Source organism: Thunnus albacares, chromosome 16, assembly GCF_914725855.1.
Source record: "Thunnus albacares chromosome 16, fThuAlb1.1, whole genome shotgun sequence".
Lineage (NCBI taxonomy): Eukaryota > Metazoa > Chordata > Actinopteri > Scombriformes > Scombridae > Thunnus > Thunnus albacares.
This window is the reverse complement of record NC_058121.1, coordinates 128,008-200,096: the sequence shown is the minus strand read 5'-3', so window position 1 is coordinate 200,096 and position 72,089 is coordinate 128,008. Positions and strand designations below refer to the sequence as shown.

At 38.3% G+C, this 72,089-nt stretch overlaps 2 protein-coding genes across 4 annotated transcripts; both read left to right on the top strand.

The window, feature by feature from the left end:
- Nucleotides 1-1,039: 1,039 nt before the first annotated feature.
- On the top strand, nt 1,040-9,107 carry LOC122965609 (SRA stem-loop interacting RNA binding protein). Of its 2 annotated transcripts, none has more exons than XM_044329762.1 (4): nt 1,040-1,174; nt 1,557-1,615; nt 3,688-3,795; nt 8,491-9,107. In XM_044329762.1, exons 1-4 carry the CDS (start codon nt 1,108-1,110, stop codon nt 8,557-8,559), a joined length of 303 nt encoding a protein of 100 aa, XP_044185697.1. In that variant the 5' UTR covers nt 1,040-1,107; the 3' UTR covers nt 8,560-9,107. The 2 variants fall into 2 exon arrangements, with proteins under 2 accessions (XP_044185697.1, XP_044185698.1); XM_044329763.1 differs by lacking the exon at nt 1,040-1,174 and adding an exon at nt 1,351-1,465.
- Nucleotides 9,108-16,599: 7,492 nt separating this feature from the next.
- gopc (golgi-associated PDZ and coiled-coil motif containing) lies at nt 16,600-54,210 on the top strand. Of its 2 annotated transcripts, XM_044377059.1 has the most exons (9): nt 16,600-17,126; nt 22,405-22,569; nt 27,497-27,520; nt 39,690-39,865; nt 40,906-41,071; nt 41,187-41,282; nt 42,870-43,034; nt 43,117-43,282; nt 52,141-54,210. In XM_044377059.1, the coding sequence occupies exons 1-9, from the start codon at nt 16,866-16,868 to the stop codon at nt 52,254-52,256; spliced, it is 1,335 nt and encodes a 444-aa protein (XP_044232994.1). In that variant the 5' UTR covers nt 16,600-16,865; the 3' UTR covers nt 52,257-54,210. The 2 variants fall into 2 exon arrangements, with proteins under 2 accessions (XP_044232994.1, XP_044232996.1); XM_044377061.1 differs by lacking the exon at nt 27,497-27,520.
- Nucleotides 54,211-72,089: the final 17,879 nt, after the last annotated feature.

Sequence of the window (72,089 nt, the reverse complement as noted above, 5' to 3'; positions counted from 1 at the left end):
CGTCTTTTCCTTGCGTCTTAGTCCCTCCCACCGTGGATGCAAGAAGAGACGACGTCCGTTTCTGATGACGGCAACAGCTGATCACAGCTGAATCAGCTGTCAGACGGCTTTAACAGCTGTAGAAACTTCTGATGGAGTTTGTGTCTGCACACATGTGCACTGTGCTAATACTAATAAAGGTTCACAGTTATCACCGCTAGAGCAGCTGTTTCCTCTCTGCAGCCTGTTACCTGTTTAACAAACACCTAAATAAAAACCTGCATTCTGTATTTGTAGTGTGTCCTGCTCAGACGCACAGGAACCATTTCTACTAGCAGAATGCGTTTATACTATTTATTGATTATTTGTATCTGTATTTTTTGATAATCCTGATAGTGAATTCATCATTCAATAACCCAGAATATGATCATTTCTTCTGAACACTGGAAAATATGTATTTGGCTAAATGTTTCAGGGAAAATGGAAATGATGTAACTCATATCAAACCCGACGCTCAGGAATTTTCAGCCTCGCATGTGACTGAATGGAAATGACGATAAATTATGTAAAATATGAATGAGTTTAACTGTTATTATGGATAAAATTAAAGTCAGGTAGAATCTGTCTGTCAGCAAGAAACAGTTTAATGGAGGAAATAATAGATCATGAAAAGAAAAATCTTTCTAATACATGAAGAAAGTTGTTAATGGTTCTTTTGTTGATCAGACCGACAATTAATAGATTTTAACTATATGATGAATCAGAAAACAAGTAAAGCAGAAAACTTGGGAGTGATACATTTAAATTGAATCTATAATCTGTCTCCACTTCGGTATGAAACTGCAATGATGTATCAGATCAGTCAGATCAGGTGCAGCGTCCAATCAATAACTGATATCCAATAAGGGGGCGTGTCGGCTGGTAAAAGACTTCCGTGAAGGCTGCTCTCATGTTTCCTCGCTCCTCCTCGCAAAATAAGAGACTTGGGACGCACGTCAAAATGGCGCATCAGGAACAACTTCCGGTTCAGGCGAGGAGCGAGGAGACATAAATTAAGAGACTTGAGATGTACCCTTTGCATCACGTGAATGTACGTCATAGGTCAGAGTGGCACACCAAGGACGAAAGATGGCTGCGCCGTCCAGGAGAGTTTTCGAAGTCTTCGTGTCTAAAATACCATGGACTATAGCTGGCAGTAAGTCGATTGTTCTAAAGTATCGTTCCCATTTTGTGGCTGCGGAATATGCTTCTGTAGCCACTCACTTTATTTTTACATCGTTCTCTCGTGACTTATACCCTAAACATCACTATCACATTGTAACCTCCGTTAGCTAACAGCCTATGCACGTATAGAGAACCAGGAGAGTGGGATGTGAAACAATATTACAGTGCTTTCTCATAGAGAACCTCTTTTCATCTCGATATGCATCTAATACAGCAAGGAATATGTATGTGACCGCTTCAAATGCTGTTGCTCTCACCTCAGGTATCAATACAGTATATGTTAGAGGGTTGAAGGTAAATTCAGAGGTTGTGCTCGAGAGCTCTTCAATGAAATGCTGCGCTTTGTTCTTCAGAGGAGATGAAGGAGTACTTTGGGCAGTTTGGACCAGTGAAGAAGTGTCTTCTACCATTTGTAAGTTCTCTCTTACTCTCACTCACACACGTATCTAAACACAACATATTTTATTAGGAACACCTGTGCAATCTAAGTCAATGCAATACAGCTGCTCTACTATAAATTCTACTTTTACTCATAGTTCTTAGTTCATAGTTCTTCCGTGCATAGGCGCCTGATTATGTATTAAAATGGGGAAGCAAACTTGGAAAGATACATAATTTGTGTGTGTGTGTGTGGGGGGGTTCTGGTGGTCTTCCCCCAGAAAAAAAAAAATTGCGATGTTATATTCATAAAAAACATTATATAGCCTAAAATGGTAGTAAGTTGCAGGCTACTAGGCCACCGTCAAGCTTAAACAAGGACAAACCATTCATATCATATCAAACAAATGGTCTTACAACACATCACAATATGATTAGGATAATTTAACCTGGTTAAACATTCTTAAACCTGAGCACTGCTATTCTCAAAACTCACAAGGCCATCTTCAAAGTCTAACAACTGCAACAAAGTACCAACAGTTTGGATGAATGAAATGGCCTCACAACAACTATCTAATACCAATCCTACACACAGGTTCTAGTGGTAGCTGTTAGCACTACTAGCTGATGCAGTTGTATTGTTATACAGGAATGAATAATCATACCTTCAAAAGCTGATTATTTTAACTTACATTAACTTAAATCAGGGACTATTTTAATGCACAATTCAGAAGGTGACTTTTGCTCCTCAAGACTTAAAAGGGCCATTTTAGTTGATGACTAGACCTTACTTCCCCCTAACAGTAAACTTGCAGCTCTCATTTACCTTGTATAAGAAAATGAAAGATTGATCATAATAATGAAAGCACAGCGCAGAGAAGCTGGATGAGAGATCATTACACGGAGTGATGCATCATCATATTTAAAAATAATTCCTTCCAAAGTCTGACTAAAACTGAAACTAAAGCAAAGTAGTTTGCGGAAGTCTAAACGAGTTACTTTCCACTGCTGAACATCTGGCTGTTTGTTAATTCAGACACTTTGACGCTGTGAGGAAAAGCTCCTCTTTGTCTGTCTGTCTCTCATGATGGGTTGGACTGAACCAACCAAGGATGCAGATTTTCTTATTACTTGTTTTTGTCAGTTGCTGAAAATAGAAAAAATATCATTGATATAGGCTGCTTAAATATAATCACCTTATTGCGGGGACTGTATGATGATAAGGTTATTTTTAAAAAAAAAAACAAACTTTATCATCGTAAAACCATAACTTTGCTCCAACTAATTGAATAATGGGGGTGCATTTGCTCCATTGCCCAGGCGCCTATGTTTGTGTGTTCAGCGACAATAAAGATAATTCTAATTAAAATGATCTTTCACTACCAATGCCACTATTATTACTCCAAATAAAAAATACTTTTCCAGTGTTTCCCCTACCATTGCCTTGAACGGCCAACGCCCCCCCCCCCCCCCAAAGAAACAAATAAAAACTAATGTAACTTATACTAGCAGGATAGCGGGAGGATAGGCTTGTACGTGACAGTGCACTGAAACCTGATGTTAATGTTTATTTACCTAATTTATGGGCACTTGATTCCTTTCAGCTTAGTGTAGAGAAATACACTGACATGAACAACTGCTTTACTGTATATATCGATGACAACACTGTTGACACCACATATCTTTATCTGTGACAAGCCCCCCACACACACAGACTAGACAGCAGGGCAGAGAGGTGGAGAAGTGAAAGATAACATTTTACTCAAGTTGATGATAGCTGGACGTTTGTTACTGTAAGCTCAATAAAACTTTGCGAGTAAAAAGCCAAAAAGAGTAAGTTTTGGGTGGCTTACCAACCCCCCCTAAAAAGTCCTTTGGGAAACACTGTTTTCATTATATATGTTTTTGGTTAGTGAGTGTATTCTTCCTTCCAGGCAGCGTTTTGTTTCCTTTTTATTGCTGTATGGTTTAAAAATCTACATATGGAGACTTGAAACTTTAAAGTCATCTATTTCAATGAACATAATGTCTATCTTTATTCTTGCCAAACTTGCAAAATCTTGTAAGGGTTACTTGTGTGTGCTGTGCTGTGTTGTGTTGTACCAGGATAAAGACACAGGTTTCCACAGAGGCTTCTGCTGGATTGGATTCACAACAGAGGAAGGACTGAACAATGCGCTGCAGAAAGACCCACACATACTGGAGGGAACCAAGGTAAATATATCACTGAGGTCACTGAAGTTGGTGGTGGATATGTATAGTATGTACATATGGCTGTGACAAGGAATGACATGAAAATAAAGAGTATCAATTGAGGATACAAAGTTAACAGCAGTAATGAACAGATGACTGCTGCCTTGCAGAAAATGCAGTGAATTATCTTAATAATTAAGGCAAGGTCTTGTGGGTATTGGAAGCTTAATTAATACAACATAGCAAAATTTAACATATTTACAAACATGCATAGACACAAGGATCTTGGTAAATATTTTACTAAGTATATCTTAGTTTTATGTGATTCTGATCTGCAGTTGATGAGGAAACACTGATGAAGGTTGCGCAAAAAACTCAAACGGTAGCCTAAAATTGATAGTAAGTAAGGCTGGAAACAAAAATATTCAAAATGTTTAGACTAAACATTGAAAACATGCATAAAATATTAAATTATTGTATTACTGTAGATTAGATTAGATTCAACTTAATTGTCAGTGAACAAGATGCAGTTGGCATCCACCAGAGTGCAATTTAGGCATAAATATGACCTAAAACATGATCAGATTTCCATGCAAGTCCAAAAACTAGATAAAGAGACATCAATTAAACAAATGCAAACACTTAATTTTTTAAAGTTAGCTGGTGTAGCTAAGAAAGTCTGCCCTCTTTTTTGCTGACTGTAAATTCCAAGCTCGCGCTGAAACCCCACTGCATCGTCATTTGAAATATTTCACAGTTGATTGGCTATCTGTCTGACACATAGCCAATCTACTAATAGCAATTAGATATTTTTTCGAAATTGTTCAGCCTAACCCCTAACCATCTTACTTTTAAGCTGCCTTTCAAGGCAACTCTTGCCCAAGCAAAGAGCAGATACTCGGGGGTTTAACCCAGCCTTATATAGTGGTGCTTTTAAGTTTATGAACCCTTTAGAATTTTTTTTCTGTTTCTGCATAAATATGACGTAAAACGTGATCATATTTCCTAATCCTAAAACTAGATGAGAGAAACCCTATTAAGCAAATGGACAAAAACATGACTTATTACATTATTCATTCATTTAATGGGGATAATTATCCAATCTTACATATTTGTTTGAGACAAAATTATGTAACCCTAACCCTCTTGTATCTGTTGTGTTTCTTTCTTTCTTTATCATCTCTCCACTTCAGACCTAAATTTGACCCCCTAAACTCACCAAATTTGGCACAACAGGTCTGGTGAAAAATTTGATAAAATGTAAAAATGATCCCCCAAAGTGTCAAAATGTGCTCCACAGCGCCACCCATGTCACTAAAATGGCCGCCACGGCCCATAGGAGTGTCGTAGAGAGATCGAACCAAAACTCAATTATTTGTCTCATCAAGACCTGGAAATCATACGCTGACACCACTGACCTAAATCCAACAGGAAGTCCACAATACACCCATCAAAGTACGACTTTGCGCCAATTTTGGACCCCCAAGAAAAACTATCTCCTCCGAGGGAGTTAATGGTATCGGCTTCAAACTTTAATACATGACTTATGACACTGTGCTGAACAAGAGTTATTAAAAACTTTGTAATAACTTGAACGGTTTAGATTTTATAAGCCCTGAAAGTTGGAGTGCCACATCACACCTTACAATGTAAACCAATGGGGAGGCAATCTCTGGGCATGGACTTTGTGTCAAAGAAATGATTCTAACGTCTAAAGTATAAGTCAGACCACTTTCAAACCTGTAACAATGGATTCGCAACGAATTTTCCTACAAAAATATTATTATTAATGTAAGATTTGGCCAAAGTCATGGGATATTTCACAAGAAGAGTACTCAAAATCCTCCTCTCAAACTCAGAGGGAGAGAGAGAGAATAGCAAGGAAGAAAGGGGGGGATGGGTGTAACAGTTGAATAGAGGTAATTTGTGTAGGATAAAGCAGAAAGGTCTATAGACATACAGTACATTATATACAAAGTTTGTATGAAGTTTGGTGTTATGATCATGTATTTTACAATAATTATAGGTCTTATATGTATAATTCATTAGTGGGGAAACTATGAGGGGAAGGGAAAAATGGAATGAGGGTGACAGTTTAGTGATAAAGTGCTATAGAAATATACAATCAAAATTGAATTTTGTAGTTCTGTACTGCAATTTTTCCTTTCTTAGGGCCCAAGCACCTAGCACTCTTACACTCTCCATTCAAATATATGAGTTTTTTCTGTGTCCAGCTGCAGTTACTTATTGTTTCAACACATCTGACAGCAGTGTTCTATGCTTACTTTTACAGGAGTACATGTGCTCCTGAATGGAAAAAATTGAGGAGCACACATACACATTTTGGAGCACACTAAAAAATGTTCAAGTAACAAACAAACAAACAATTCATTAAATACATATTTACAATTTATCACATACATATTTAAACTCTTTGTGTGTGTGTGTGTATGTAAATCAAAATTTATGTTGTCTTCAGGGGTGCTTGATTATGGCAGAAATTATAATCACCATTATTTTGCTCAATATTGAGATCACGATTTTTTACTATAACTGCCATATCTCTTAAATGTAATATGCCATGGTAACAAAATTCTGCAAAATTGTACAGATGGGGATGCTGAACAAGTGTGTAGTGTTTTCAGCAATACTTAATTTATGCAATTTATTTCAGCTTTCAGCATTCACATGCATTTTCCACAGGAAATGCATTATTAGTTTACAACGCCCTCATAAAGGCATCGCTGGAAAGCTGAACTTCTACTAAAAAGGTTTTCTGAACACATTTTTCCATTTTCATTTCTTTTTGAAGGGGTGTATTGATTGTGAAAAATAACTAACATAGTTTCATTTTGATCTGTGGGAGTATTCACACTTGTGTCACTATCTAAATCATGAATGCATAAATGATAAATGGTTCAGTTCCATCTTGAGCCAGGCATTTGAAGCAGATGCTGTTTTTTTTTTTTTTTTTTTAATAGATTAACAATCCTTATATTATTCTTAGGATGTTCTAATTTTTCAATCATATTTAAAGGAATATGAAAATTATATTTTCAGTCTAATATAAGTATACTTTATCTTCTAACCATACTTTTTTTTCATATTTAATATGACAGTAACTCCATGGTCTCATGCTGTCATTGCAGCTGCCCACTGTGTAAGGGGATAGAAAGCATTTACACATGTTTTTCTGTTAGGGCTCTGATCCCATGGTCCTCTTTTGCATTATTTTGCTATACTCTCTTCATTTAGTGTAGTGTCGTCGGTATATGGATAGTGGTCCTGACTACATGCCAGACATTGCAAGTTCAGTACCTGTAGCGGCATAATGGTAGCTTTTGCTGTTTTGCTATCCATCCTGTTTACTCTTGCATAATGGATATTCGGTCCAAAACTTCCTCCACCATGCGCGGTTCATTGTTCACAACTTGATCAACAACTTTTTGCAGGTGTTTTAGGTCCAGATGACATTACGGCTAATCTCTGTAAACAGGTATCTGCATATGAATGTAGATAAATGAAAGGAAAAGCTTACAAAAAGGGAAATTCTCAGGAGATGATAGCCAGTGAGTTCCGGGATTGCATTTTGGCCAATGTGTTCCACCTCTTTTGTTCGCCTGTTTACTTGCATGCAGCCAAAGGCAGCTCACACGTGATTGGTCAAACTACTCGGACTACAAATGGAAAACAGAACGCTTGTGATACCAAAATCTTGTCCTGTTGCCTACACATTCTGCATTCATATGCAGGGGTGGCTGTGGCTCAGGAGGTAGAGAGGGTCGTCTACTAATCGGAAGATCGGCGGTTTGATTCCTTGCTCCTCTGCATGTCGATGTGTCCTTGGGCAAGATACTTAACCCCAAATTGCTCCTGATGGCTGTGCCATCAGTGTGTGAATGATCAAATTTCCTCTGATGGGCAGGTTGGGACCTTGAATGGTAGCCCCTGTACCCCTTCAGCATATGAATGTGTGTGTGTGAATGTGGTTTGTAGTGTAAAAGCGCTTTGAGTGGTTGGAAGACCAGAAAGGCGCTGTATAAGTACAGTCCATTTACCATTTACCATATCTGTTATAGAGATTAGAGCATGCTTAATATACAAGGAGTTGAACCACCTTTTAAAGCCTTGTTGGTCAGTGCTCTTAGCTTCTTGATTACCTTGGATCAGTGAAGCTTTGGGTCCTAATTGCATTGGGATCCTTGGACCTTTATTATTATTATTATTATTATTATTATCATTATCATCATCATCATCATCATCAAGAATAGTAAAATAAACAAATTAACTTTTAGTTGTCTATGTTCGTCCCTGATATTCAAAGTTCTGTTGTACATTTAAATTGGTTTATACTCACTTGGAAATGATGACAATCTTTCCATTGTAATAAAATGGAATTGTATTAAGAAGAGATAGCACTAAACTATAATGATAATACAGTATAGTAAAAATATAATACAAATACAATATAATACAAATTTAGTTACAGTAGATGTAATTACACTATATATTTTTGACAGTGATCAACATTAAACAAATTTTAGCATTTTCAGAGTTGTAAAAAACACATCTGACGGAAACATGAATGGAAAGTAGGCAAAGAAGTATGTTTTTAGGAATCGTGCTAAAAATGAGTTTTAATGACATAGGCAGAACCTGAAAGATAATGATATATATACCATATCAGAGTTCATTCTCCCTGTTTTTTGTTTTCAGCTCCAGGTTCAGAGGAACAGACGGCCGTTTGCTGGGCAGAAGTCAAACAAAGACAGCGAGTATGACTAAAGTGTTGTACTTGACGAGAAAATCAAATGTGCTGTTGTTACGCTCAGGTCCAGATTCCCTATGTTTTTGTTTTTGCTACCATAGTTGCTTGATATTTTACATTTTTTGCAAATCCATTTGGGGCATAATGAAGACTTAAAGAAGTACACTAGGATTGGTTTTATATTTCCATTCCAAAGTCTGTGACCTGACTGTTCTTTCTTTTGCACCTTCAGTGAATTTGGGTCTGAGTATCATTGTCATCGCTTTAATGTGTCAGTCCAGCTGTGATGATTGTGTTTATTTATTGTCAGTGATACTGTTCAACCTGGTATCATGCCAAAGCATGTAATACACCCCCTGGTCCACCGTGTCAGTGTCATGTTTTGCCTCACCTAGGCATGAAAACTACACGTGTGTCTGAATATCACACTTCTATTGGCCTGTAACCACCGTGACAGATACCATCATCAGTACATAAATTGTCAATGCAAACTTGTATTTACTTTAAGTTTATAGAACATGATTTACCAACTAGTGTATGGCAATAAAAACATTGTTTAATCCCATTGTGTGTTATATCTTTTGTTAGATAAAGGGGTTTTGCTTGTAATGCAGTATTTTAACCTCGTAGTGTTGCTTCTTTTACTTAATGCAAAGGGTGTCATTTTACCTGTGGGAGTTCCACCTAAATGGCACTAAAAGTTCAAGAAAAAAGCAAAGTTTCCTGTTAAAGATAAAGGCTGGAGATTTTCTATATTTTTCTTATTGTCAACAAATCTCATGTGCAGAGCCAAACTAACAATGAACTGATCCTACTTTAAGTAGTGTGTGTGTGTGTGTGTGTGTGTGTGTGTGTGTGTGTGTGTGTGTGTGTGTGTGTGTGTGTGTGTGTGTGTGTGTGTGTGTGTGTGTGTGTGTGTGTGTGTGTGGATCCAAAGCCTGATATATCATATCCAAAAATGATTAAAAACACATCAGTGAGCTACACCATTGCACTGGGTGACATGTTCCTTCACCCCAAAGACAGTGGTTACAGTAGTGTGTTTAGAAACGGCTCCAAAAACTCAATAGCGATCACATTTTCAGTATCAGGAGAGCAGTTGTGCTACATTGTAAATTTCTCAAAGAACTTCAGTACAAAGTCAAGAGGTTGTCATATGTAGCACAACAAGGTAGTGATGCTAGTCAGAACCACAGTCCTGCGCATGCGCAGTGGCATCTGCCTTTACAAGGAACTGATCTCCTTAGACTGAAAATGTAATAGCTGTTATCCTTTTAGACTGATACTAAAGCTGCTGAGAGCATAACTGAGAAAATTCATTTTTGTACGAGGATAGATTAGATAGATTTCACTTCTATTCTTGATTGAAATGAATGACTTGCCCATAGTTTGCAAAGATTTTTTTCCTATTTTATTTTCTGATGATGCTAATCTCATAGCCACTCATGATGATTTCAAAGCACTAATCCAGCATGCAAACAATGGAATGTCCTTAATTTCGAAATGGTTTTGGATGAAAAAACTCATGCAATGTCGAAAAATCAAATTTTATGATATTTTGCAATAAAAACAAAATATTTTAAACATGACGCTTAAATATTCATTAATGATACAGAAATGTTTCAAGTCCCATTTACTAAATTCTTTGGAGTTATTGTAGATGAAAGACTAACCTGGAAAAAACATTGAACATGTGATGCAAAAGGTCAGTGAAAATGAACAGAATATTGAGGAAAGTTTGTTCTCTGATTCATCCCTCTTCTAATTTAACTCTGTATTATAGTCTATCCATATATCAATTATTGTAATATTGTTTGGGCTGCTACATATCTTTCACACCTCAATCAGATACTTTTAATCCAAAAAAGGTTTTTAAGAATGTTTTCAAACTCCACTAGCCAAGAGCCATCTGCACCATTGTTTAGGAAATTTAAACTTTTGTCAATTTATTCTGTGAATACTCTTTTAGTATGTGTGTTTATGTTCAAATTCATATATAAACCTCCCAGATACAGTTCATATTTTTTTCCTTTTATCATCAGACATTTACTCTTATTCAATGGGGCACTCAAAGGACTTTCATTTACCTTATTGTCACACTTCCAGTCATCAATTTTTTATCAAATTTAGAGGTCCTCACCTCTGGAATTCACTAAGTACAACTTTGAGGTCATCATCTTCTTTAATAACTTTGAAAACACATTTAAAAAAAAAAAATCTGAATAGAATTTTTTGTGACTGGTATGTATTATACCTTTTGCACACGTAAAGTGTTCAAATTTCTGTTTTGATTATTTTTTCTATATTTCTTTTTTTCTTTTCTGCTATACCTGTTTTTTTTTTGTCTATTTGATGTTCTATTGTTTTTTGACCATGTTTTTAATGACTTGTTGAAATGAAGGGGAGGACTTTGTATAAGCCCTCAGGGCTTCCTTCCTCTCCTGCACAATTAATATAACTTTTTTACTGTGTAATATTTTATTGTAACCTCTGTGCAAATAAATAAAACTATAAATCTAAATTCATTTATTTATTTTTTCAAATGCTACAGATTTCACACATGAAACAAAGTAACACATTGACCCAAATCACCCAAATTGGGGTCTCAAAACAAGAGAACCTGGCTGCAGCAGCATGGCAAGTGAATATAAGAAAATAAACTGAGGCCAGAGGGATTTTTATGCCTTTCTCATAATTTCTGGTTCAAATTATTTGAAACAAACATAACTTTCTTGATTTATTTATTTCTAATTTATTCATTTGAAAACATAAGTCTTGATTTTGTGCCCACATAATTGTAACAAATGTGTAACACATGGTGTGTTGTGAGTTTCTCGTGTATGTGGAGTCTGTCCTCTTTCAAGGTCACATGACCCAAGTCCTATCTGTTTTTGGTGGCACCAGGAAGTTGCTCAACGTCCTCCTAATCAGATTCTTCATATATGTTATTAATCCATCCATTTGTCATCCTATTTTTCCATGCTGTATTTCTGTAATTTTACTTTCTTGGTCTGTTCTGTACACACAAAATCCCTGTTTTAAAAAAAACCTTTAACAGGGAAAAGATGGAAGAAACCTTAGGAAGAGCAGCAGAGGAGGGATCCCTTTCCCAGAAAGGTCATACATACAATAAACAATGCAGTAACCTAAAAAGTAAAAATAATCAAAATCATATCTATGCAATCAATCTTATCAAATCTAGCAAATGTTTACCATAAAATAAGTCAAAATTACTTCAGCTTAATTTGGTTAACATAATAAGAAAAGGGAATATAAAGAGGGACAGCTTATGTGTTAAAATAGATGTCAGTAGTAGTGTTGGGCCATCCACAATGATCACTATCAGCTCATTTCCAACAGTAGCGCAGACTTACAGGGGAGAGGGTGAAGGACACAGGTGCCATTGGTACTGGCCTGTGGAGATGGCCTTGATGCCCTATAAAGATGTAAAGAGATATAGATTTGAAATCAAATTCATGCCGCGTTTTTCTTCGTATTAAAAGATGCTTTGCCAATTGAGACGAAAAGATAATACAGTTAGTGATGCGTAAGTCAGGTGTCACAAACATAATTAGGTCACCATCTTGGTGGATGAACAATTCAGGATTTAGAAATTTGTAATTTAGGTTATCTTGCAAACATCTCACAGTGACCATGTTGATAAGCTAGTTACACAATATGCTGTCAGTGAAATGGTTCAAACAGTAGTGTTGGGTTTAAATTGAAACGATCACAACTTGGGAGAAACCAGATATAATGGATTTCATCCTATTTCAAGAAGCATGTCAAACATTGAGGCTGAGAGGTGTACTCCATTATGCTGAGGTTCCAAAAATCAAGTCCTAAAGAGACATGCCAATATCCATTATCACATTTTATCAGCTACATAACAAATAGTACATAACTATCTGATCTTATGCTATACTATTAAGAATGCAAGAGCCACATCATTCTGCAAATAGCATACACAAAACGGGCAGCTATGGCTCAGGAGGAAGAGCGGGTCATCCACTAATTGGAAGGTTGGCAGTTCGATTCCCAGCTCCTCCAGTCCACATGCCGATGTGTCCTTGGGCAAGATACTTAACCCCAAATTGCTCCTGATGGCTGTGCCATCAGTGTATGAATGTGTGTGAATGCTTAGTTTCCTCTGATGGGCAGGTTGGGACCTTGCATGGTAGCCCCTGTACCCATTCAGCGTATGAATGTGTGTGGATGGGTGAATGTGATTTGTAGTGTAAAAGCGCTTTGAATGGTCGGAAGACTAGAAAGGCACTATACAAGTACAGTCCATTTACAAATGAGGTCAATTCTTATCCACTACAATACTTGCTGGCAAGAGTAGAAATCTGGCATCAGTAACCCCCCATTATGTTAGCAATGGACACAACAGGGTCCCCCATTTCATAATCAATCAATCAATCAATTTTTAGCGCCAAATCACAACAAAGTCATCTCAAGGCACTTTTCACATAGAGCAGGTCAAGACCGTACTCTTTAATTTACAGAGACCCAACAATTCCCCCATGAGCAAGCACTTGGCAACAGCGTAAAGGAAAAACAAGTACTGAGGCATTCTAAAATACCCAGGAATACACTGAAATTACATTTATGCTCTTGTCAGCTGGGTCAAATGAAGCTAGTGAAAGAAATGAAAATAGATAGTACCCAATGATAAAGGGTGTGCCCTCGGTGGACCATGTGATAACACTTTAGAATAGATTTTGAACTACGGGGTCACTTGACATGGAAGCTATTGAGAAAAAGATCACATTTCTATTAAAAAAGTATTAATAAATAGACAAAGTACTAATATCTAGCATGAACAGGTGTGCGCCCTGTGGGCCATGTGATTACATATTTTAGAAATATATTTTGAACCACTGGGTCACATAACTGGAAGCTATTTTAAAAACTGTCATAATCATTCTATTAAAATAATAGTCAAAGTAGTGATATACCATTAATGATCTACTGACAAATAACTTTCCAATGTAATATCTATGTAAATTAACAAAATGAAAAGTTTACAATTAAAATTAAGTTGTAACATGTTTTTAAAAAAATATGAATTGTTACACAAATCAGCTTATAGGTATTAAAAATAGCTTATGTGACATTTCAGTCACAGTAATTATTTACAGGTGATCCCTAATTTAATGTTATCATGGTTGGGGTAGGTATGGTCTTGTTGCCATATTCAGACTGAGAAACCAGCTGTCCGGAGGTCTTTTGAGCTGAATGTCTGTTGAATATCCAACTTCAAACTGATTTCACCACGGTGACTAGGTGGAGCACCCTAATGGCCAAGGGGTTAAGGCGCCAACCATGAACTGCATCAACCCTGATTCAACTTTGGCTGGGGACCTTTGTTGCATATCATTCCCCATCTCATCTATCCCCTCTTTTCCTGTTTTCTTTCTTAGGTCCACTTAAAAAAATCATAGTGTCCATTGCTGGACACAATTACTGTACAGATCACTGACAGTATGTTTTACATATCATTGACAATTCTTTGAATTGACTCTCAAGTTTCACAGCATCAGGATTCGAATCAGTGCTAATCCAATTCACTATATAGCCATTCACTATCTACAGAGGTGGGTAGAGTAGCCAGAAACTGTACTCAACTGTACTACTTTGAAAAACAAGTATTCAAGTAGAAGTAGTCATCAAAATAAAGAAATTTAAAAAAAAAATGAGTTAGAGTATCTGATTATCTAATGCAAAAACGATTTGAGTAGCGAGCAACTTAATGAGTAAAGGAAAAAAAGAAAAAAACGGCACACTACTGTCTATTTCACACTTCTTTTATTTTATGTGGATATGACTGACATTATTTCAACCACAGATAATCTTCCTCAGGTAAAGCTTAAGAAGTGAACATATAGGCTGCCTGTATTCATGATCAGTTTATCAATCACATCTCCTGATTAGATTATCTTCTTCAAATACACCTGTGCCCAGTTCTTCCTTCATAGATACATAGACATCCAGATTAGGATGTTTTTAACGATTAATGTGAGTCTGGATCTTGGTTGTGGTTTTCGAAGCTGGTTTAAATTCCATCTGGAGCCGTTGTCAGAGCAACAAGTCCTTAAACCCAAACCTGCTACAGCACAGCTCTTTGACAATTAGCTAGATCATGACCAAAACATTTTAGGGTTAACCTCAAGAACTAATTATTCATATCCAAATGTCTCACTTTTATAATGGAACACCTATAATAAAATAATGATGATATAATTATGATTTTAGATGAGAACATACAGTTTAATGATAAATCATTATGATTAGCTGGTATAATCATCCCAATTCAATTCCATAATGAAGAATTAATACATTTATACTTAGACATGATAAATATACATGAAAATACACTAGAAAAAAATTAGTTAGGGATACAACAATCATGTTAAACAATCTAATTGTTTGACAGTGATGATAGTGTGGAATGAACAGAAACATTGTGGAGCACAAAATAACAGCAGTAACAACGCAGGAACACACATAGAATGAGACTTATGTGAATGAATCTGGAAACCCAGTGAATGCTGGCAGGATTCCCAACACACCTACCTCATTTAATTGCAGTCACAGGATCAGCAATCATATAAATGCTGATCATGGTTTCAACTCTACTCATTCTGCCTTTGTTATTCAATATGTCGATGATCAAGAAATCTATCCTCAAACTACCTTCAAAAAAGCAAATTAGCTGGATGAGAATTAAGAAGTTTATTTTAGCCTGATAACAGCATCAACAGCCTGAATTAGTTAAAACACATTTGAAGAACAGGACCCATTTAATTTGCTTGCTGTCTCCTATATTGTATAATGATTAGGCAAATAAATCAGCTAATCAGATATGCATGTCTATTTTGTCGAGAAGTAAATTAAATCAGCCTGTCCAGCCAGGTGGACATGATTGTGTTCATATTTTAGTGAGCTCTCATGTGCGCAATGTCTGTAAATGCATTCAAAGTTTGATTCATCACTGTTACAAAGCATGTATGTTCCATGTATGTATGGTTTTCTTTTTCTTTTCTTTTTTTGTTGGTAAAAGCGATCTTTCAATACGCTTATTCTCATCGAGCTTTCACAAAATATCTCTGCTCTCACGGAAAATCTCTGGAAACTAAGGTCAGGACTCCTCTGTAGCTCTGCTAAAAATCGACAGAGATAGGAGTGATTTCCTATGCAAAGACATAATTTGTAACCAACGGGGATTTTTGCCCTTCAAAGGTTAGGTTGTCTATAATGCACAGCACAACCAAAGACAGGATAGTAGCCGTCACATTGCTGCAAGGACATCCTCTCTTCCACTGTCCAATTCCCGTTGAACTACACCTCCTTTTAACTTCTATTCCCTGCATGACGGCCACTTTTTTATGTGATGGCCATGCAAGTCTTGGAAAATGCACGGTATGAACATAACCAATATAAGACCCTAAAAAAAATGTTTGATCTGTTGACATTCATTAGCCTATATCCGGCCAAGGAGATGTTATTGTGTTCATATACGTTTTTTGTCTTAAATATGAGGAAAACGAGCTAAATATTCAAAATATATCAGCTAGAAAATTGTCACTGAATTTTTACATTCGGTGCCCCGTAGTTTTAGTTGCTCTCACACGGGCAATATCTGTATAAGCGCGACCAAAGTTTCATTTATCACCGTTACAAAGCTGCATGTTCCCCATTAAATAAATATTTTTATTCTCATCAAGCTTTCATAAAACATATTTCCTCTCACGAAATATTTTTGCCTGAACACCATGTCCTGGAAATTCCTAGGTTAGAACACGAGGAGATCGGAGATAGAAGGAATGCTTTTACTTTAGTCTTAAAACTAGGCTACGGCCAAAAATTCGTCATTCTGAGAATTTGCCACAAATGTATTGTTTTGAGTTGTTGGGGAGGGGTATTTTCCATGTCGGGGAAGGTGAAATATGAATATGGCTAGTTAATAAAGCCAGAACAAAGCCAGTACGGTTCATTGAATGCAAAAGAAATAGCAACATTCGCTCTGCTATCTATTGCTTTTCACTGGAGTCAGGCAGACTGTAGTAGTTGTCCCACAGATACAATCGTGAGTCCGATGTTGGACTTCCTGGTCGGGCAGTGCTTTTTATTAGAATTAGAGAACACAATTTGTCAGACATCTTCTTTCTAAACTAATGTGCAATTCAGTCATCAGGTTTCAATATCATTTCCAATTGTGATATTTCGCAGTGGTCTACAGGGAGAGGATTCATTAACGTTACTCGTCAAAGTTAGCTAGTGAGCTAACGTCAACGTTAGGCTCTGCTGTGCTCTAGCCATGTCCGCTTCAGCTGGATGCTCCCCGGCGGGCCAGAGCTCGGGCCTTGGTCCCGGTATGTCTATGTTTCGCTGGCTAGAAGTGCTGGAAAAAGAATTTGACAAGGCCTTCGTGGATGTGGATCTGCTGCTCGGAGAAATAGACCCAGATCAAGTCGATATTACGTACGAGGGTCGGCAGAAGATGACCAGCCTAAGCTCCTGTTTTGCTCAGCTCTGTCACAAAACCCAGACGGTTTTCCAACTCAACCATAAACTAGAGGTTAGTATGACTCTTCTATGATTCACGGTTTTTACACCTCAAAGTTATTTGTGAAGGTTGTCATCATACAGAATGCCTGATCGAGGTCGAAGTGGATAGTATACGTTACCACTCTAATTAGTATGCAGCAGCCTGTCACATAGCAGCGGCTAACGTTATTTGTACTGTCCATATCATTAATTCATCACATGGACCTGTTAACCATCAACAGCGGTGTTATTATTCTTAAAAGTCCGCAATGCAATCAAGAATTAGTTTGAAGTGCTCATTCTGAAAAAGACTTAAGTGTGTGTCCCAATTAGAGGACCAGTGTGTAAGATTTAGTGGCATCTAGCAGTGAGGTTGCAGATTGCAACCAAATGATTACCACCTCCCGTTCCACGCATATAGGAGAATGTATGGTGGCCGCAAAACTCGCGGAAAATGCGAAAGGTTCTCTCTAGAGCCAGTGCTTTGTTTGTCCATTCTGGGCTACAGTAGAAACATGGCGGTGCAACATAGCAGCCTCTGTGGAAGGGGACCCTAAGCATACATCCATGACCCCAAGCCATAGATTTATAAAGAGAACTGGATACAGCGTTGGAGGTGGAGCTGTGTCGATTCCTATGAAAGTTGCTCAGTGGTGCATGAAGCCAAAGAAGCCACTTGCCACTGTAAAGAAATAACTGGATGAAAACATACTGTGCACGCTTTATGGGCTGCATGTGCCCATGGAGCATGCTCACAAGAGACTTCCACCGGCTGACACCGCTAATTTCTGGTTTAGCCCTATAGCTAACTTGAATAGGGATATAACAGTGCAATCGTGTGGTTCCTCTAGACTTTCGAAATGTGATCAGACTGAATGGGTCAAATTCTGATAGTGAAACGAGTCATTTCCTGGTGGTTGTGATGCTCAGAAAAATGTATCTGCTGATTTACAGACGTCTCTTTCACAATGTAAATCTGTGGGCAAAAGTCTTTTTGGGCCAGTGGGCATCAGGTGATGTTATAATTACATGGTTTGGCCACTATGTCAAATTTGCTTCAAAGCCCAGCACTGTTCCTGTATCCAGTTCTCTTCATACATCCATGCCCCAAGTTCCCCGGAATTGCAACAGGCTTTGAAGCCGATTTAAACATGGTGACCAAACTGTGGAATTACAGCTTCCAGGTCTGACAGGGACCCAAAAAGCATTTTGCCCACACACAACCATTGGAAAAGAAGCAGCTGTAAAACGGTGGATATTTTATTGAGCCTCACAACCCTACACAAAATTACTTGTTTCAGTATCAGAATTTGATCCATTTGGGTCGATAACATTTGGAAAGTCTAGAAGAGCTGTATGATCGACGTATTTTATTCCCATTCAAGTTAGCCACAGGGGTAAACTGGAAGTTGGCTGTCTCGGCCTACGGAAGTATCTAGTGAGCATGCTCTAAAGGTGCTGGGGCCCGTAGAGTGTGCGCAATGTGCTTTCATCAAGGTAATTCCTTTGCAGCGCAAAGTGGCTTTTTTGGCTTCATGCGCCACTGAGCAACTTGTGTAAGAGTGAATGGGGCCCCACTCCAATGCCGTATCCAGTTCTCTTTATACATCTATGAGGGATCTGCTTCCTATGTAGATATAAGGGGCTCATTCTAAGATAAAAAAAAAAACACTATTCTTATTTTCATAGGATTACAGACTTATTAAAACATAGTTACAAATATTTTATTCTGTTTCTGCCGAATCCGTTCTGCTAGATGCCACTAAATCTTACACACTGTTCCTTTAAGGATAAAAAAAGATATTTTAGAGTGAGATGATGCCTCCTATGTAAATTTGAAGAGTGATAAAATTGATACACAAAAGTAATTCATCATTATTAACCCAGCAAACATTTTGATGTTGAAAAAAAAAAGTTGAAACGATCTCTAAACCTAGATGTTGTCAGGGGGCTGAAATATTTATAGTCAAAATGAAAGTTGAACCAACGTCAGGTTGCAACATTGATGTCGTCTCACCTGCAGTGTTAAACGCCTCCACAATGTCACGCACAAGGTACACATTGTTTCAATGTGCAGTCTTCAACTTTTCAACATACTCAACATACTGAGATTTGGCTGTGCTCATAGAGGGTGTACTAAAACACTTATAACAATGAAATTATACATCTGAAATTGAAAATATGAGACTGCTGACATTAACATTCCACAATAGAATATTTATGACTGAATTAATATAATTGTACTGGTTCTTTAAGTTTGATGAACAATCTACTGAGCTAATCAAAAAGAATCTGGACTGCCTGGTGCTACCACTACCTCCTTCTCCCTCCACCCCCTGCTCTTCCTGGAGCATGCTTTAAGTGGTCAGACATGGCATGCTCTATGTCATGGGTTGTGCTGTCAGCTCTCCATCTTTTAATCTATGGAGAGGCAAAACAAACAGTTCCTTGAGATCTGTCGATTCTTTCAACATTTGCCCTTTGCACAGCTGCCATTTTGACTTGTCACAGATAGGTAAGCAAAGGTTTAACCATACATAGAATAATGAATACTTAATGAGTGGTGCTCTGAAAAATGTGTATAAATAGCATAATGTTCACTGGCATCACTGCTCCATAGCTTCTTAAACCCAGCCATCAGAAACACTATACCACACCAAATGATATTACTTTAGAGTTAGGAGTTACTGTGTTTGGTGCACCCTCTATATAAAAATGGCAAGGTAAGTAGTTTACCGGAATGCACTACATGTTCTTCAAGAAACTAGATAGTCAGTTGTGGTTTTAACTATTCTTATGGTCAGAACATGACAAACACTTGCCAAACAGCTGAACATTTCATAAATCTGACGTAGATCATCATAATAATAAAATCTTTTTTCAACAACAAAATATGCATGAGTACAATTAGGTAAAACCCTTTTTCAGTCCTTTTTCCTCAACAAAATAAATACCCTAATAGAAAAATTAAGTGCTTCAGTGCGATATAGCACAGATATAAGATCAGACTGCAAAGTTAGTTCCATGTCCAGTCATACACAATAACGTAAGTGTAATCCAGGTTATTTTCTGTAGCTACAAATTACAGATGTCCCGAAATGCCTTACATGGAGACTATTAGTAGACGCTACAACTTACCGATGTTCCCTAAATGCCTCATATGTGGGCTACTGGTAGCATTTTTGCTGCTCTCAACCAAGTTAATTTCACTATATTCTTCATTACAGTGGCTAATTACATGCTGTACATTTAAACTTACACTAGTTCAGCTCAAACACTCATAGCCCTCCCCTTCTTTGAGCGACTTTCTCACTAATCCCACAATTATTTACACACTTTTCAGATCTGCTACTTACTTAGCTTAGCAGTTAGCGATAGCGTAGCAGTTAGCGATAGCGTAGCAGTTAGCGATAGCGTAGCAGTTAGCGATGGCTTCTCTCTTTCTCTCTCTGTTTAATTATAACATTTATTGAACATTTATTATATGTCTATCAAGGAAAATTATATCAAGATAATACTTGTTATTGTTTTATTGCAGGTAAGTTTATAAATGCACCTTTGATTGGCATTTTACAGATCGTTGTATAGAACTCAAACATCAGCGCAGTTGGTTAACAACTTGAAAAATATTTTAGATTCTGTCTCTCACCTTATTATCCCATCTCAACCTCCACTTTATTACATAACTCGTGGCTGGCCTTGGAAGAACATGTGTATGCTGTTATGAATTCTGCATGAGGTGAACACATTCTCATGCACATTCTATTTTTATAAATACCAGCTTATATGTGGTAAATGGCAGATTTTTATTTTTGTGTAGACTTGAAGGCCCGCAGAGTGAAATTCTTTTTGTCACTCGACACTTGCCCACATTTGGAGTGGGAACAGGTAGCCTTATATGGCAATTTTAGGCACGTCAATTATGGGACTGATCCAATCTCACAAATGCATACCTCCTCATGGACAGGTGGCTTCAGTCCAAGCTCAGTCAAATCAATTCACCACAAGTGTTTGCAGCTTGGTGCAGAGAATTTGGTGAATCAGACTTTGAACGCCCATTGTTCCAGAGGGATATTTATTTTAATTTCATACATAAATTCTTACTGGAATAATTTGGTTTGCAACCCTAGTTGGAAAGAAGATCTGTGGCTAGATGTGTAGATGATGCATACAAGCAAAAACTATGCATACACAATTTTACACACACAAACTTTTATTTATCAAAACAAAGTGTGGTGAAAAAGTTTGCATTTCACACACATTACAGACTAGGATGTTTGATGTTTAATCAATTACAGATTAATTGGTGTTAATATTTTTATAGATTAAAAATATATTAACCAGTGATCCAGAAGACAAGGGACTTTTGGTGTAACTGTACTGTACGGTAGATTTGCTGTAGTGGTTGCACCAGTAGTTGGTGCACCTTACTGTTTAATGAGATGGAGTTACAGGTGTGTTTGGTGACCGCCTGTAAGGGCCGTACAAATTGTAAAACAAACACACTTCCCTGCCACCTGAAGAAAAAAGTTGCAGTATGCCTTGCTCTGCTCACTGTGGCAGTCCTGTTGATGGACACTGCAGCATAAAGTTGTGAAAATCCATGGAGTTGTTGTCTGATGGCTGTCTGGTTTAGCGAGCTAACCGAGACTTCAGCCGGTGTTATAATTTCCACGTCCGTGAGTACGTGAGGGTCCGCGTGACGTAAATTTTGCCATCACAGGGTGCACACTTAGGCTCTGTGTGGACATCCGCGTACCACTAATTTGTTGTGACAGCGTGGTCACAACAACAGCCTATGCTACAATCAATGTACACCGATCTACTGTGTATGTGTGGAACTCGTCCTCTAAGCATGCTTCCAAAAAATAAAAACTAAAGTGATGAACTGTATAAGTGACACTCCTCTGCTTTACATATTAGTGGTGGCAGAAGGCCTAAATGTTGACAAATTTCCAGATAAAGTTGGAGTGACAGTATTTGTGCATCTCTTGGGACTTCTGTTCCAGCTGAACACTGGTTTGATTTGTGTGGATTCTCCTCAGAGCTCATCATAACACTCAGAACAGTGGGGTGTCGATCACCTCACAGCGTGTCATAATGAGGCGCTGCCAGTTGCGTATTCTGGATGGTGCTTCTGTGAGTAGAATAGCCCGGTCAAATCTCCTGTGAGAGGGAGTCACACTGTTCTGTATTGTCTAAAGCCAACACAGTTGACTCTGACCTAACATATCTGCTTCTGGTGTCCTTCCCCCATACCCCCTTGGTCCATACTTCTTTCCCTCTGTTCATCCACTTCTTCACTCCAGGCTCAGCTGTTGGACCTGCGTTCTGAGCTTACTGAAGCTCAGGCTGAGCGTGTGGTGGTAGAAAGAGAGGTCCATGACCAACTTCTGCAGCTTCATGCTCTCCAGCTGCAGATCCATGCCAAGCAAGGCCAAGCTGAGGACTCTGACTCCATCAAAGATAGACTGGTAAGTAGGAAACGCTGCCAAGGTAATTGAAAAAGAAATAAAAACTAAATTATACATATCAAGCAGCTATTGACGCGTCTCCACATCTCATCAATATATAACTTTCGGTTCATCCTACATGACGAGCCCTGTTGTATAAACAACCGTAGCCTATGTTTCCTGACTCATTGTATTACACTGTCTTTAACAAATCCAAATGTTGTTTCTCAAAGAATATCTACAGCTATCATTAATATCAGTCATCATTTATAACATGATCACTGCAGAGACATGCAAACACAGGGTGCTAAATTAAACACAACAGCTGGTTTCTTCTACAGTTTTCCTCCCCTCTGCAGTGCTGATGTCCATACATCTCTGTGATATTTACTGAAAGGAATACAATCAAATTGAAGTCTGTGTTCAGTACATCTTCTGTTCCTGCAGTTTTTGTACATGTCTTTGGCAGAGTGGCAATTTTCTTTGATAGGAATGTGTAATGCATCTGATGCTGATGCCTTTACATGCTAGAAGGCTATTGCATTGTGTCCATTCAAGATTTTTCAATATAAATAACTGATATAATTTCTTTGCTTAATGAAATTATCTTAATTGGATAACAAAAGGCACTCAGTGTGAATTATCTAACATTCATTCCTTAAGACAACCAACAATATTTAGACTAGGGCTGCCACTAATGAATATTATTTATTATCCATTAAACTGGCAGTTACTTTCTCAGATTAATCATTTGGTCAGTAAAACATTAGAAAATGGTTAAACACCCATTTAAGTAATCTGGAGTCCAAGGGGATGTCTTATTTGTCCTTTTGTCCAACCAACAGTTCAAAACTGCAAATATTACATTTACAGCAATGTAACACAAAGAAAACAAATTCCCACAAGCTTTTAACCAGCAAACGTATCGCATTTTTGCTTTAAAATTACTTAAACGATTATTCAGTTCAGTTCAATTCAATTCAATTTTATTTATATAGCACCAAATCACAACAAAAGTCATCTCAGGGCACTTTTCACATAGAGCAGGTCTAGACCGTGCTCTTTAATTTACATAGACCCGACAATTGGCGACAGTGGTAAGGAAATTCTCCCCTTTAATGGGAAGAAACCTCAAGCAGAACCTGACTCTAGGTGGGTGGCAATCTGCTTTGACCAGTTGGGTTGAGAGAGAAAAAAAGAGGGACGGGGGGGAGACACAGAGAAGCAGAACAACAACAACAACAATAGATACATGACTAGCAACAACAGACAGCAGCAACAGCTGGAGAAGGATATCCCTGTGGCGAAGGCCCATAGCCCAGTCCCTGGGAGTTCCTACAGATGAGAAAGCACAAAGAAATCTGGAGAAGAAACCAAGTTAGTAACATGCATTAATGGTAAATGAATACATACAGATGGAGAGGAGGAGAAAGGATCTCAGTGCATCATGGGAAGTCCCTGGCAGTCTAGGCCTATAGCAGCATAACTAAGGGCTGGTCCAAGGTGAGCCTGGTCGACCCTTGATATAGGCTTTATTAAAAAGGAAAGTTTTAAGCCTACTCTCAAACGTGGAGGAGGTGTCTGCCCCCCGGACCAAATCTGGAAGATGGTTCCACAGGAGTGGAGCCTGATAGCTGAAGGCTCTGCCTCCCATTCTACTTTTGGAGACTGTAGGAACCACAAGTAAGCCTGCATTATGGGAGCGCAGTGTTCTAGTGGGGTAATAGGGTACTATGAGCTCCTTAAAATATGATGGTGCCTGACCATTAAGAGCTTTGTAGGTGCAGCCTTGTTGGGATGGGATCTAGGAGACAGGTTGATGGTTTGGATGAAGAAATCGTTGAAGTTAATTCAGGAAGGTCAACTGGAGAAGAACAGTCTAAATATATATCAGGTTTTACAGCTGTTTCTAAGGTTCTTATGTTTGGGGATAATTCGGTGCCTGTGGAGGGCAGGAGGTTGAATTTTGTCTCTAATAGTTACAATTTTATCATTAAAGAAGCTCATGAAGTCATTACTACTGAGAGCTATAGGAATACTTGGATCAATAGAGTTATGACTCTTTGTCAGCCTGACCAGTGCTGAAAAGAAACCTAAGGCTGTTTTTATTCTCTTCTATTAATGATGAGTAATAGGTGGCTCTGGCATGACAGGGCCTTCCTATATGTTTTAAGACTATCCTGCCTAAGCAAGGTTCTTCTAGTTTGGTGGAACGCCAAATCCTATCTAATCTTCACAATGTTTGCTTTAATTTGTGGGTTTGGGAGTTAGGCCTATACCATGGAGGTAACCTCTTATGTTTTATTATTTTCCTTTTTAAGGGATGATGGAGTCGAGTGTTATTTGCAGTGAGCCTGTGGCACTATCAGCAAGATTATCAATTTGGGATTAGCATTAGAGTCCTCTGTAGTATTGAGACATGGCACTGAATTCAATACTGATGGAATTGCTTCCTTAAATTTAGCTACAGCACTATCAGATGGACATCTAGTGAAGACATTTTTGTCTAATGATGTGTAGTCCAGTAATAGTAATTCAAAAGTTATTAAGTAATGGTCTGATAAAATAGAACTTTGTGGAAAAACTATCAAATGTTCAGTTTCGATGCCGTAAGTCAGAACAAGATCGAGGGTGTGATTAAGACAGTGAGTGGGTTTATTTACACTCTGAGAGAAGCCAATTGAGTCTAATAATGAGATAAATGCAGTGCTAAGACTATCATTATCGATATCCATGTGAATATTGAAATCACCCACTATAATTACTTTATCTGTACTATGGACTAAGTTTGATAAAAACTCTGAGAATTCAGATAAAAATTCAGAGTATGGGCCAGGAGGATGGTACACTATAACAAACAGAATTGGCTGTAAAGGTTTCCAGGTTGGGTGAGAGATATTAAGAACTAGGATTTTGAATGGGTTATAATTAAATTTAGGTCTAGGGTTGATAATTAGGCTTGAGTTGAAGATGGCTGCAACTACACCTCCTCAGCCCCTATCTCGAAGAATGTGAGTATTAATATGACTCGGGGGAGTGGATTTACTAAGGCTGACATATTCTTCATGACACAGCCAGGTTTCAGTAAGACAATAATGATCAGCCACAATAGTGCTGTGTACAAGAAGCTTTTTGACAGTGCTCATTATGGAATGGCTGTGGCTCAGGAGGATCAGTGGTTCAATCCCCAGCTTCTCCAGCACACATGTCAAAGTGTCCTTGGGCAAGATACTGAACCCCAAATTGTGAGTGTGCGTGTGAATGGGTGAGTGAGCATTAGAAACATTATAAAGCACTTTGTATAAAAAGCACTATATCACTCCTGATGAGCAGGTTAGCACCTTGCATGGCAGCCTCTGCCATCAGTGTATGAATGTGTGTGTGAATGGGTGAATGTTGGCATGTGTTGTAAAGTGCTTTGAGTAGTTAGAAGGCTAGGAAATGCTATATAAATGCAGTCCATTTAACATACACAATCACTGAGGTAATTCGTGAGTCAGAAGAAAATTGACATGAAGCCTAAAACTATATTTCAGTTTGCAATTATGTGCATAAAGTTGCTGTTATGGGGCCAATGTAGACCACTGTTTTGATTAAAACTGAAGCACATCTGCTCTGTCATATATACGTGAGACGAATGGGGGGAAAAAAATGCATCTGAAAAACATGTCCTGAAAAGCTGCATGTTGCTACATTGCGTTTCAATTGCTTCATGGCTGTCATATCTCAGCTGCTGTTCCAATGTGCATTAGAAGCATTTCCCAAGTATTCAATCTTTAAGTACCCGGAACTTCAGCAGCCAGATCTTGCAATATTGTTCGTTCTTGTTTGGGCTTCAAATAGGACTGGCAAAAAATGGGATAACAATATTTTTTTCCATACTGATCAATATTGCTATTTATCACAATATGTAATTTGATAATGCTGCCAGTTTGAAAACCAGAGGGTTCATTAGTTAAACTTTAGAATAGTTTATTAACATAAAAAATAGAATGATATAATGTAAACATTTTACTTTGCAAACATGCTCTATCTGCTTAACAAAACAATACAAGTTTGCTTGCTTTGTAACTTATTAAAATAATGTAAATAAAAACTAAAAGCTGTGACTACTATCGCATCAAATTTAGAGCAGCTTTTTTCGGATAGGGTTACTTTAGACATGACAGGCACTCCAGCTGTGACCGTACTAATGTTAACACTAGAATAGCCTTGTTGGCAGATATGGCTGCATTTGTCCCTTTTCGCCAGCTTGGGTTCACTGTTTAACTGGGGACAGGCTCCGACATAAAGACTTATCTGAGGGTGCTGTGGTATCAACATAGCACTTTCGCGCCCCCTGGTTTCCCTTCCTTTTTTCCTCTTTTCCAGAGGACATCCACTTTATTCACTGGTACTGTACTTCTAACTCAGTATTGTCTCATTGTCTTCCTGCCTATCTCTTAAATTCACATTATAAGCAGTAATTCACTCTTGAGTCTTAATTTACCCTAAGCTACAACCCCCCAGCAATAGTTTGTCAATTACCAAAGTTTGTAGAAAAAAAGTACCCTTTCCCTTTTGAGCACTCTCATTCCTTTACAGCAGAAGTGGATGCTTGGTTTATCTACAGATGTTTCAACAGGCTAAAGGACTTGAATACTTTAGTACCGCCTCAGGGAGGGGATGTCCACTCATTCCATATCATCAAGTGCTCAAAAAGGGTTGAGAACAACTGATATACAGTATTGAATCCAAGGAGACAAAATTTCATATAATTATGGTGCTCCTTACTCCAGCTTTCCCTTTGCTTCCACTGCTTTCAGTTACTTTTTTCAGTACTGATGTGCTTATTGCTATACAATTGTATTGAATCTACTTACTTACTTACCATCTCTGTTGCTTGAAATTAGAATTTCTCTAACCTGTGACCTCTTTCTCTTCTTCCTTTGCTGCTTTTCCACCAAAGCCTGCACCAACACTGGGTGAGAGGGTAAGTTTGCGTATGGGTGTATATTGCAAAAAAATTGATTTTAAAATAAGTTGTTTGGATTGAAAATAAATTGCCTAGCTACACTTCACACTCATAGTGATTCAGTGATTCTTGAAGGTTGGCATAGGAAGGATTGGAACATGAATCATAGCTGTTTTCCTACTGGCTGACTAGGGTTGCAGCAGTATCCCAGTTTCACGGTATACCATGGTATGGAAATTGATGGTTATCAAACCATGTACATTTGCTTATTGCTGGTTTTGTAAAAAATGCAACTGAACAGAGAATCTCACCTGCATGTGCACATCTCCTTTCCTCCTTGACTGCCTGTCAGACTCGGCAACTGGCACACATGCAGCAGAGAAAACGATAGAGACCTCAAAACTGTTGCCACCAATCTCCATCCTCCCAAAAATAAGTTGAAATCAACAGCAAGGGAATATTTTGGATATCGCAAAAACAAACATGGAGTTGTCCTCAGGATCAGTCTGGCTGTGCTGTCGCACACATACAATAAATTGGCAACTACTTTGATAATCGTTCAGAGCACTTGTGACGGTATTTCTCACTATTTTGAGAATTTTTACAAATCAAACAATTGATTAATGGAGAAAGTAATCTGCAGATTAATCCATAATAAAAATAATCATAAGTTGCAGTTGGATACAAAATAGTTCAAGAGAGCTCCACCAGAAATTTGGTGCAGGTTGGACAATGTACATTCAAGCTACAGCAACTTCCTGCTTCATGGCAAAACCTCAAAGTTTGTTGTGTTGCCACAGCAAGGGCATTCAATGAAAATTTAGGATTTTGATAACTTTTCATCGCAACAGTCTTTAGATGACAGAGATTTGAAGTCAGTCAGGTTAAATCTCTAGGAAGAGTTTGTTAAAATATAGTGTATGGAAATCACAAAAACTGAACAGTAAATTCAAAATGGCCGACTTCCTGTTGGGTTATAGCTATTGGTCCAAGAGACTTTTTTGTGTTCCCTGGCATGATACATGTGTGTACCGATTTTCATACATCTAGTTTTAATGTGCGGCGGGGGCTGGCTAGTTGAAATATTGTAGGCGGCGCTACTGAGCCAATGTGCATCACTGACAGAATATTGTCATGCACATGTGTTCAGGCCGGGACTCTTATCAAACATGATAAGTTTGGTGCAGACTGGAGCATTTACACTAAAGTTATAGCAATTTCCTTTTGTCATGGCAAAACATCAAAACACAACGCCACGCCACGGCAACACGCTTCAACGATAGCTAAATCTTTTAATAACTTTTGATCACAAGCTAATCTAGATGACACTCATTGATTTTGAAGTCGTTTTGATGAATTCTGTAGGAGGAGTTCATTAAAATACAAGGCATGCAAAATCACCAAAATTAAGCACATTCAAATTGGCCGACTTCCTGTTGGGTTTAAGCCATGGATCCAAGAGACTTTTTTGTGCACCCTGGCATGATACATGTGTGTACCAATTTTCATACATGTACGTTTAAGGTTGCGTGGGGGCTATTTCGTTGAAATATTATAGGGGGCGCTATAGAGCCATTCTGCCACACCCATGCCCGCCACCTATATAATATTACAGACTTTAAGACCTGTCATACGTGTGCAAGGTTTTGTGAGTTTTCAAGTATGTGTAGCCCCGTAAAACAGCTTAGTATTTTATGGCGAACAATGTGTTGCCATGGCAACGGCGTTTGATTATGAGTCATGAGCTGCAGAATGTAACATCACCAAGGTCTTACATCTTAGCTGAGTCAATTTCAGGTGCATCAGCCAAACTTACAAGGAGTAATTAGACAAAGTATGACGCATGTTACTTCATGTCGACAGTAGGTGGCGCTATGACTGTCACTAAATATGGACCTCTAAATGTCTTCAGACTGGGACTCTTAACAATCATATGAAATTTGGAAAAGATCAGACCATGTGGAGTAAAGTTATAAGGCTTTGAAATTTCATGGTGAAACATGGAATGCACCACGTCGTAATGGAAACACCTTTCAACAGAGAGTCACCAACTACAGAATATACAATCTCCAAGGTCTTGAGGCTATTCTGAGTTAATTTGAGGTGGATCCAATCACCGCACTACCCACAGGGTGTCAAAGTGTAAAACATGTAACTTTCTGTTGCCAGTAGGTGGTGCTATGACTCTGATCCAGTGTTGACACATGGATCTGTTTGGGGCGGGACTCTTTTCAAGCACAAAAGGTTTGGGCCTCATAGGATCATGTACGCCAGAGTTTTCAAATTTCGAATTTTAAGTTGCTGAGGTCAAATCTCTAGGAGTTGTTCGTTCAAATATGTGGGCTAGAAATGGCAAAATCGGTGTCAAAATTGCAACCAAAATGGCCGACTTCCTGTTGGAGTTAGGGTATGTCTCCAAGAGACTTTTTAGTGCATCTGATCATGATACATATACATATCGAATTTCATTCTTCTACGACAATCCGTGTCAAGGGGCTCAATTTTCTTAATTTTCTGGAGGGTACTATCGAGCCATTTTGCCACGCCTATGTTGGAGACCTATAAAGTATCAAATTTTTCACCACTGCTGATGTATGTGCAAAGTTTAACAACTTTTCATGCACATTTAGGCCCTCAATGCATTTGTTTTGGACGAAAAATAATAGAGAATTAAAGCTGCAAGCAGCGATGATCGGGCCCTCGTACCCTTGTATACGTCGCCACGTGGCGCAGTCGAAGGGCTTCTGTCACTCGCATGTAGATGTGTTCAGACCCAGGCTGTTTTCAGACAGTGCAAGAAGGAGATAAACATCACTTTCTTTGTCCTCTATTTTGCTTGCTGGCAGCTTCCTTGAACTTTCATAGGGGGCGCTCTGGAGCCAGTTTGCATTACTGAGTGAATATTGTCATGTAGATGTGTTCAGGCCGGGACTCTTATCAAACATGGAAAGTTTGGGGCAGATTAGAGCATTTACACTAAAGTTATAGCAATTTCCTCTGTAATTGCGAAACATCAAAACTCAACGCCACGCCACAGCCACACACTTCAATAAGTAAATCTTTTAATAACTTTTGATCACAAACTAGTCTAGATGACACTCCCTGATTTTGAGGTCGTTATGATGAATTGTGTAGGAGGAGTTCGTTAAAATATAAGACAAATTGACAACTAAATTCAAAATGGCCGACTTCCTGTTGGGTTTCAGCTATGGGTCCAAGAGACTTTTTTGTGCACCCTGGCATGATACATGTGTGTACCGATTTTTATACATGTAGGTTTAATGTGGCGCGGGGGCTGCTTTGTTGAAATATCGTAGAGGGCGCTGTAGTGCCATTCTGCCACACTTATGTCCGCCACCGATACGATATTATAGACTGTAAGACCTGCCATGTGTGTGCAAAGTTTTGTGAGTTTTAAAGCATGTCTTGGCCCTTAAAAACAGCTTCGTATTTTGTGGTGAACAATGTGTTGCCATGGCAACGACTTTTGATGAAAACTCAAAGGCTTCAGGAGTTATCATCATCAAGGTCTTACACCTTGGCTTACCAAATTTGATGTGTTTCTGACTAACCTGCTTGAGGCTATTCTGAGTAAATTTGAGGTGGATCCTATCACCGTGCTACCCACAGGGCGTCAAAGCGTAAAACATGTTACTTCCTGTTGCCAGTAGGTGGCGCTATGACTCAGATCCAATATTGACACATGGATGTGTTCAGGGGGGTACTCTTTACAAGCACAAAAGGTTTGGGTCTCTTAGGATCATGTATGCCGGAGTTATGGCCGTTTCAATTTTCATGGCGAAGGATCGAAATTTACTGCCCGGCCACGTCCCCTTGGCAATGTCGAAAACTCACTGTTCTGATAATTTTATCTCCAAGGTCTGTAGATGATACTGACTAAATTTGAAGTTGCTGAGGTCAAATCTCTAGGAGGAGTTTGTTGAAGTATGTAACCTGGAAATGGCAAAATCGGCGTCAAAATCGCAAATTTGATCCAAAATGGCCGACTTTCTGTTGGACTCAGGGTATGTCTCCAAGAGACTTTTTGTTGCGTCTGGTCGTGATACATATGCATACCGAGTTCTGTTCTTCTATGACAATCCGTGTCGAGGGGCTCAATTTTCTTAATTTTCTAGGGGGCGCTGTCTCGCAAAAAGGTGGGGCACACCCATAAAATATTAAATTTTTCACCATTTTTGATGTATGTGCAAAGTTTAACAACTTTTCGTGCACGTTTAGTCACGGGCATGTAGATGTCTTCAGACTTGGGCTGTTTTCAGACAGTGCAAGAAGGAGATAAACATCACTTCCTTTGTCCACTATTTTTCCTGCTGCTGGGGCTGCTTTACTGAAATTTGCATCACTGATAGAATATTGTCATGTAGACCTGTTCAGGCCAGGAGACTTATCAAACATGTAATGTTTGGTGGAGACTGGAGCATTTACAATAAAGTTAAAGCAACTTCCTCTGTCATGGTGAAACATCAAATCTCAACGGTGTGATGATGAGAATTTTCTGCAGGGTGAGACATGTCTGCCTTGCTCACACCTGTGTCATCAAAATGATGTAAGTTTTGGGCCCATATTCTTGAATTTCATTTAGTAAATTGAAAACTCTTAATGAGTTTGTTTGTAAAACAAATTCATTTCCTAATTTTCATCAAGTCTGTTTTTAGAAAAGTAAAGACTTTTTACCCACTTGACCTAGTCAAAGTTTGATTGAAATGTGTACTTTCAGGAGGAAAACCAACATGGAATCTTACAACAAACCTTATCAAACTATATCGACCTCATTGTCCACCACCTGATGAAATCGGAGGGGTGGAGGGGAATTTTACATGCCAATAAAACAATTTGCTTTTAAAAACAAAAACCCCTGAGTGGTGTAAAGGCTGCTTCTTTATAGACATTTAGCATATACACATTGTTTCTAAACAAAGAAGAGCTCATTTTAGCCATTGAGTGGTTTAGATGTGTGATTTTACCAAAAAAGTGAAATTCAAATTTATAGTATTGTTCTATTGTGACAACAGATTTATGTTCTCATCAAAGACAGACAAAATATCACATGATTTACACGTATTTCCTATGTATTTTCTTAGTATACAGAAATATATAAAATACCACAAAGCTTATAATGTGATACAGGAACAGATCGGTGCTGAATACTAGAAAGACTGAACACTAAAAACATTCACAGATCTAAAAGTGTAGGTTCACATCAGAAAGTATTAATGCATGTATCAAATACATGACTTACACACTCTTATCTATGTGCACGACATACAAAATATAGTCTACAAAGCTGACATGTTAACACTAGGGGTGCAACGGATCACAAAACTCACAGTTACGAAATTTCAGCGAAGCAGCCTCAGCAGCAGGAATAATAGCGGACAAAGGAAGTGATGTTTATCTCTTTCTTGCATTGTCTGAAAACAGCCCGGGTCTGAAGACATCTACATACCCGTGACAGAAGCCCTTCGATTGCGTCGTGGCCCGACGTGCGCAGAGGCGCGAGGGCCCGTTCAACGCTGCTTGCAGCTTTAATTCCTTCAGATCCAGTAGAGCCTTCGCACCGCTAGGTGCTCAGGCCCTAATAATTGTGAAATACCATGATAATTTCTGAGATGGTTATATCTTGAAAATCTCATACTGTTGCAATCCTATTGCTGACACAACCAAATATTCAGCTGTCCATGGGTTTATTTCAGAATTTATACTTGCAGTATTTGCAATTACTTATGTGTCTACTTGTGTGACATGTTTTTGGTACTTAATAGCGACAGTGCTCAATTGCACATTAAGACCATAACCATGTAGAGGTTTTTCAGAGCACACTAGGACACACTTGCTTAATGAGGCCTGTCCCTCACACAAATACACATCATAGTTTAGCTCACATACCATGTCAGTTTTAGTACAAAGTAAAAACAAAAAGGTATGACTGATCATACAGAGCTACAATTACCATTAAATTACAGTACAAAATCCCATCTTTTGACAGTGTTACCTCGCTGAGTTGCAAAAAACATAAACAAATAAATGATGGTAAAAGCAATACAGTTAAAATCTGCAGTTCCATCAGTATATTCAAAACCAAATTAAAAAATCTACTAAAAACCACTCAGCTCCGTAACCACTGAATCTAAATTTCATCTCATGGTCTTCTCATGAACGTAAGTAATCTTGCTTTTAATTTGACAAGCTTACATTATTAGTTTCTAGTTGACATTGTCGGTGTATGTGATGTGCTATTGTGTGTAGCTTTGTATTTTGTATAATGTGTCCTGTGTTTTTTGCTTTGTACTGTCTGTTGTTGTGCTGTTATATATTTTAATTGTAAGGGACTGCAGATGAAAATGAGCTATAAGCCGACTCTCGTGCAGTACATCAAATGTTAATATTTATGTTTAACACCGTACATGGTCCCAGTAAATACATAAATACCAACATTAAAGCTGCAAGCAGCAATGAATGGTCCGGGTGTCAGAGAGAAGCAGCCGTGGTATCACACCTGGAGGTGGGTCGATATGGCTCTGAATTTTCAGGATTATCAGACACTGTGTGAATGGGTAAAATATTATTTCCTGTCTGCAGTATGTGGCGTTGGAGATGACATATTGGATATTGTGTATAGATTTGATGAACTATGTGTCATTTAGGCTTACCTTCCTGTTGCCCGTAGACAATACTACTGAAATATTAATGCAGCAATACATTCACCAGAAGGCAACTGACATGGATATACATTTTCATGAATATTGGAAATTGCGTGTAGGAGATAACTATCACTTCCTATGTCCACTATGTGCTACTTGAGGACACCCACTAATTATACTTCATGATGCTGTATATCATGTGTAGACCAAACCATGTAAATTTCATGTAAATCGGATGATGTTTGTCTCATAAGGCTGACTTCCAGTTGTCAATAGGTGGCGTTATGACTATAACTCAATATTGACATGTAGATATGTACAGGCCTGGACTCTTATCAAGCATGAGAAATTTGGGGCAGGTATAACAATGTATGTTAAGTCGAGTTACAACAACTTCCTGTTAAATGCAAAACCTGCATGCCATGCCAAGGGTGTTCCATCAAAAATAAAAAGCTTTGCAATTTAGCATTGCAAAGGTCTTTAGAGTGGTTTAGTTGCTTGGGTTAAATCTCTGGGAGGAATTTGTTAAGTACAACGCCTGTCAGTGGCTTCATTTTGTGGGAAAAAAAAAATTCACAGTAGATTCAAAATGGCTGACTTCCTGTTGGACTTAGGAGAAGCTTTTTTGTGTGTCTGGACATGATACATGTGCCTATCGAATTTCGTTCATCTACATCAAATTTAAATGTGGGGGCTTTGACTTTGAAATTTAGTATTAGGTGCTATCGAGCCATTTTGCAAGTCCAAGCTCAAGACCCATATCATTTGTCAAGTTTCCCCACTCCTGATGCATGTGCAAAGTTTCGTGTATTTTCAAGCACCCCTAGTACCTCAAGAATGCTAAAAGTAATTAGTGGGCGCTATAGAGCCGAAGTGCCACGCCAAAGCCCAATTGTGATATGTGATTGAAATACTCACTAGTTTGAGAATGGGTGCAAAGTTTCGTGAGTTTTTGCGCATCCTAAAGGCCTCAAACGTGTTTGTAAAATGGAAATTGACGCACAAAATCCAAAATGGCTGACTTCCTGTTAGGTGAAAAAAATGTTTAGCCTCACAGGCCAGACCGCATGTTTCTCATCCAAAGGGAGTCCTTAAGAAACTCAATTCGCCAGAGTCCTTTGTTGTTTGCACCCAAGTGTGAACTCCACTCATGGACCCAGGCTAACAAAAGTAGAGGTTCCCCTCTTCTCTGTCTTTTTTCTCCTCATGGCTCAGCCTGCAGCAGAGTCGTTGCAGCATGGGCCCACGTTCATGCTCTTAACTGCAGGAGCTACTAGCTTCTCCTGCAGCCTGTAGCTGCAAAGAACTCTCTCTTCTGAATGGCAGCAACGCAGAGCCGGCCAAGTTTAGCAGCAGCTGCTATGACACTGCCAGCTGACCCTACAAGCCACAGAAGCCACAAAGCAAGTTGGCACCGAGCTGCCAACTCTGTAAGCAGGACAAAGGAGCGACTGGTTTTCCTCCAAAGGCTGCATGATCGGCCTAGCAAAGACTCGCTGGACTCAACAAAGCAGCAAACCAAAGCATCTCTCTCTCCATGGACTTGGTAGTGTACTGGGCATAGCATAGAACAGCACATGGCTTAAGCACAGGACTGTTTAATTTAATTAATGTACTGTACATGTATTGATTTGGCTAATGTTATTCATTGAGCTGTTTTGTTGTGATGTCTGTTCATAGTTAGCTTATTGGATAGCCACACCATGAAGTTGGTGTTAGCATGCTTCACATACAGTGACTACTGGGCATTGCATGCATCTTCTTCACTAACTTGCCATCATATCCTACACAAATTGGCTTTAACATAGACACACATTTATAAACTCTTTGTTCTAACCTAACACATGTTCATGCTCGAACACTCAGAGGCAGAACAAAGAAGACACACTCCCTTTTGCCTTTGTTTTCCCTTGTTCACAGAGCAAAAGAAATTGTGGTTCCAGCGCCATCTTTGATTTTGCCATCTTTGTAGTTTCCTTTATTTCAGTCAGCACATGGTCTGAGTTCCGCCATTTTGTTTTTGTCCTCTCTTGGTGCAGTATATACACACATAAACTTCTATATAGACACATTTAGCTTACAGATGCTGTGTTTTATTCTCTTTTATCCCTTAGTTAAGTACAGTTAGGTGGATTACATATTGTGTGTTTTTACTTTTATCTTTTAATAAATGCTTTCGAATATACCTGCTGGTCTGTTTAATGTTTTACAAGAATGAATACTGCCAATCTCTGCTTTGCAAAAAACTCCAAAATCCTTCAACCTTAACTAGCTAGTTCCAAATTGATAGCTTAGTAAATTTTATGAGACTGAATCAGTTGGTTGGCTATCTTTTTCCCTGACCCCAGGGTGGTGTCCCCTTATTATTAATTCTTGTCAATAATTTCTGTTGATTTTAATAATTAATAATTATCTTTGATAATCACTAATTATTGCTGACAGCCAAACCTGTAACCAAGGCACAACAAATTAAAAAAAAAAGTCTTCTGGGTAGAATGATGAGAGCAATGAACCCATGAACATAAAAGCAACTTTGTTCCAAAATGGCCCTGCATTTTTGGGAGCGCTGTTGAGCCCACTGGGCACACCCAAGCCCAATCACTATAAAAGACACACTATCCCCCCACTTCTGATGATTATTGAGTCTTAGAGCAGCCTTAAATTCTCAAAAATGCAATTCATCGCGAACAATAAAAATAATAATAATAATTCCTTCAGATACAATAGAGCCTTCGCACCATTCGTTGCTCGGGCCCTAATTAAAGCTGCAACCAGCAATGATCTGGCCCTCACACCTTCATGCATGTTGCAGTGCGCCACAGATGAAGTGCTGTTATTGCAGAGGAAAGTGATGCAGCAATACATTTACCAGAGACCAAATTTGAAGTTGCTCTGGTTAATTCTTTAGGAGGAGTTCATTCAAGTAATAAGCCTGCAAATGGCAAAAACTGGACAAAAATTGCAAAGTAAATTCACTTCTTGTTGGGCTTAGGATATGGCTCCAAAAGGCTTGACATGATACGTGTGCCCACATAAATTTCGTTCATCTACATCAAACTTAAAGGTGGGGGATTTTTGTAAAATTTTTGCCACTTCTGATGCATGTGCAAAAATTTGTGACTTTTCGAGCACCCGTCGCATCGACATGCCTTGCCCAAGCCCAATTACAATATCAAATTGAAATATTTACGGGTTCAAAAATGGATGCAAAGTTTGTGGGGGATTGGTGGGCGCTGAACAAAACTCAGGAGAGACTCGGCAGCCAGATATTTCTACGTCCTCTGTTTAGGGCGGGTGAGATTGACACTAAAATGAGAATAGCTGGTCCACCTTTAAGGTCAGTCCACCTTAAGTGAGCCTGGTCAGGTTAGGCAAACCCATTGTCACTAACTTTGGAGCTAACACCCTTCCAGCAATTCAGGGAATCAACAGACAAGACTTTTCTTTGTCTTGAGAAGCTGCAGCATTTATTAACTGACACACTGTAGTCTATCCTGTACACTTACTGCCAGACTGACAACTTCATGCTAACCTTTTCCTCTGCTCTGCTAGCATTCACCATCACTTTTTTGCCACACACACTCACTCAACCACACACTCGCCATGCACATCCATTCCGCACTGCCCTATTCCTTAAATGAGCTACGCTACTGATATTAGGTATTTTCTTTGTGTTGCATACATCTTAAGGAATGTAAGAAACCTTTAGTTGAGGCACTATGTTCATGTGTCATAAAGACAAACATGGAATAACATCTAGTGTGGGGCCCTTATGTGTAAATTCAGTAGCTTGATAGGAACGGTGCCAAGATGTCTGAGATGTTCACAGGTCCATATCATAATTCAACATACTAAGGGGAAGTCCACTGATAATGGAAAACATATGTTGAAGACATAATGAAAGTGTAATGTAATGTTACATGTTCCATGTTTTTCTGAGAGTCCTTGTTTCTGACTGTAAGTACTATTTAATCATGATGCAACTGATTTTCCTATGTGGTGTAGTATGTGTACCACTGAATTATGTCAGAAAAACTAAATTACAGATGCTGAATTAGGCTGAAATACACAGCTAAATGTAATTGATATATTCATGGTGAAGGGGGAAAGAATGCTCAGTTTGTGCTCAGCTTGCCAGCCAAAAGTGAAAATCAGGTTTACTGTTTTTGTAAAACAAGGATCTTGATAAGAGTAAGTGGTAGCCCAAATGATACTGGAGTACCACCCTAGACGGCAATCAAGGTTTAACAAATATGATGAACCAGGAAACTTTTCTATTAACGTTACCATTAACCATATTGGACTTTAAGGAATACTGTTGACAAAACTTGTAAAGCCTCCGCTTACTGTCCCCTGTAATTCACATTGATTTACTCTTTGTCCATATATTGCATTAAATGTTTTTTCTCTTGTACATCTAAGTGGAGTTTGACTAGTTTCGGTTTTATATGCTTAGATTCTGTCTTTGATTCTGCTGACTGAGCCTTTTTGCTGCTAAAGAAAATTGTGATGCATCCTTCCTAAATAAAAATAAAATGAATAATTTTCTGGTTCCTCTTGATAATCCATACTTTACAGCCCACAGAGCAATACTCTCTAATGACATCCATTCATTTGCTAAACTGCTTATCCTGTTCAGGTTCACAGTGGGCTGGACTTTGTCCCAGCACAACAAAACTACTTAATATTTATATGAACAACAGGTCAAATGACTGTGTACTGTAAAACAGGTCATTATAACAAATCCACACAGAATGATCACCAACTCTGCAGTCCCCTGAATGACAAAATTTTACCAGCTGGTAACCATATTGGGGAATTTAGCAGCTAAAGAGATATCTTTCTCAGGAGTTGGTGGAGACCAAACCAGAACTAAAAGAAAATTTCTCTTTTTAAATGAATTTTTAAAAATCATTGAATTCTGCTTCAACACATTTTTGATACATAAAACTTCAATTAAAATTATAAACATAAGTGGAATCTCAGCTAGAGCTTCATACCGAAAACCGAGATCCTGGCATTTACTCAGAATTCTCACCGAATCTACTCCCTTTTCCCTGTGAAATTACCATGAATCCCAGGATTATGTATGTCTGTGTGCCCTGTGTGCTCATGAACTGAAGACCATTGTATGTACTGAAACAAAGACATATTCTCCAAACCTCATTAAGGATACTACACAACTGTTAAAGCCAAATGCTGTCATTGACATGCAATTATTATGGACTGGATCAACTTTTCAGCTGTAGTTTTCAAAAGGAATTACCTCCTTGGAAGTAATACATTTAAATCACAGGAAAACATTCAACCATAATCTGAATATGAATGAGTAATACTCTTATTTGATTACCACTTTTTCTGTTAAAACTAATAATGTATGAATTAAAATTTCTAAATTATAAATGGTGTGACAACCACCTCCACTAACTGGTGCTTACAGAGTTTAGCAAGATTTTTACTCATCCACTTACCGTGTTTATGGTGCTTGTTGTGTGTGGTGTTCACATGTGATGTGCTTGTTCTAGGAACAGGAGCTCGAGGCCAGCAAGAAAGAAAAATTAGCAGAGGCAAGGCTGGAGGCAGAAGTGAGACTATATAAGAAGGAAAATGAGGCCCTTCGCAGGCACATGGCAGTACTTCAGGCTGAAGTGTATGGAGCCAGACTGGCTGCAAAATATTTGGACAAGGAACTGGCTGGCAGGTAATGAACTAGATCTCATAACATTTCTAGATTAAAGGTGTGGGTTTGCCAAAACGATATGAGGTTAGAATGTTACAATACATTACATTATTAACAATACATTGAACAATAACCGGGAATCATTTACTCGTGTACAAGTGCATGTATACTCACTTTTAGAACAAAATTCAACACACTACTCAAACTCTCTGATACTGAACTTCAATTTCATACAGTTTATTAGAATCTTAGTCCATCTGAGTGTTAATTAGCCTCTTTACAACATTATACGCACTGGAAGGGCAGTAAACAACACAGGGCCACATATCGTAAGATGAAGTCTACTTGGTTGAGGCATTATCTCTCTCCCTTCATCCTCCAACACACAGACATGCCTAATATGTAAGCTATTTGAGTCTAGGGTGCCCGCACTGGTCTGTTGTGTAATACATGGAGGCCATGAGTAATACAATATTTCTCCTTATTGCATGTAAGGCATATTGATGAAAATGTGTCACTAATTTTTAGTATTTTTACTGTATCTTCCCCACCCCAGTATTTGAATGATGGCCCAAAGTAGCCCATCAAATTAAACTTGGAAAATTCTGATTTGTGTACAGCCATAGAACACAGTACATCTCGTTGAATGAGTGGGAATACAGTAAATCTCAACCATCTCAACTCCAGGGTGCAACACTGTCAGCGACCCATGGCTTGGAACTGTGCACTGATTCAGTCCTCACCATCAAGTATCTGGTGCTCCCTTTAATGTAGCTTCTGTTGTGTTTTTATGTAAATGTGTTAAATGTGTCTTGTCTGAATGTGATAGGTGTTTTAATGCACTCTTTTTAATAGCGGATTTTTGCACATGCAAGCCAAAGACAAATTTCTGCCTTTTGCATGCAAAAGGTAGACAATAAAGTATTTTCTATTCTATTCTATTCTATTCTATTCTATTCCATCCCTGGTAGGTGGAGGGGGCAGAGTTCTTGTTCTACAAGAAAATGGATAGACTGTCTGAAATTTGCTTTGACAGCAGTATGTTTCGGTTTGTCTTTCAGGGTGCAGCAGATCCAATTACTGGGTCGTGACATGAAAGGGCCAGCACATGACAAGCTGTGGAACCAACTGGAGGCAGAGATTCACCTTCACCGCCATAAGACTGTCATCCGAGCATGTAGGGGTCGCAATGATCCTAAGAAACCTCTTCCCTCTCCTGTAGGGCATGTGAGTGTAAAAATACAAAGCAGTTGAAACTGTTGATATATTATTATATATTGATATTGATATATTATTTCCTTTAATTGTGCTTTCAAAGTTGTATTTGTTTATGTGATTATAGGACTCAGACATGTTAAAGAAAACCCAGGGAGTAGGCCCTATCAGAAAGGTGGTGCTAGTCAAAGATGACCACGAGGGCTTGGGAATCTCCATCACAGTAAGAAGTCACAATCGTTTTTTTTTTGTTTGTTTGTTTTTTCATTCCTGACAGCCTCTTGATGTTGCACCTAAGATCTATGGATGCAAACCTCCTTACTTCAAATTAAACATTAACAATGTGCAAGCAGCAGGGAATAAACTTGAACACAAAATGTTTCTGCTAACTCTAATGCACAACAATGACATTTGCTAAATTCAACAATAGAACAGTAAATGTTTCATGTCCAAGAGTTCAGACATACAAGAATTCACAGTTGCAAGAAGCAGACCATGTTTCAACATTTTCCAGAATCAGTCAATTTTAGGCACTGTAAAGACAGTACCTTAGATCATACCTTATTTCTCGTGTTTCTAAGAGTTCTTGTTCTTGTTGTGAGTTGTTGATTGAGGCATGTCTTGTTGTAATATTGTAATGTCTTTTCAGCTGCAGTATTCTTCAGTAGCTTAGTAGCTTTGGGAGAGGAGCCTTCTATCTGCTGTGATTGTTGGCAAAAAGTGCACATTGAAGTCTTTTGTCAATAGATCATAGGGAACATGTCCTAATTAACTATTCCATACAGATCATGTTTGTGCAAGTTTTCGTGCATAGTCCTGGCTTTTCTGAACTTATCAAGATGTGTTTAAAAAGCTGTAGAAAATCCTCTAAGTAGCTAACAAAGGATCTGGGAATTAAGAAAATTGACCCTTACACTGCAAGGAAAGTGCCTCAAGCTTGTGATTTCCATATCGTGAAGCATTAAAGGTGCTTTCAGACAGCCAGCTCCTCCTGCCATCACTGTTTTCAATGTACACATGATGGCAGCCATTGGGAGAGGGAGGAATCACTGACGATCTTGTTAACATGCACAGCATTTGCCACTGCTATCTGAGTTGATGATGGGTTTTAGTAGAATTGGAGGTAGCCGGAAGTGGGGGAGCTTCTCCCTGCTGCCTTCAAAGCAAAATACGGAACCTCAGTGTTACCAGGCAGCAGATGCAACGACAACTGATCATTGTCTAAAGGCACTTTTGGAAACTAAGTAGAACTGTTGAGATGAACTGTAAGATTAAAATAATGTCTGATCATGTTGCCTGTCAATTGATCATGTATGCAAAAACAAACAACATACAAGGCAGCTGTGGCTCAGGAGGTAGAGCTGGCCCACTAATCAGAAGGTTGGTGGTTCAATTCCCTAGCTTCTCATGTCTGCAATTAAAGTGTCCTTGTGCAAGATACTGAACCCCAAATTGCTTCTGATGGTTGTGCCAGAACCTTGCATGGTAGCTTGCTGCCAACAGTGTGTGAATGTGAATGCGTGAATGGCCAGCAGAAACGCTATATTGAAAGCATTATATAATTGCAGCCATTTATAAACAAACCTACATGTATGCCCATTTGGGGTGCATGCCCATTTGGGATGTTCAACACTTGAAGTCAAATTTGCTGTGAGTGATTAGTAAACATAGTTAGGGTGAGGCACTTCTATTGGCTGGTCAGCACATCTCACACTTAGATATTTTTTGACATTACCATAAAATAACCTAAAAGGAAGAGTACTTGGCCAAATGAGCTGAGTTAACCTTTGTATGTCTGTTGTCTTGTCAGGGTGGGAAGGAGCACGGTGTTCCCATTCTAATTTCAGAGATCCATCCTGGTCAGCCTGCAGATAGATGTGGAGGTTTGCATGTCGGAGATGCCATTCTTGCCGTCAATAGCATCAATTTGCGTGATGCCAAACACAAGGAGGCTGTCACCATTCTGTCTCAGCAGGTAACACAGGTGTGCACACATATACGCACACCACACCACACTGTTTTTCTGTTTCTCTCAAAGTGTTCATTCTGGGTATCAGGGAGGGCAGATAGAGTTTGAGGTGGTGTATGTGGCTCCAGAGGTGGACAGCGATGATGAGAATGTGGAGTATGAAGATGACAGTGGCCATCGCTACCGACTCTACTTGGATGAACTGGAGGATGGTAGTACAGCGCCACCTGGTGACAGCTCAGCATCGCTGCAGGGTAAGTTTTCAAAACCTGTTTTTACCACAAACAGGATGCTCACACATCCATAAAAGGCCTTTCAGAATGCTTTAAATTTAATAGATAAAAATGAAAAGCTTAAACACCATTTTTCAAGTCTGTCTTAAAATAATAGTCGGGTGCCCATAAGAATATTGAGCTTTCATCATTCATTCTGTTCATTCTGATCATCAGGAGATCCTCCAAATGTACTTACAATGTGAGTGATGGACAAACCAAAAAAAGTTTTTAGATAATAGAAGATAATATAAAGCTTTAGCCGTCTGAGTTAGTCAAATAAAGTGGATATCTTCCGCAGTTACAGTATTATTAGTAAGTTCTCTGAGGCACTGGACTATTGTATTGAAAAATTGTCCAAGCAAAATCACATTTAATCATCTCCTTTTGCAGTCAGAAATATTGTGTTTTTTCAATGTATCATTGATATTTTTTATTATTAAAAGGTGAAGGACAAGACAGACAGACAGTTTGTACCATGCCATTTCATTGCACTGCATTTGGGCAGTCAGCTTTCTCTGTGAAAGCCACAACTCAGTGGAATGCCCTACCTGATGATATGAAGAGCTGCAATTCCATCAATACATTCAAAACCAATTTAAAAAATGTACTAAAAACCACTCAGCTCTGTAACCACTGAATCTAAATTTCATCTATGGTCTTCTCATTAGCGCAGGTAGTCTTGCTTTTAATTTGTTTCTTACTTTGTACTGTTTGTTGTTGTGCTGTTGAATGTTTTGATTGTGGGGGACTGCAGAAGTAAATTAGCTTTGAGCTAACTCTGGTGCAGTGCATCATTTATGTTAAAAACTGTACACTGTCCTAAGAAAAGATAACTCAGGTTGAAGAATACTGGAATTTCTCATTAACTAAGAAACTGTATTGTTCACTCTCCTCCTGCTCATTGGATGTGTAGTTGTTTTTCTATTTCTTATTGCTTTTCTTCATTGTTGTTGCCCTTATTTCCCTAGTTTAAGGCTTGCTTGCAAATTTAATATGGCAATTGTACTGATAAGAACATTTCCCACTTTGGATGTATTCAAAAAGATAGAGTCACTTACTATACCTTCAACTTCTCCAGCAAATATTGGAACTGCAATTTGGAGGATATATAGTAGAGATGTACTGCTATATGCAGCCAAGTGGATTTACTACTGGTTTTCTTTAGGTAAAGAAGGGAATATTGTGATAGCATTGGTATTGGTAATGTTGTTGCCAGTTGTATTTTAAATGATTTGTAGACTAAGAATATTCTGGTAGGGAACTGGTTTAATACCTTTCACTGTGGTATTGATTCTGTTGTAGTTGTATGCAGCAGAATATTATATATAATATATAATATAACAATATATAATTATTTTATGTAATTATATGGACGTATTAGGTCAGTATTGATGAAATCATCATGTCACCTGAATAATGGGGGCTGAAATAGGGGTTCATCTTAAAATTGCTGGAGCATTGGCGGTATCAATTTGAATTTCAGTAGACTTTTGTACTTCCTCCCTCAGCAAAAGGATAAAACAAGTCACTGAGTTTCACTTGATTCAGTCATTCAGGCATTCAGGAAAAGGCAAAGAATGCCAAACAATAAAAGGCAATGCATGTGCCAGTATATTACAATACATTTTAAGTTGAACTTAATTGTCACACAGGCAAAGGCCTGCATAGAAGTGCACACTGTATATACATAATGGTATTTTATAAACTCTGTTTTAAGAGTTTTCGTTGTCATTGATGCCTGCGGACAAAATCAAAGCTCAACAGCATCACTGCCTGTCTTTACCATGTGTTGGGTTGAGTAGTAGGCTCATATGATTAGTCACATTATCAATCCTTCTTCCCTCTGGCTGGCTGGTAGTGGGTGGGACTTATCAATTAATCCAGTGGTCCAGGTGTAATAAGGCTCTGGGTAGTAGTGTCCAGGAAGTGATTTTGGCACTGAACTACTGTGAGACAGAGAAAGAGCTAACATCCGAGAATCAGTCCTGCAAAACATCTGTTTCCTTGAGAACTGTTAAGCTGACTACCCCCAGCTTCCTTTCCGTTTTGGTGGACCCACCACCAAAAAAAAAAAAAAAACTTGAGCAAGAACTTCTTCTGCTAATTGCGTTTGGGCTGGTCACTCATGGGCAGCACTCTTGCCAGACAGCCTTTATTTCCTTCACTGTAATTACTAACATTACTCTTCTGACACTCACACACACACTTAGTTAGAGAATGAGCATAGCCTAGATGAGTGTCAGGAGCCAAGCTGCCAGTCATTCTCTTAAACATTTTTGAGGGCTTGTCTTGAATCTGTTCATTATGCTAATTTTGGTTAACTGCTCTAGCTTGGAGATTTTTGCTCCTTGTTAGAGTAGCTGTGACATACAGACAGTAGCTAGTGACATACAGGCATTCCTTCTGCAGACAGTGATACTTGGAGTTGCATTCAGCTTGCCAAAGAATCATACACTGTGAGGCTGTTAGAGTAGACAGGCGTATGGAGTATGGACTAGCTATGCTGTGTTGAGTGTTGCTAAAACGGATGTCTGTATGTAGAGAACTTATCTGCAGTTAGGCTGACATATATCAGCACTGCAAGTATTTAGTTAGTTGCTGATGTCATATAGTGGTGTATACTGGTTGTCACATTATTGTGTTGAGTGAGAATAGGCTAGGTGTGCTAGCTAACATTCACATATTGGTTGTGTGCATTTCATGGAGGTGTGTCTTATTAGCTGGACAACGGGGTGAAATTGTTTTGTTTTGTTCAAGTATCGAATTTTGTGGGGGCTGTTTTGGTGTTGCCTGCAACTCGTGGATGACTTCGAGTAGCGTATATGCTAGTTTTGTTCAGTAACTTGTCACTTGTGTTGGCTTCTGTGTTAGTATTAAGTTCGTAAAGATAGCTACTTTTCAAGTGAACAAATTTTGTCAAACTGACTTTGAGTGTAGTGACTTGTGCAAACTTAAGAAAGACTAGTTGCTTAAGGGAAACTTAAGCTGAATTTGGGAAAGTATAGTGTTAATCAGAATTATTACACAGAACCACTTGAATTATTCATCCAGTGATATAACCTCAGAGTCAGTATAACACCTCTAATTAATCATTTCTCTTGGTGATCAGCCAAGGAAATCTTTAATGCACAAATCAGCTTTGGGAAGGAATTAACTTGCACTCAGGTAGACAGAGGGAAAGGAATCGGATATGTAAAGTAACTTAAAGTAAGTTACAGAAAACAAAGACAATGACTTTATACACAAAACATTAATTACTAACAGACTGACCTAACATAGTAACCCCACAGTGAAGAAATAAATGAATGCAGAACTGGAGTTTGTCAGGGAAAGTGTGCAGCAGATGAATAAACACAAGAGGACTAGTGACCGTCACCTGAAGCAGCTGGTAAACCGGGATGGCAAATTTGGAATCAAATTCTGATAGAGACGCAACTTAGGATTTCTGAATTCACCCACTTAGCAGAGAAGAAGTGTGCTACTTGTGTGTCCGTGGGCTGGTGGCTGCTGAGCAGTGTAGTGACATCAGGAGTGATGTAAACGGTGTTGTCACTGCAGGAAGTGGAGGTGAAGATTCGTCAGTTAAAGTTAGTTTTAACGCAGAGAAAGAATGGGACACTTTGCACTGTTAACACTGACACCACCCCTGGGGTGGTGTCAGTGTTTGAGCCCCTCATAGGGCATGCCTCCACTGGAGGTCAGATCATTTGTATTAATTTTAAAGCTATAATATGTAACTATTCCACATTAAAGCGTCTGAAAAACAACTAGACCTGTGTTATACATTTTGTTGATTATCCCAAATGTTTCCTTTAATTTTCAAACCCAGAGAAATCTGTAATTTTAATCAGTTTAATCCATTTTAACTGTCTTTTTCATTTGGTCGCTTGTCAATGGATTCATACCCCCTCTATCAAAGAATATACGTGCACAAGATGCATGAGTCGGTGTTGTGGTTTGTCTGCCACACTGGCATCCGCCAAAGAGTATAGGCATACAAGATAGTATGTCGGCATTGTGGCTGTTTGCCACAATGGTGTCTCCAAAAGAGTATACGTTTACAAGATAATACGTTGGTGTTTTGGCTACTTGCCAAAATGGCGTCTACCACAGAGTATTTGCATATAAGATAATACGTCAGCATAAATAATTTAAGCCACATTTTTATGATAAACTTTTTAGATCTTGGTATTTTTTAACTATATCTTTTAACCGGATGGAGGATTTTAGTCATCAGACATCTGGATCTTGTTATCAGAGAAACAAGCTGAGCAAATTTTAGTAGCAGCTCGCCTAGCAACCCCTCCTGGATGTCCTGTGCCCACAGAATACCATCAGAGAAACACTTATTTTTTATGTGAAACTGCTTTATACAGTGTTTTTACCAGTTTTAATCACCAGGTCTGTTTGTTCTGGTGAGGACAAGACCTCTGTGGCTAATTTGGCTCCCGGTAAAAACACCCTGAACGATGAACACTGAAGTTATCCTAACTCGGAGAAGCCGGTTGTTTAACAATGAAGACAACAAATCCCATGATCCCATGCTTCATCACAGCGTCATCAATTTCCATCTTTTGTTATTGTTTTGATTGAGAAACCCTATTGGCAGAAATTACATATTGTGTGTTTAAAGCCATCTGTTATACAACTGTACCTTGTTACTAAATAACGACCATAACTAAAAATCTGATGTTCTTATGCTCAGGGGTTTACAACCAAACAGCACATGTTTATCTCTAATGGTTATTGAGATATTAATTACTTGATTTTAACACACATACAAGTAATGGTGTTATAGCATTTTAAAAGCATGCAGGTTTCTTTGACAATAGTCTCGTGGTTTGAAAAAAAGGGGAAGAGGAGAGGCAATCAGAACGCGGGGGGAGAGATTCTGATTGTTGGGGGGGGGGGGGGGGGGAGCGTCCCAGGGTAAGAAGGGGAGTGGTTATACAATTATGTGTTTAGCCACACATTTTAGCACAGTTCCATCCTTGGTTCTGTTGGTATAATGGTGTTGTTGGATATTTTATTGGGTGTTATGGAAGCCCCCACTCATTAAGCTAGACAGTGTTCTGCTTAGGAATATCCTGCATTGCTTTCAGTGGCTCAGGTCTTTGAAGTGGAGGTAAAAAGGAGAGATTATTGATGTCCTTGTAGAAATTTTATGGTTGCCAGATCCTCTGCTGGAATAGCAGGAAAGGGACAGTGCATGGCAAGTTAAAATAAAGAAGCAGAAGCTTCAGGTTGAATTTGCAAAGACTGCATTGGAGAGCGACAAACTAAAACACACTGCACAAAATCACCAGTGGAAACATGAGGCTTGATTTGATGTTAACAGTTGTTTGAAATTGCTGCCTAAGTTTAACCAGGACGAAATTGGGTAATTTTTTGAGGCATTTGAAAAAATGATGCAACATTTGGATCGGCCAGAGAATAAGTGGACACTGCTTATTCAGAGTGTGCTTGAAGGTAAAGCACAAGTTTAGGTCACTCCATCAGAAGCAAGGGGAGACCTACCTTGATGTTGCATAGCAGCAGGGAGCAGCTTTTGACAGGTGGCTAGCAGCATGTTAGGTCTTTACATTCCAAGACTTGTGTCAGCTGATTTTGGTGGAACCAAGCAGGTAGCTCCCGGTCTGAAAAGTGAAGCCAATGTGGAAGTGCTTTAAACCTGCATTCTTTCTAATGGCCAGCAGGGGGCGACTCCACTGGCTGCAAAAAGAAGTCTGATTGTATGGAAGTCTATGAGAAAGTGACCCTACTTCTCACTTCATTTATTACCTCAGTAAACACTTTCCTAATGAGTTTATGGTCTTAATTGCTAGTTTCAGGTCTTCTTTAATGCATCATTATGTTCATTTTGACAGAGTATAGGCATAGCTGTATTATAGATGTGTTAGCCATCGCTATTTCAGTGTGTTTTCAGTTCATGAAAATTAATTATAACATTTTGGTCACCTAAAAAAGTCTTGTTCAGCATTTGGTTGTTTAATCTGAGACCCTCTAAGGAGTCAGATGTTCAGTTTTTCCAGTGAGTACATTTTGTTTTAATGGTTTTAGGCCTGTTTTTCAACAGCAGAAATTAGCGTTAGCATTAGCATTATTACTGTCCATTTGCTTTGCTCTGAAAAGAAAAGAAGGAAAATCAGTTGCTCTGCTTGCAACTCAGCCTAGAGTAATTGCAGTAGACCCTTTGGGCATAACTCCCAGGCAACGTTCCCAGGTGGAATGCCATATTCTTTGAAATTTTAGCAATGTTTGCTTTAATTTGCAGGTTTTTGAGTTATACCATGGAGCTAACCACTTTTGTTTTATTATTTTCTTTTTTAAAGGGGTGATGGAGTTGAGTGTCATTTGCAGTGAACAGTATCTAGTGAGGTGCGGCACTATCAACAAAATGATCAATTTGGGAGGGACTAAAATTTGCATAAGAGTCCTCTTGTATTTATACATGGCATTAAATTCACACAGCACTATCAGATAGACATCTAGTGAAGACATTTTTGTTTAATGGCAAGTAGTCTAGTAACAGGAATTCAAAAGTCGTTAAGTAATGGTCTGATAAAATAGGATTTTGTGGAAAAACTATTAAATGTTCAATTTTGATGCCATATGTCAGAGCAAGGTCGAGGGTGTGGCAAAAAGGTTCTTTTTTCAGGAGGGAGTCTTGATGAGAAGTGGATCTCACTGGGCCATCCTGCCAATAAGCACTGGACCACAGTAGCTCAGACTGTGTTACCCTAAAATATTAGGCTGGAAGCGTTGCGCTTGGCTCATGAAACTGCTATGGCTGGTCACCTTGGGATATGAAAAAACTCAGGAGAAGATAATGATAATTTCAGATAATTTCTGCTGGCCAGAATTGCACTATGCTGTGCTTCCATTCTGCCAAAGTTGTCAAGCCTGTCGGTTGGTAAACCCAATGAGGTGATTCCAGTAGCACCTTTGTGTTCTCCACCAATAATGCAGGAATTGTTTTCCTTTGTCCTGACTGACTGTGTGGGGACCATGGCCAAAACCGAAAAACGTAACAAATATCTAGGGACTATCATGGATGTAGCCACTAGATTCCCTGAAGTTGTAACCTTAAGAAATACCAAGGCCATCCAGTTGAGGTTCAGCATGACTGTGGAAAGAATTTTACCTCAAGATTTTTCCAGGAAGTTGTGCATGAACTAGCGATCAAGCAGATTATACCTTCTGCCTACTAACCTCAGTCTCAACGTGCCACTGAATGCTACCATCAGACTCTCAAGACCATGATAAAAGCCTACACTGTGAATTGTCCAGGAGACTGGGATGTAGCCATGCCATTGTTATTGCCGCCCTCTCAGTTCATGCCCATACACAAGTTCAAATGGGCTGAACCCAGTTAATTCACCCACTAAATTCCTCCTAAGACGGCAAAAGAGAAATTGTTGGAGCCCAAGGAGGGATTTGTTACATTGTCAGCACTCCAGAGCATAGACAGAAGACCAGGGTCTGTCATGTGAATCTCCTCAAGCCCTATTTTGAGTAGACACCCTTGTTCGTGTGGTTTTAGTGGTTCATGTTTACATTTGGATAACAGACTGTGCTTTTAAAAATATTTACCAGAACATTCATTTATCTAGAGGTGTAAGTCAGACCTTACCAGTTGTTTCTGCCTCCTGCTTTGAATTTGTTCATGTCTCTCCATCACCTGGCATCTGGGCTGCCTCTATGTGTTTCTCTTTCCTCCTTAACTCTTTCTTTAAATCTTGAATCAATTGCACCTTCTTCCCTCTTGAATCAGTTCTTCACTTTCTCCTTGTTTTTCTTTCAACACCATTAATATTACATCCTGTGATTCTTCCTCACTTTCATCTCTTCTCTCCTTATTCCTTCACTCACTCTGAAAATGTAAAAAGCTGTCCTTTTAAAAGTCTGACAGACCATGAAGCAGAACTTTAACTTGTATGGTGTTAATTGTAGTAATTGTGTATAAGCACAAGCACACTTTATGTTATAGAGTTAGTGTATCCTGGACATTGGTGCCATTGCTGCTTTCAGACAGGTCACTGTCTGTCTGAATAACTACCAATGGTAGTTATTCATTTTTGAAAGAGGGCCACTTGAACCATGTAATTCTGCTTTATACTTCTACAACATTTTAGAGAGAAATAATATATTTACTCCATTACATTTATCTGACAGTTGGAGTTATGAGTAACTTTTTTTTTTTTACAGAGGACACCATTGTCACAATGGCAGAAACTAGAGAAATTAAGTCCCGGGTTGAAAACGAGACATATAACCATTTACACCACTACAAATATCTCTCGAATTGAGCTAGCTTCTTTACAAAAAAAATTTTAAACAAATGGGATGAGCACATATGTTTTTATTATTAATCCCAGGTTATCATAGTGCTAACACATGCTAAACAGACTTCTCAATATTCTTCCTCTATAGTTTTAATACATGTGTTTGGGATGTAAAGAGCCTATAGTTGGATACCCCAGAGTTGAATAATGATCCATGATTAGACTGAGAGGTATTGATGGATGTTTTTAAGTTATTTTGCTGCTTTTCTAACAATCTCTTATTAACTTTTTTGTATTAGGAATTGGTTATATCCTTTTAAAAACTCAATTTCCAGCAATGAAATACTGGTACAACAGAGAACTGTTTGTGTTGTTTTTTTTTTAAATCACAGCTCACCTTAGCTGACATTTGGCAATAGTGACACAGAGTGTAGTGCCCAAATACCAACATTCATTAGCAGGAGTCAATAACTCTGCTGTGAGGGATGCTTTCTGGTTGATGTACAACAACATATAATTTATTATACATCTGAATCTGTGTCCAACCTGCAGCTCTGGAGAAGATGTCACTGAGCAATGGACCAGAGAATGGAGATACTGGGATCTCCAGTGAGACACCTTCAGAGGAAACCCCTTCGAAGCCTCCTGACACTGACTTCTCCTCCTAGAGTCCCAGCCAAGCCATCGTTATTAGGGGAGATAGCAACAGGATTGGTGGAAAAATCCCTTTCAAGAACTGAATCAAAGAATTCTATGACAAGCAGAAACAATCCCCCTCTTTTTTCCCATTTTCCTCTTGGTATTCTTGTGTGGTGGGATTTGGGGTTTTAGTCTGGGCATGTGGTAATCAGTCTGTTAACATGCACTGAAGTAACCAGATTACAGTCAGCTTTCTCCAGTAAGCTGATTTCTTAACTGTCATGCAATCAGCTATGTATCTTGGCTATGTATACATGTTACCAGTTTGCTAATTGGCTTTTTACATGTATGCATGCATGTGACAAAAGACTGCAGACAGGGAAAGTAAGTGGAGTGGCTGAATGAAAGGAGAGGTAATTACATGGAGTGATGCATTTTCATATTTAAAATAATTCCATCCAAAGATCGACTAACTCAAAGTGGCCTGTATAAGTCTAAATAAGTTGGTCTGTTAAATTCAGACATATTTGTGCTGTGAAGGAAAAGCTTCACTCTGTCACTCTGTCAGTTAGCTCCTACACAAACACACGCGCACACACACACACACACACACACACACACACACACAAAAGTCAGAAAGTAGCGTATTCTATCACTAATACACTTAAAATCAGTAAGCCATGCTTTAGTGCACAGTAAAGAGCGCAGGTAAACTTGTTCCCCAATTGCTGATATTACCTGGTTTCTCTAAATAACCTGGTTACTTAAATGGATGAAAACACACTGAAAGTGTGAATTTGATATTTAGCTATGATACCAATGGGAATTAACAGGACAGCTGCATGCTAGAAAATGGCAGAAAAAGGAGAAGTCATCAAGCTGTCATGGAGGCACAGTAACATCAGGGAGGAAGAGATTACCAATTATTGAGAAATACTTGTAAGGGCCACTTTTCAGGACACTTGAAGAGTGTTTTGCTTCCGTTTGTATAGCTACTCATCTGGTCTTGGTAACACTATGACAAGACTACAGTATATTGTCCTATAGGGACTCTGGGAGAGGCTAGGAAAATATCTTAAAGAGAAAGTGAATGAAAAATGGCAGAGAATTTTTATACTCATTGTTTTAAAAAAAAGAGAATAAATCTATTAACCTTCTCAGATGTGATCACTTTAGCTAGCAAGAGCAAGACCATTCATGCTCATTCAAATGAGATGTTAAATAAAATTTTGAATTGGAAAAACCCTGTCAAATATCAAATAGGAAAATGTGATCAAATCCTGCCTTTTTCAAACTTTTTTGAAACACATTTAAAACCTTATCAAACCACATAAATGGATACACTAAAAGTTAAAAAACAGTGGGCAAAATTTCTTTGGAGATTCAAAAGTACTTGAACAGCTGCTTCTGGCTCTATATTGAAATTCAGATTCGTTAAAATGCAGAATTTTTTTTATGGTTATAGTGTATCAAATATACATACGTACATTTACTTAATAAACCAACAATCTTATTAGTATTCTGTTTTTTGTTTGTTTTTTCCCTCTTATCCAACTGAGAAATCTGTAATAGAGGACTTTCAGGTGATGAATTTACCCTCTGGTGAGAGAGGGTCTCTTGGACTTTGGCAACAGTGGCTGAGAAGAAACGGATAATTCTAGCTGATTCTCACTTTGGGGGTTTCCTTCGTTTGAAGTTGGTATTTCAAAGCATAATGTGTCATAAAGGTCTGACAAGTACCATTTCAAAGGCTCCCTCAAATCCAATCTAGAACCGCGGCCTTCTTTTCTCAACAACTCGTGTCCTATAAAGCCCTAGTAGTACTCCCATCCCCAATTTTTTTAGGGGGTCCTTGTCAAGTCATAAGGCCCTTCAGAGTCAGCATTCAGCAAAACAAACAATGAAGACAATGCCATATGTCCATTTAACACTGACGGTCATTTTCCCTCTTGTAGTTTTTTTTTTTTTTTTTTTTTTTTTTTTGATGTAAACACAAAAAAGCATGTCAAAACATTGAATGCCTTACATTGCAAATACTCTCCCAAGTCCTTTAGGACAGTGTAATTATTTCAGTGACTGTACTTTTCATACTAGTCTATGAACTCAAAACCCTGTCCTGATATTATGTTCTAAATATTAGGTTGTGACTTTAATGTAGATGTTCCAGTGACCCCCTGTTATCCCGCCAAAGCTTTTTAACCTTGTTCCAGCACTGACATTTTTGGGCATGGTACTGTATGTTGAATATACAGAGGTGGGCACAATAACACTTGTTATGATATAATGTAATCCAGTACAGTCATTCTTAAGAATGGGGTCTTTTTCAACTTACACTAATTGCTGTACACCATATACTGTCATTGTTTTCTTTATTGTGTCGCGTTACATTCTATTGTAACACATTGTGTTTTGACAGGAACACCTCACAGTATAATGCAGTAAAATACAACCAACCATAAATCTAAACTAGTAAGTGAGTTGAATCAACACAGGCCTCATCAATGTGCTGTTGCAAAGATAGTGATTGAATACATTATTGTGCCCAGATCTTACATGTGTTACTCTGGCCCAAAGCAAGATGAGTACACCATGACAGTCTGACCTTACAGCATATATATATATATATATACACATATATATATACATATATATATACACATATATATATACATATATATATACACATATATATATACATATATACAGACAGCTGACAAATAAAAGGAAAAACTGGTATAGGTCTGAATGACTGAATTGACCCCTACAGTGAGGGGATCTGGTGGCTCTGTTGCTGTGGGGGGCATTTTGCTGGCATGATTTGGGTCTACTTGTCCCTTTAGAGGGAAGTTTCACTGCAAATCAATACAAAGTTGTTCTGAGTGATCAACTTTATCCTATGATGAAACATTTCTATCCTGATGGGAGTAGTCTCCTCTAGGATGGCAATGCCCCAATTCACAGGGCACAAGGGATCACTGAATGGTTTGGATGAGTATAAAAATGATGTGATGTCAACCCAACTGAACACCTATGGGAGATTTTGGACTGGCGTGTTAGACAGCGCTCTCCACCACCACCACCATCATCATCATCATCATCATCACCATCTTCAAATGAGGGAATATCTTTTTGAAGAATGGTGTTCCTCCCTCCAGAAGAGTTCTAGAGACTTGTAGAATCAATGCCACGGCTGAGGAACACCATTCTCCAAAAAGATATTCCCTCTTTGGTGTTTTGATGATGGTGGTGGAGAGCACTGTCGAACACATCAGTCCAAAATCTCCCATAGGTGATCAATTGGGTTGAGATCTGGTGACAGTGAAGGCCATAGCATATGATTCACATCATTTTCATACTCATCAAATCATTCAGTGACCCCTTGTGCCCTATGAATTGGGGCAATGTCATCCTGGAATAGACCATTCCCCACCGCAGTACCCCCACCGGTTTTTCCTTTAATTTGTCACCTGTCTGTATATATATGTCAGATTTTTTACTTGCTTTTTGTTATTCTGTTTCCTTGGTGCTTGGTTTGTGTCCCTTAACTCTTCACATATATTATGATGTGTATCTTTATAGGTAATGCATTGAAGTTAAGCAATTTATTTAGCCTTTAAATAAAGTTTGGTTCTAATTTGACTTATTTGTGATACATTTGGAGAAAAATGTCTTCAGTGCCATAAAACACAGTATCAGAAATGAATAGGAATTCAGGTAAGACTGGATTCAGTCTTATTAGAATTCTTATTGAAAGTATTAAGACTTTTAAAGAATAAAAATCAGTTAGAGGTGGAAATTAATAGGTAAGAAAATTGAACACTATTGTGATTTTATAAAGCTTCAAGCAGGAAGATATTAATATTTTAGTCATGACCCTGTGGCTCCACCATTATTATCCAATGTTATCACTGGGAGTTATTTTCAGGTTTTCCTGTCTGGAGTAACGCCTGGGAAACACAGCTTGTGTGAACCTCAGCAGTGCGTGTGTGTCGCTTAACTGCTGCGTCTCGCACGCTTGAAGCATCCACACAGACAGCGTTGCTGCTGCGGTGCTTCTGCTGCCAGCTCTATCTTTCTACATAGAGTTTGGCTTTGATAATGGCCATCAATAATAGCTTGTTTCATATCATTTAATTATAAATTTCATTTATATGTTTCATTCAGGAGACACCTGGGACACTGTGTGGTTGGGGCTGTTTTTGTCAGCCACATACACTCCTCAAAACAGACGTGTTTTTTTTCTTCATTATTTATTATATTGCTGAAGCTCCATGTGTCAACGACTCTCTGTACTGGAGTTCCCTGCCAGAGAGGCTCCCTGCCCTGGCGTGCACCGCATAGGCTGACCCGCAGTGGTGACACTTCATGTCTGTGACATATTCCTACAGATATAGACATTGAAACCATAGTGCAAGGTGTAATGTTACTGGTACGTTGTCATATGATTGTCAACAGATGCCTGACCACCAAACAGTGCAAAGGCCCTCTTGTAATTAGGGCCTGAGCACCTAGCCGTGCAAAGGCCCCATTGTATCTGAAGGAATAATTAAGGCTTGAGCACCGAACAGTGTGGGTGTGGCAAAATGGCTTGAAGGCACCCCCTACAAAATTTCAAATTTGAAACCCCTCCTTCAAAATTGATGTAAATGAATGAAATTTGGTAGGGACATGTATCATTGCCAGATGCACAGAACGCTGTTGCCATGGCGACGCGGCAAACTTTGATGTTTTGCCATGAAACAGGAAGTTGTTACAACGTTAACATACATTGCCCAATCTGCCCCAAATTTCTTATGCTTGATGAGGGTCCTGGCCTGAACACATCCACATGACAACATTGAGTCATAGGCAGAGCGCCACCTAATGTCAACAGTTATAGCGATAGCTTAAACCCAAGTCGGCCATTTTAAATTTATTGCTCAATTTTGGCGATTTTGCATGCCTTGTATTTTAAGGAACTCCTACAGAATTCATCATAACAACTTCAAAATCAGTGTGTGTCATCAAGACTAGGTTGTGATGAAAAGTTATCAAAATCTTGAGTTTTCGCTGGACGCTCTTGCCGTGGCAATGTGCCAAACTTTGACGTTTCGCCATGAAGCAGGAAGTTGCTGCAGCTTCAATGTACATTGTCCAACCTGCACCAAATTTCTCATACTTGATAAGAATCCTGTCCTGAACTGTTCTACATGTCAGTGTTGAGGCATTGTCATAGCACCCCCTACTGACAACAGGCAGTCAGCCTTACATGACAAACATCATCTGATTCACATGAAATTTTCAAGGTGTGGTCTACAGTTGATAAAAACAGCAACATGATGTATACTTAATGGGTGTCCTCTAGCAGCACAGAGTGGACACAGAAAATGATATTTAAGTCCTTCGTTCCATGTTCGATAAGAGTCCAGTCCTTTGTTTGTTTGTTCCTTTCTTTCTTCATTAGGGTCCGAGCCCACCAAAAGGCAAAGACCCTATTGTATTTTGTGTGTTTGTTTCTGTCTTTCTTTATTGTTACGCCACTTCACACCTACATTTGACCCCCTAAACATGCTCAAAAACTCACCAAATTTGGCACGCATATCAGGTCTGGTGAAAAATTTGATAAAATGTAAAAATTAACCCCAAAGTGCCAAAATATGCTCAGGATACTTTTTTGAAACCATTTCAATTTTGACCCGAGGACAACAGGAGGGTTAACTGGCCGCCACGGCCCGTAGGAATGTTGTAGAGAGATCAAACCAAAATTCAATTATTCGTCTCATCAAGACCTACAAATCATACACTAACAGCCCTGACCAAAACCAACAGGAAGTCCGCAGTTAGCCTTTCAAAATAAGACTTTGCCTCAATTTTGGCCTCCGAACAAATGCTATCTCCTTCGAGGGCATTAATGGTATCGGCTTCAAACTTTAATAGATGACTTCTGACACTGTGCTGAAAAAAAGTTGTTAAAAACTTTGTAATAACTCAAACGGTTTGAATTTTATAAGCCCTGAAAGTTGCAGCGCCACATCACATCAAATTTACCCCTTACAATGTAAAACAATGGGGGAGGCATGGACTTTGTGTCAAACTGAGGCTTCTGACATCTTAACTATAAGTCTGACAACTTTCAAACCTGTATCAATGGATTCGCCACGAAATTCCCTGCTAAAATATGATTTTTAATGTAAGATTTGGCCAAAGTAATGGGATTTATGAGGATATTTAACCAGAAGTGTACTCTAAAATTCTCCTCTCCAACTGCTCCTCGTCATGTCACTTCCTCAGTGCTGTGACACATTTCGCAATACACAATCATTATAAAATAACAGGAGAAGCAAGAAAAGACTGTAAAACTCACACTCTAATATCTCAAAAACAGTAAAAGATAGAAAAACCATGTGAATTCAAGATTTGTAGGTCAAAGCCTCGTGACTCATTTAAGGTTCAAATGAAGTTTTTATCTAAAACTATGTGGAAGCAGCAAATGTTCAAAAAGGTGTGGATTCGCTCACACTCTCCATTCAAATATATGAGTATTTTTCTGTGTCCAGCTGCAGTTACATATTGTCTCTACACACCTGACAGTACACATTTCAATCAAACTTTGACCAGGTCATGTGGGTTAAAAGTCTTTACTTTTCCAAAAATAGACTTGATGAAAATTAGGAAATTAATTTATTTTAGACACAAACTCACTATGCTTCCATATTGTCTCTTTCTCATAGTGCCACCTACTGTGCACAGAAAGTCTGCCTCACAACACACATCATCAGTTTAGCATGATATTATATAGTATGTTCTAAACAACATAAACCACAACATACCTTTATTTCACAGGTGTGTTTGTTACTTTGTGGATGTTTTCTAGCTCCAAATAGCTTCACCACTTCATGCACTGTCCGAAAAACGCCTGCGTATGAAGAAGTCCACATGCAGACCCACTGACCATGTCACAGCCCAATGTGCATGGGGTGCGAGGGCCCATTCATTGCTGCTTGCAGCTTTAATTATAAGGGCCTGAGCATCGAATGATGAGAAGGCCCTCTTGTAATTGAAGGAAGTCTTCTCTATTATTATTATTCTTCCTAAAGAAACACATTTTTGAGGGCCTAAACATGCTCTAAAACTTTGCACATTCGGCAGAAGTGGTGAATAATTTAATATTTTATGGGTGTTGGACAGGGGCGTGGCAAAATGGTTCAAGAATGTGCCCTACTAAATTTAAAATCTGAAGCCCGTCCTTTCAATTTCATGTAGATTAACGAAATTTGATATGCACATGTATCTTGTCCAGATTGTCCAAAAAAGCCTGTTAGAGCCATACCCTAAATTCAACAGGAAGTCAGCTATTTTGAATTTAACTTCAATTCTTGCGCAGATTTAGCCATTTCCAGGCGTATTTTAACAAACTTCTCTTAGAGATTTAACCCCACCGACTTCAAATTTGGTCAGTGTCATCTAAAGATCTTTGTGATGAAAAGTTATCAAAATCTTTTGATAACTCTCTCTCGATTTTATGCCATGAAAGAGGAAGTTTTTGTAACTCAAAAGTACATCGTTCAATCTGCACCAAATTTCTCATGCTTCATAGGGGTTCTAACCTGAACACATCTATGTGTCAATATTGAGTTATAGTCATAGCGCCACCTACTGGAAACAGGAAGTTACAGGCGCTATACTTGTACAACCTCTGTCTAGTAGGTTTAACAGATCCACTTCAAATTTGGTCAGAAAAGCCTTAAGAAGTTGATGATGCCATATTGTGAAACTTGTGAGTTTTCATTGAACACCGTTGCCGCGGTGATGCAGCGAATTTTGATGTTTCGCCATTGCAAAACAAACCATTGTAATTCAACTCTCCATGTAGTTGACAGTATGCACATAAAGCAGGCATTGCAATATTTAAAACAGACAAATGTGCATTATAAAGAACAGTGGCTCCAATGTAGAAGGTGGTGAAACACCTACAGATGTTAATGAAGACGAGCTTTTACATGATAGACTGCAACATTGTATTTTTCAGGACAAATGTCTCATGCCTGTTGATATCGATCAGGAAGCACTGGATCAGTATTTTGATGATATATTGAATCTGGCTCCAGCAGAAGGGAATAGCCCAGTTAAATTGCTCTCATATCATTCAAATGAAGCTAAATGCTTCCCTGTGTTATTTCCACGTGGATGTAATACATACCATGGCTGTATCATGGTATGTATTACATCCAGTATCAATTGACATTGTCTTGTCATAAACAAAACAAAACAACAGCACTCACTAATCCATCTTCTTGTGTTTTTTAATTGTGGACTGTCCACAATTAAAAAACACACGAAGATGAGGGCTATTGTTTTGTTTTGTTTATTTAGCCTAGTCTTTATCACAACTGTGCACCTGATACAATCTCAAGATTTGGAGTTGTGTGCACTGCTGCTTAGTACCATTGTCTTGTTATTTCAGTAAAAGAACTTTACATGCTGACAGAAAGTTTGCACAAAATGTAGAGTATATATTTACACAATACATGTCCTAGATTGAACAGGTTGTGTCAAATGTATCAGTAGCTTTAAGGAAAGGGAAAGGAGGTTGTACATCTCAAAAAATTTGTGATGATATGTTGAACAATGAAAAATCTTTAAGGAATAGGTTGCAGTTTGATGATGGGTTTTGTTTACTTTGATCAATCAGAGGTACTCCAGCTTTTTGGCTGGAGCACAGAGTGACCTGCTAGCTTGTATTAGTCAACTTGGTATACCTACTTGGTTTTTTTCGTTTTCCTCTGCTGATATGCGCTAGAGAAATCTTCTCTATAGTATTTTGAAACAGGAAGGGAGAACAGTCTGCCTTATTGTTGAAAAGGCAGATTAATGATGTTTGGGTAAATCAATATAGCAAGCCACTGTAAAAATGTTGGAATGCTAACATAGATATCCAATATGTTGTTGATGCATACGCATGTGTAGTATATATCGTTTCTTATGTTAGTAAAGCAGAAAATATAATGGAAATGTTGTTACAAAATGCACAAAGAGAAGCATCTAAAGGATGAAATCTTAATGCAAAAGATGCACTAAAAATGCACTAGAAGTATTCATTTACAGAGCAGAAATGTTTGTGCTCAAGAAGCTGTATATAGATTGATAAATATGCATCTAATAGAATGTTCTAGAAAAGTAGATTTTGTGCCAACAGGTAACAATAGTTAAAATTAGTAAGCCTTTAAGAGAATTGAAAAAGGCGTCATCACATGACCTTACCACAGAAGATGTGTGGATGACTAGCACTGTTCATCGTTTTAAAAACAGGCCAAAAGATGCTACTTTCAATGACGTGTATTGCAACATTAATATCAGAATATTGTTTTTTGTACAAAAATGAAACATCTCAAAACAGGATTAAATTAAAAAAAGATTTTGGTTATGTTATAAAAAGGAGACGAATACAACCAGCAGTTGTATGTCATACATGCTTTTCTGTGACAAAGAATCCAGAATCATTTTAACAAACTAATTTGCAAATGTTCCTGCTATATCATGAAGATAATGAACTAAAACCTTCAAGCTTTGAATCTTTTGAACAGTTTTACAAGAATGGTCATGTAACATTTATTGATGGCTCAAAGCATTTGGTCAAGTCAGTCATTTACAGAAATAGAAACATGTTTGAAATTGATGTAGGTGAATTGGATAATATCCAAAATTCGACTGATGATAATGGTGTGATGGTGTGATTGAAGATGCTTGGTGTGAGCTGTGCCTAGAACAGGAACTTGAACATTTAGAGTGTGAACAATAACAGAAAGAAAAAGAACAGATACTGGTCAAACTTGTGGAGAACATTCCAGATTTAGCAGTTAGTAGTCAAGAAATTGCACATTTGAAGAAAAACAATAACATCATGTGTCATCAGACGTGACAGTTTGGCATTGATTAGATCTTTGAATGAGACACAGCTGTCTATTTTTTTTTAATCAACATAGACAATGGTGCTTAAACAAAGTCATGGGGAAAAAGCAAGTGCGATTATATGTTTTTATTACAGGTGGTGGGACAGGGACAGGAAAAAGTCATTTAATCAAGGCTATTCGATATGAAGCAGTGAGGTTATTATTAACTGTGTGTCAGCATCCTGACAAGATTTGTGTGTTAACTGCTCCTACAGGGATTGTTGCACACAATTTGCATGCAACCACTATTCACCACACATTTAGCATTGAAAAAGAGATATGCTTACCTTACACACCTTTGGGTGAAGAGAAGCTTAATTCTTTATGTGCTAAATATAGTAATCTACAAATTTTAATAATAGATGAAAATCCATGGTTGATAACAAACTGTTGGCATATATTCATGGTGGATTAAGACAGATAAGACAAAGTGGTGATGTTTCCCCATCTGGAAATGTAAGTGTAATTGGTGTTGGAGATTTTTTTTCCAGTTGCCCTCAGTGAAAGAGAAACCCCTGTATATAGATGAGGTAGGTGTTAACTTGTGGTCTAGTGTATTTAAAGTTGTTGAATTGCAAATAATTGATAGGCAGAAAGATTAACGTTGTTAAACAGGTTGAGAACACGTTCCAAAGGGACACCCATGTTAAACAGTGACATTGAAATATTGAAACAGTGTGAAACTGGTGTAGACAGCTCAGCTTTATACATATTCCCGACAAATAAGCAAGTGAACAAGCATAATGTTGAGCTGTTATTTTAAACTTGTCCTGAATATGTAGAGATGCTCAGGATTTTGTGAATAATAACACTAACAAAGGACATCATGCCAAAACATATAATACATGTTTGGCTGAAAAGTTGATTTTAGGGAAATATATAGATGCTATGGATGGTCTGGTTAATGGGGTATGTGGCACAGTAACACATATAGCTGGTTCTAACAAAAACAAGTTTCCTCAAACAGTGTATGTTCAATTTGATGACAAACAAGGCACTCAGAGGAAGAAACAATGTGCATATGCCTCAACAGACTTAATGAATTCTATTGGTATTGAAGCAGAATAAGGAAAAGTCAGTAATAAAGGTGAGTTGCAACAACAGTTCCCTCTTAAACTTGCTTGGGCTTGTACAGTACATAAAGTACAAGGTGTTACTTTTGATGAAGCTGTTGCATCCCTGAAGAAAATATTTGCAGCTGGACAGGCATGTGTCGCATTAAGTTGAGTTAGAAGCTTGTCAGTTTGCCAGTTAATTATTAAATATTTTTAAGACAAGGACATATATTGTAATGGCAGCATTAAGGATACAATTCAGAGTATGCCCCCTGTCTTGACAGAAAATATTACAAGGCATACATTGAATACATATACTTTACTGTGTTTTTGATGAATGTGCAAAACTTGAAATGTCATGTATCAGATTTGGCATTGTGTACACAGCAGAAACATGGCTAACTGAAGCTTTCTCCTTTGAAAAGATAAAGATTGATGACTATAATTTTCATAACTGTCCACAAAGTTCATCATAGAGTAGCAGCAACCCAAAGCTGATCTCATTGCAAGAGCAACAGCATGGTGAGTTGGCATGTATACTGCAGACAATGTGGCATATAACATTATCAAAGTAACACATGTCAATTTGGAATGTTTAGTTTGTAACTATGGCAAACTAGGCAAGTTACTTAATTGGCTAGATTCAGAAAGAAACACAATTGCTGTTATGAGAGATTTCAATGATGACATTTTAAAATCATCAGCAATCTTCAAGTTTATAACAAACAAAGGACATGTTCAACATGTCACAACACCCATAACAGAGTAAGGCATGCTAATTGATCATGATTGTATGTTCTTTTAAATGTACAACTTTCCAAAATGACAAGGTGAAATAACTTCAGGCTGTAACAGCTGTAGGTTTAACTCATGTGTTAAGCTTTGTTTGACAACAAATGCGATAGAGGGTTCACATCACTGGGGATTCTTTATCTTTACTGATTCAAATAAAGCTGTATTGCAGTGGTACTGTCACTCCGCCATACAATTACCAAAATTAATACTCTATTCAATTGTTAGCTTTTATGTGGTCAAATATACAAAGAGGATTATATAATGATGAGACATTGACCTCTGAACTTGAACTTTTTTGCTGTGATTTCACTGCTACTAAAACAGGTTTCTTTTTCTGCATCACAACAGCATTTATAATTAAAACTTGTATGTAGGTGAATAGGTAGGCAGGTATTTTATTAATCAACAGAGGGAAATTTCTTTTTTACAGCAACGATAACAACATACAGATTAGAATAACATAATAAGAATAAAAATGACAATAATGGTAGTAATAAGAATAATGAAAAAAAAAGAATTCTATACGATTGAGATATACAAATATGAAATATAAAAATGCTATGTATGCTAAATGTATTGACAAACATTTAGCTCATATATAGTGCTTATTCAAAACTGCACTAATTGCATAATTATCCACAGGTACAATTTTGCCATATTATGAAATACTGTCACTCGTACAAATGTGGAAATATACGAATGCTACTTCAAGTAAAGTATTGACAAACATTTAGCTCATATATATCGCCGATTTTAAACTACACTAATTACAGAATTATCCACAATACTTTTATGTCATAATAAAAATTCTTGTCACTGAAATGCTGTTGTTAATGCAGGTTTTGCTTTACCTTCCATGTAGCGTCAAAAAGCAAAAGGCACTTGTAATGGTACTCCTGGTTTACTGGGATGGGGTTCAATTCCCTGCAGTGTCCTGCTAATTGTTTTGACATTTACATGAAAGCATATTATTTTCACTCAATTAATGGTCTCTAACAACTTTCACTATCTTCTATAACACTAAACAACTTCTTGTAACTCAGTACATTAGAACTAATAACTGTGACTAACTTTCATAACACTGGTTTTTTTCATGTATTATGACACTTTCATAACTAGTACATGTGTTCCCAAAATTTCACTCATATGTAGCATAAATCCAAAACTGTACTATTTACATGATTATCTACATTTGGTGGACAAAAAAATTATGCCGTAATAGAGATTGCCTCAAATCATATCTCTCTATATACAGCAAGGAATCTCTGTCTAGCTGTATGTATGTATATATGTATGTATGTATGTATGTATGTACATTTGTCCTTTGCATATCTTGAGAGCCATTCATCCAATTTACTTCATACCAGGCAGATGGATTGCTGGGGAAATGAGAAAGTGCAATGTCGATGTGTGAAGTTGTTTGGATGAGCAGTTCCCGAGATATATAAAAATACCTCATAAATAATGTAAATAACATTCTTCTTCTGCCCATTGAGTCAACAAGGAGAATATTGACAGTGCCACTTTGCCATTGCAACCCATATTGTGATCATGGATGACATCCATAATATTAGAACTACCATAGAAAATGAGTTGAAAAAGTTTAGAGAGCAAAACATTATTCCTGTTCCTCACACACGGGAACTTTGTATACATGTTCAAGAAATAGTGCAGGATCTCTCAGGTACATCTTGAGTGAGCACTTGACTGTACTAGCAGAGTCACGGCAAACACAGTATATGCATTTTCATATGTTTCTATCAATTTCAGTGTTATTCGACACAAACTAGTCACTTTTCATCAGAATTGAGCCATACTCACACCTAAGGCTTGACTGTAATAGCAGAGTCACGGCACACACAGTATATGCATTTTGTTATGTTTCTATCAATTTCAGTGCTATTGGACACAAACTAGTCACTTTTCATCAAAATCGAACCGGGCTCACACCGAATGATATATTGTAGTAGCAGAGTCAAGGCACAGACAGTAAAAGCATTTCCACATGTTTCTATCAATTTCAGTGTTATTTGACACAAACTAGTCACTTTTCATCAGAATTGAGCCAAACTCACACCTAAGGCTTGACTGTACTAGCAGAGTCACGGCACATACAGTATATGCATTTTCATATGTTTCTATCAATTTCAGTGTTATTCGACACAAACTAGTCACTTTTCATCAGAATCGAACCAGGCTCACACCTAATGCTCTATTGTACTAGCAGAGTCACGGCACACACAGTAAATGCATTTTCATATGTTTCTATCAATTTCAGTGTTATTCGACAGAAACTAGTCACTTTTCATCAGAATCGAACCAGGCTCACACCTAATGCTCTATTGTACAAGCAGAGTCACGGCACACACAATATATGCATTTTCAGATGTTTCTATCAATTTCAGTGTTATTCGACACAAACTAGTCACTTTTCATCAGAATCGAACCGGGCTCACACCTAATGCTTTATTGTAGTAGCAGAGTCACGGCACACACAGTAAATGCATTTCATTATGTTTCTATCAATTTCAGTGTTATTCGACACAAACTAGTCACTTTTCATCAAAATCGAACCGGGCTCACACCGAATGCTTTATTGTACTACTATTTACATGATTATCTACATTTGGTGGACAAAAAAATTATGCCGTAATAGAGATTGCCTCAAATCATATCTCTCTATATACAGCAAGGAATCTCTGTCTAGCTGTATGTATGTATATATGTATGTATGTATGTATGTATGTATGTACATTTGTCCTTTGCATATCTTGAGAGCCATTCATCCAATTTACTTCATACCAGGCAGATGGATTGCTGGGGAAATGAGAAAGTGCAATGTCGATGTGTGAAGTTGTTTGGATGAGCAGTTCCCGAGATATATAAAAATACCTCATAAATAATGTAAATAACATTCTTCTTCTGCCCATTGAGTCAACAAGGAGAATATTGACAGTGCCACTTTGCCATTGCAACCCATATTGTGATCATGGATGACATCCATAGTATTAGAACTACCATAGAAAATGAGTTGAAAAAGTTTAGAGAGCAAAACATTATTCCTGTTCCTCACACACGGGAACTTTGTATACATGTTCAAGAAATAGTGCAGGATCTCTCAGGTACATCTTGAGTGAGCACTTGACTGTACTAGCAGAGTCACGGCAAACACAGTATATGCATTTTCATATGTTTCTATCAATTTCAGTGTTATTCGACACAAACTAGTCACTTTTCATCAGAATTGAGCCATACTCACACCTAAGGCTTGACTGTAATAGCAGAGTCACGGCACACACAGTATATGCATTTTGTTATGTTTCTATCAATTTCAGTGCTATTGGACACAAACGAGTCACTTTTCATCAAAATCGAACCGGGCTCACACCGAATGCTATATTGTAGTAGCAGAGTCAAGGCACAGACAGTAAAAGCATTTCCACATGTTTCTATCAATTTCAGTGTTATTTGACACAAACTAGTCACGTTTCATCAGAATTGAGCCAAACTCACACCTAAGGCTTGACTGTACTAGCAGAGTCACGGCACATACAGTATATGCATTTTCATATGTTTCTATCAATTTCAGTGTTATTCGACACAAACTAGTCACTTTTCATCAGAATCGAACCAGGCTCACACCTAATGCTCTATTGTACTAGCAGAGTCACGGCACACACAGTAAATGCATTTTCATATGTTTCTATCAATTTCAGTGTTATTCGACAGAAACTAGTCACTTTTCATCAGAATCGAACCAGGCTCACACCTAATGCTCTATTGTACAAGCAGAGTCACGGCACACACAATATATGCATTTTCAGATGTTTCTATCAATTTCAGTGTTATTCGACACAAACTAGTCACTTTTCATCAGAATCGAACCGGGCTCACACCTAATGCTTTATTGTAGTAGCAGAGTCACGGCACACACAGTAAATGCATTTCATTATGTTTCTATCAATTTCAGTGTTATTCGACACAAACTAGTCACTTTTCATCAAAATCGAACCGGGCTCACACCGAATGCTTTATTGTACTAGCAGAGTCACGGCACACACAGTATATGCATTTTCATATGTTTTTACCATTTTCCGTGTTATTCGACACAAACTAGTCACTTTTCATCAGAATTGAGCCAGACTCACACCTAAGGCTTGACTGTACTAGCAGAGTCACGGCACATACAGTATATGCATTTTCATATGTTTCTATCAATTTCAGTGTTATTCGACACAAACTAGTCACTTTTCATCAGAATCGAACCAGGCTCACACCTAATACTCTATTGTACTAGCAGAGTCACGGCACACACAGTAAATGCATTTTCATATGTTTCTATCAATTTCAGTGTTATTCGACACAAACTAGTCACTTTTCATCAGAATCGAACCAGGCTCACACCTAATGCTCTATTGTACTAGCAGAGTCACGGCACACACAGTAAATGCATTTTCATATGTTTCTATCAATTTCAGTGTTATTCGACAGAAACTAGTCACTTTTCATCAGAATCGAACCAGGCTCACACCTAATGCTCTATTGTACAAGCAGAGTCACGGCACACACAATATATGCATTTTCAGATGTTTCTATCAATTTCAGTGTTATTCGACACAAACTAGTCACTTTTCATCAGAATCGAACCGGGCTCACACCTAATGCTTTATTGTAGTAGCAGAGTCACGGCACACACAGTAAATGCATTTCATTATGTTTCTATCAATTTCAGTGTTATTCGACACAAACTAGTCACTTTTCATCAAAATCGAACCGGGCTCACACCGAATGCTTTATTGTACTAGCAGAGTCACGGCACACACAGTATATGCATTTTCATATGTTTTTACCATTTTCCGTGTTATTCGACACAAACTAGTCACTTTTCATCAGAATTGAGCCAGACTCACACCTAAGGCTTGACTGTACTAGCAGAGTCACGGCACATACAGTATATGCATTTTCATATGTTTCTATCAATTTCAGTGTTATTCGACACAAACTAGTCACTTTTCATCAGAATCGAACCAGGCTCACACCTAATACTCTATTGTACTAGCAGAGTCACGGCACACACAGTAAATGCATTTTCATATGTTTCTATCAATTTCAGTGTTATTCGACACAAACTAGTCACTTTTCATCAGAATCGAACCAGGCTCACACCTAATGCTCTATTGTACTAGCAGAGTCACGGCACACACAGTAAATGCATTTTCATATGTTTCTATCAATTTCAGTGTTATTCGACAGAAACTAGTCACTTTTCATCAGAATCGAACCAGGCTCACACCTAATGCTCTATTGTACAAGCAGAGTCACGGCACACACAATATATGCATTTTCAGATGTTTCTATCAATTTCAGTGTTATTCGACACAAACTAGTCACTTTTCATCAGAATCGAACCGGGCTCACACCTAATGCTTTATTGTAGTAGCAGAGTCACGGCACACACAGTAAATGCATTTCATTATGTTTCTATCAATTTCAGTGTTATTCGACACAAACTAGTCACTTTTCATCAAAATCGAACCGGGCTCACACCGAATGCTTTATTGTACTAGCAGAGTCACGGCACACACAGTATATGCATTTTCATATGTTTTTACCATTTTCCGTGTTATTCGACACAAACTAGTCACTTTTCATCAGAATTGAGCCAGACTCACACCTAAGGCTTGACTGTACTAGCAGAGTCACGGCACATACAGTATATGCATTTTCATATGTTTCTATCAATTTCAGTGTTATTCGACACAAACTAGTCACTTTTCATCAGAATCGAACCAGGCTCACACCTAATACTCTATTGTACTAGCAGAGTCACGGCACACACAGTAAATGCATTTTCATATGTTTCTATCAATTTCAGTGTTATTCGACAGAAACTAGTCACTTTTCATCAGAATCGAACCAGGCTCACACCTAATGCTCTATTGTACAAGCAGAGTCACGGCACACACAATATATGCATTTTCAGATGTTTCTATCAATTTCAGTGTTATTCGACACAAACTAGTCACTTTTCATCAGAATTGAGCCAGACTCACACCTAAGGCTTGATTGTAATAGCAGAGTCACGGCACACACAATATATGCATTTTCATATGTTTCTATCAATTTCAGTGTTATTCGACACAAACTAGTCACTTTTCATCAGAATCGAACCGGGCTCACACCTAATGCTTTATTGTAGTAGCAGAGTCACGGCACACACAGTAAATGCATTTCATTATGTTTCTATCAATTTCAGTGTTATTCGACACAAACTAGTCACTTTTCATCAGAATCGAGCCAGACTCACACCTAATGCTTTATTGTACTAGCAGAGTCACGGCACACACAGTATATGCATTTTCATATGTTTCGATCAATTTCAGTGTTATTCGACTCAAACTAGTCACTTTTCATCAGAATTGAGCCAGACTCACACCTAAGTCTTGACTGTACTAGCAGAGTCACGGCACACATGGTATATGCTTTTTCATATCTTTCTATCAATTTCAGTGTTATTCGACACAAACTAGTCACTTTTCATCAGAATTGAGCCAGACTCACACCTAAGGCTTGATTGTAATAGCAGAGTCACGGCACACACAATATATGCATTTTCATATGTTTCTATCAATTTCAGTGTTATTCGACACAAACTAGTCACTTTTCATCAGACTCGAGCCAGACTCACACCTAAGGCTTGACTGTACTAGCAGAGTCACGGCACACACAATATATGCATTTTCACATGTTTTTATCAATTTCAGTGTTATTCGACACAAACTAGTCACTTTTCATCAGAATTGAGCCAGACTCACACCTAAGGCTTGACTGTAATAGCAGAGTCACGGCACACACAGTATATGCATTTTCATATGTTTCTATCAATTTCAGTGTTATTCGACACAAACTAGTCACTTTTCATCAAAATCGATGCAGACTCATCCAAAACGCTCTATTGTATAAGCAGAGTCACGGCACACACAGTATATGCATTTTCACATGTTTTTATAAATTTCAGTGTTATTCGACACAAACTAGTCACTTTTCATCAGAATTGAGCCAGACTCACACCTAAGGCTTGACTGTACTAGCAGAGTCACGGCACACACAGTATATGCATTTTCATATGTTTCTATCAATTTCAGTATAACTGGACACAAACTAGACACTTTTCAACAAAATCGATGCAGACTCATCCAAAACGCTCTATTGTATAAGCAGAGTCACGGCACACACAGTATATGCATTTTCACGTTTTTATCAATTTCAGTGTTATTCGACACAAACTAGTCACTTTTCATCAGAATTGAGCCAGACTCACACCTAAGGCTTGACTGTACTAGCAGAGTCATGGCACACACAGTACATGTATTTTCATATGTTTCTATCAATTTCAGTGTTATTCGACACAAACTAGTCACTTCTCATCAGAATTGAGCCAGACTCACACCTAAGACTTGATTGTAATAGCAGAGTCACGGCACACACAATATATGCATTTTCATATGTTTCTATCAATTTCAGTGTTATTCGACACAAACTAGTCACTTTTCATCAGACTCGAGCCAGACTCACACCTAAGGCTTGACTGTACTAGCAGAGTCACGGCACACACAATATATGCATTTTCACATGTTTTTATCAATTTCAGTGTTATTCGACACAAAGTAGTCACTTTTCATCAGAATTGAGCCAGACTCACACCTAAGGCTTGACTGTAATAGCAGAGTCACGGCACACACAGTATATGCATTTTCATATGTTTCTATCAATTTCAGTGTTATTCGACACAAACTAGTCACTTTTCATCAAAATCGATGCAGACTCATCCAAAACGCTCTATTGTATAAGCAGAGTCACGGCACACACAGTATATGCATTTTCACGTTTTTATCAATTTCAGTGTTATTCAACACAAACTAGTCACTTTTCATCAGAATTGAGCCAGACTCACACCTAAGGCTTGACTGTACTAGCAGAGTCACGGCACACACAGTATATGCATTTTCATCTGTTTCTATCAATTTCAGTGTTTTTGGACACAAACTAGTCACTTTTCATCAGAATCGATGCAGACTCATCC

Bases quoted from the DNA above. Each gene is read 5' to 3' on its own strand.
- gopc (XM_044377059.1), top strand. From the start codon at position 16,866: ATGTCCGCTTCAGCTGGATGCTCCCCGGCGGGCCAGAGCTCGGGCCTT. The intron at 17,127-22,404 runs GTTAGTATGACT...TCTTCACTCCAG, and splicing joins AACTCAACCATAAACTAGAG to GCTCAGCTGTTGGACCTGCG. The intron at 27,521-39,689 runs GTAAGTTTGCGT...TGCTTGTTCTAG, and splicing joins CACCAACACTGGGTGAGAGG to GAACAGGAGCTCGAGGCCAG.
- LOC122965609 (XM_044329762.1), top strand. From the start codon at position 1,108: ATGGCTGCGCCGTCCAGGAGAGTTTTCGAAGTCTTCGTGTCTAAAATA. The intron at 1,175-1,556 runs GTAAGTCGATTG...TTTGTTCTTCAG, and splicing joins ACCATGGACTATAGCTGGCA to AGGAGATGAAGGAGTACTTT. The intron at 3,796-8,490 runs GTAAATATATCA...TTTTGTTTTCAG, and splicing joins ACATACTGGAGGGAACCAAG to CTCCAGGTTCAGAGGAACAG.